This window comes from Malus domestica, chromosome 03, assembly GCF_042453785.1.
Source record: "Malus domestica chromosome 03, GDT2T_hap1".
In the NCBI taxonomy this organism is placed as follows: Eukaryota; Viridiplantae; Streptophyta; class Magnoliopsida; order Rosales; family Rosaceae; genus Malus; species Malus domestica.
Genome location: NC_091663.1, coordinates 13,930,208 through 14,002,296, shown reverse-complemented (window position 1 = coordinate 14,002,296; position 72,089 = coordinate 13,930,208). Strand labels below are relative to the sequence as shown.

Below are 72,089 nucleotides of genomic sequence, written 5' to 3'. Positions count from 1 at the left end.
CTCTCTTCAGCCATTGTAAAAGGTTGATAAAGAGTTTTAACACACAAGGATATACAGAGACAGACCTGTTAGGGTTACTGCTCTAATACCATGTTGTAATTTGAAGGTTTTTGTATATTATGAATTGTGAAAAAGTATAAGAGAAATGGTTACACTATATAGGCAAGGTAGAAGACAACCTTCTGACCTCCCATAACACACGCCTAAAACTACTTTAACTTTATAGCTAAGAAAGATCTTTTGAATTAAGGACACAATCTGTTAGATATCCCTTGAATTAAGGACACAAGACAACAACCTTCTTACACTCCTTAGCTGATGTAAACAGCCAACCTACTTACACTCCTTCCAATAACTTTAACTTTACAGCTAAGAGATAACTCCTTCCAATAGGTTTTGTAACCACCCTCCTAGGACGTTCCTTGGCAATAGAATATTAATTAGATGATGCCCCTTTAGACTTTAATTCTATGTGAGACTCCTCAGATGATCCTTCATCATTGCTAGTCCCAAGGCACAAGGCAACCGCTAACACTGAGATATCCAGTTTTCGGGGAAAATACCAAATTCTCCAGGGATGAACCATCCAAGCCGTGTCAAAAATAATACAATGACAACTTGATGCAAGAAAGAAAAAAGAATCGACTATGCAATTGAAATATTGTCATAATAAGCGATGTACTAGGCAAAAAAAAAATCAAAAATGTTATTGGACAAAAAGCTCAAAGCGGAAAATAGGCAAAAGAAAAGGAAAGAAGCCAAAGACATAAAGGAAATGAAATTACCAGAAACTTTACAAGATGATAAGAAGAAAAGCAACCCCTAGAAACAGGCTGCTGATCTTTTAAATCAAGAACGGCATTTTCATTAAGAAAAATCATCTTCTGCTGACAGTCAGATGCAACTCAATTGTTTGAATACTTGTTCATATCCAATTTTCAGTTTTAGTTTGCTTTTTGGTAAAAGTATGAAGGAAAAAAGCACATAAAAACTTCACTCGCTGAAAAAAAGTACTCATTAATTTATCTTACACGAAGCAGTAATGCGATATGGAAAGTTCGAGGATTAAAAAAAAAAACCCACTGTTGGAACAAAAAGCTTTGAATCTGGTCAGCTAGTTTCCGAACAAGTGCTCTGGTTAGTAAACTAGGGACAATTATGGAGTATAAGTGGAAAATTAAAATAAGGACAATCAAGAAACTATAGATGATATTCTTACAAAGGCAGCTAACATTCTGAAGAAATATCAAGAAAATAAGCAAACTTCTATTCTATTGGCGGCTAAAATTGGTGGAATATATTGGTGGTACCAGAGATGGCACAGCCTGCTGACCTTACAGCTGGATACTGCAACAGTTGCTCTTAGAGATGGTTATGATCCCGTCGCTTCAATTTTGTCTCGTCATGGAGCTGCTTTGCATGTTTCGTAAGATTCTAAGTCATAAGGTTCTGACTGGAATTTTGTTCATTGTCCAAACTGATACTTAGGGTTTCTTAGACATTAGCTTGATTACGAATGTATCTATTCTACCAAGTTAAAATACTAAATATCTTATTAAAGCTGCTTAGAAATGATGGATGGCGATAACCCAGCATCCCATCTTTGTATCCCAGAAGGATTACTCCAACAGGCACGCGGTTTGTTGATAAATAATGGTTCCTTAGGTTGTTGCTTTGTTGGTACTTAATTCTTATTTTGAACTCAGTTTAGAAATTTTATCATGTATAATTCAAGCTTTTAAGTTATAGGTAGGGCTAGCCCATGGAGCTGTGCTTGGCAAGGCAGGTCGTGCAGGTTGTCTAGGTTTAACATGGGCTTAGAACGGGCCAATATGAGCTTTTTTCATTAGTACAAATATTATGTATTATTGATCAGTTTTTTAGGTTTTTTTTAGTATTTTATAATTCTTTCTGAGGTATATCTTTAGTTTTATTTGGGTTGTCTTGTCCAGATAATAAAGAAGAAACATATGACATGTTGATCAATAATCATTTTCCGTTTTATTGAAATTTGGATTACAATTGATAATTTGATATTACTAAACAACAAATATAGAATTGCATCACTATCGTAAATCAGTATCACACTACTCTAGATTGGCACGAGGATCATTGGGTGCCCAATGCATGCTACCTCCACCACCAATGCCGCCACACCACTTGGAGGGGACACTCCACCACCTTCCTCGCCTCCGTACAATCTAGACAAAACTTCAGTGTCCAAATTCTTCACTAGAGTCTTCAAATTCTTGTACTATGCGGTTTAATTGTAGCTATCCAAATGACCTAAATGTTAATTCAGCTAGCCATCATTTTTGACAATTCTAGCTAACTATTTTAGCTTAAATTCAGATATTCTAATTTATGTTGTGACTTATGTTCTTATCAATATGTGATTGTGTAAATCCTAAGTAGAGATAGAATAGGAATCCTTTGGGATCTAGAAGATCTTTCTTAATATACTTTGTATTACTTGGAGAGCAAGTTTCTCTTCTCCTTATTACTATAAAAAAAGGCACAAGGACTGAGAAATTAGCACACAATTCCTCAAGTCTTTTCTCTAATCTCTTTCTCTTCCTTTTGCCGCACATCTCTATTAAATATAAGTCACAACACATTATTAGCACGTTCTTCACGTTGTGCTAAGAAGAATTTAAAGAGAATTTATTCGTCTTCAATTAGGAGAATATTACATTTCAATTATTTTTAATTGATTAAATTTTGATTGTATTGAATTCATATACTTCTATTGATTCAATTTATTTTTCTTCTTATGTTGAACGTAATACAAGCTTGAAGATGAAAACCGAAATTGAAGAAAGAACTCCTACAAACATGTTCACAATATTCATCACGCAATCCAGGTTCTTTTAAAACAACTGTTTTTATCTCGATATTTTTTCAGCCTTAATTGCATGAACCTTCACCATAATGCATGACCCAACTTTACGATTTACAAATTTTAGATTCTACATAAATTGTTTTTGCAATATATCCATAATATAGTTATTATGTGAATTGAATATGTGTGAATAAGGAAGAAAAAGGAAAGAAAAAATAATGTTGAAACCTTAGAATTCGTATTGAGCTTGGAAAACCTAGTCTGGCTTTGACTAGGCCCGCGTGCAGCTAAAGCCGAGCCACTAACCTAAGAGGTGTGCCATTTGGCTGAGCCAAGCTGGCTCCAATTTGAGCCGACGCCCCCCAGGCGCGCAGAACCCAAATACGAGTTCGAAACGACATCATCAGGATGTCATATCCATCAATCTGCAAAATTGAGACCTTCATAGCCAACAGCTATGGCGATGGTGATATGCCCTCCCCCCACGACGACAGTCTGAAGTTTCTCGTCGTCCCCTTGATGTCTCTGGCATCCTCAAGGACGGATCGTGGGTGTCCACACCCAACATGATTGTCTTCAAGCTTCCCCAGCCGTCTTCCATTGTCTCATTTTCTCGAGGATCCACGGTGACGGCCTTGACCTCTGTGATCCATGCTCGCCGCTGTCTCTTATGACGCCGTCAGCTTCTGAGCACCACTGCCAACAACAGTCTTCCATTATTTCCAGACGAAATGCCTCACCCATTGCAGATGGGCTTAGCTCTCACGCGCCGAAGGATTTGGACCTGTATTGCTCTAGGCCCGCACCCCACTTGCAGCCTCATTTTGGGCCTACAAATCAGTAGTCTTGGCTGCTTGAGTCTATAAACTCAAGGCCCCATTTTGGGCTTAGGACCTTGCAACCCATTTTTTATTTTAGACATGCTGTACAGCAACCTAGCAACCCAATCTGGGCTTGGGATCCTTCTTTTATTTTTTAGGCTTTCAAATTTATTTATTTATTTTTTCCAGTTAGACTTCGTGGGATTTTTTTTTTCCTTTTTGGGCCTAATTACTCTAGCCCATATGAAACTCTAAACCCTATATATCGAGATTTGTTTTTCCCTTTTTCTTCTTAGCCCATATTCGGGCCTAGGTTCTGTTAACCAATATTTTTTTTCCTTGTTGGCCTGCAACCAAGCCGATTAAAATAATAATTTTTGGACCCGAAACTCCATATTTGTTTTAGGGCCGTTTCCCTAAACTTTCACACAAAGGGTCCCGAAGCTGCCCACTATCAATCTATTTATTTTCTTGTTGCATATTTTTGTATATATTGCGTTTATTTGCAGGTATTATGAACTTGAAGTTCATACTTCGAACCCGAAGTTTTGGAAAAGTGCCATCGAAACCTGAAGTTTCTTCACGCACAACACTCATGTTAAGACACGAAGGTTTCCATGCTTAAATCCGCTTAAACCAAACCATGTCTTAGAACCTGAATGTTCAACTTTGATGTTTATAGAAATTTTATTTTCTAAAACACCAATCACATTCTTGTTTCTGCCATTCAGCGTATTGTCGAACCGTAACAAGTTTGATTTCACTAATTTGGAAGTTTCGAAAAAGAAACTACTTTATGTGGATACAAGACGCGACACCCCACTTGACTACAACTAGTAGTGAAATCATTGCAGCCAGTTATGGTGTGGAAAAGCTGAATAAGAATCCGCCATAATCTTTATTCGAAGATTTATGGTTGAAGCATCAAATAGACGTACCTGACTGCCGAGGACTCCATGGCTCTTTGACTCATTATTAACTATTTCAAATCATGCAAAGATGAATTTTTGCCCGAAGCAAAACATGATTGAAACCTTTACGTCCATGAATAGGTATAATTTTGAAGATTACATTCGATCGAATTTTGATTGAAAGAAAATCTTTCTCGTCCTTCTATATCTAAATTGCTTCTGAAGTAGCAATATAGAGAGCAGAAGTTCACCAAATTCTTAGATCTGATTACTGCCACACTTGTGAGAGAATGGTGCCCTAGCAATTCAGCTGGGAGCTACTAAACGGTATAGACCCAGTTTTTGCTGAAGCCTACCGAATGGTGGTGCCCTGCTTCGGCAGGGATGCACCGTAGGGCATGCTCTGCTTTGGTAGAGGTGCACCGAACAATAATGCTCTGTTTCGGCAGGGGCTTACAAAACCCAAAGGTCTGTCCCTCTCTCACAATCCCATTTTTCGAATGTATTTTACAACATATGGTAGAATCAAGCCTGCCAAGAGGTGGAATCACGCCCAAAGCATGACCCTTGGCACCTAAAACTTCAAAGAATAAAGGATAGTATTACTGAACTTCAACCCTGCAAAATCTAACTCCGTTTTGACGAAATAGGTCATTGGTTATGCACTTGTATATGCCTCTACCAATGTTGTTGAGGAGTACCATTCTCGTAGTCAATCTGTAAGACTAATTTTGCTCCACCTAACACATTTGGAAGAGCGAAATTTGACATAGAAGGCCTATTGGCCGAACCCCCTTATCTTTTTGGTTTACTTTGTGAATAATTTATTTTATTCTCAGGTTTAAGATTGGTGTTTGGATGTCACTATTGTTCTAGAATAAGAGTTAATTAACGAAAATTACCACATGTAACTACAATTAACTCATGCTTAGGTATGTTTTGTAGGGAAGTTAGTCGTCTAGTTCTATGCTAACTTCATACTTAATCATCCCCTGACAACCTTTTAGGCTTATCCAACCTGATTATGGGGTATGGCATTGCTTTATATTGTCCAATGGTACTAATTTTAGCATAAAGGGAAGCCTTTTTGAGCTTTAAGGATATTCGAGAGTATTATTACCATATTGAAACCAATGTAGAAAAATGGAGTAGAATTCCTTGGCATATTACCATATTGCACTTCCTACGAATATAGCCATATGCATATTCTAGAGAAGATGGAACGCTTAATGAGTGGATTATACCAATTCAAGCCCCTATATGGCTAGCCAGAAGCCTGTGATTCCAAAGGAATTTTTGCTATGGATGTACATTTGGGATATCTAGGATGATCCGTGATGGATCGTTTTGGGCATCCTTTTACCATAAGTAATAACATCATACCTTGAAGCGTATTTTACCTTAGCACCTTCCATCTTTTCTACAAAGGATTCAAATGGGACATTTATGGACTGAATCAACCACCATATGGACCATTTAGATACTTCATGGTAGTGGTTGATGCTTCTACATGTTAGTCACACTTGTAGCTGTTGTCCACAAGTTGCATTCTCCACACTGGTAGCTCAGATTAACAAGCTCGGGGCTCACCACCCTGATTATCTGATCAAACCTATTTGATTGGATAAGATGGAGAATTTACATTGAAAACTTTAACATTCGATGGATATTGCATGTCGGTTGGGTTTTGAAGTTGAACCTCAAGTACCCCATGTTCATACCCAGAACAACCCAGTAGAAGCATTCATTAAATGTCTTCAATGATTGTGCGATCGATTGGTCATACGTACCAAGTTCCCGATCTCTGCTTGTGGCCATGCAATATTGCAAGCAACTATGTTGGTCCGCTTGAGGCCCGTCACGACCCAACCTTATAAAGCGCATGTCAGTTGGTTACCAAATACGAACCTAACATATTGAATATGGATATCTTTTGTTATGCGGTCTATGTGCCATTTGCACCACCCTTACGTACAAAAGAACAAAGAGGTCCTTAGGGAAGGATGGAAATCTATGTCAGTTATGATTCTCCTTCTAATATTCGTCAATAAGAACCTTTGATAAACGATATCTTTACCGTTCATTTTGTGGACTGTCACTTTTATGAGACAGTATTCCAGTCGTTAGGGGGAGATAAGATCATCAACATTCCTAAAGAACGACGCAAATTATCGTGGACGTCTTCACTATGTCTCATCTCGATCCCAATCTAGCTTGTCAGAGTATAAACAAACATTTTCTCTGGTCTAGCAAAAGTGACGAGATCATATATACCAGCTGCAAATGTGCCTGCAAAAATGTGTACCAAATGTATGACTGACCTTTGTCCCAAAAGCAGGAACGCCACTACTATGGAAAACCCTCGTACATTGGTGACTAGCCAATCAATCTGTCCTACGCCAGAAGCGTGGCAGATTACTCAGTTCAAGGATTCACTTCCATAAAATTGGAGGAATATGGCACGAACGAATCCGCCCCTCGATCGTTGTCTCAGTCCTTTTCATCTCATGAGATTAAATCCGGATTACTCCCGAGACCTGAAGTTCTTGGTCCAATATACTAGTTTGGATGAGATATGGAATTGGAAGGAGATTATCATAGATGATGTTTCATTTATATGGTAACTACTGATATAAATGAAAAGCAACGATAACGAACTGTATTTTGTTGATTGATGTCAATGTATAATTGATTGGTCAACTAAAAGAATCAATCTATGATGAATGAGAAGAATGAAATAGTGCGAATGACGCCTTGTAGCGCAAGGTTTCTCTCATACACCATGTGATTGATTACAGCATTACAAACGTGGCTGTGGTATCTCTAGGATTGTGATACGAACCTACATGGAGTTTCCAAAGAACTTACATGTACTGATTCAAATAGTTCTAGACCATAAAAACACCATTTCGGTTCTCGATAGGCCTTCACTTTGCGGATGCAGAACTATCCTGGCAGATGTGGTATACCCGTTTAAGTGAATATTTGATCAGTTAGGGATATATGCCCATGTGTGTACAAAATTAGAAATTGCTAAAGTTGAGAAAATTAACTCGCATGTCGAACTTTTAAAATGAAAGATCTTGGGAGAACTCGACATTACCTTGACCTGAAGTTTCAAGCTAGTTTAGATGGTATTCTGGTCCACCACTTGAACTAGACCCAGAAGGTGTTACGTCCGAGTATACCCTAATCGTCTGTATGCTAGATGCAAATGAGACCTTTACGGAGGGTATGAAGCATAAGGTTCCATATTGGAATGTGAGGCAGCCATATCTAAGTACCACTGGCGTTTGTTGTACTTAGCTCAATGCATTATATCAAACATCTTACGTGCTGATAATCTTTTGGCATAAAGCAGCACTGCACCTACACGCCACCACCAAATTTGGTGTTAAAGACATTTTTTTCATTACTATGGATTTGGGCTTATCTATCCCTATGCATCTCAGAATATATCACACCCCTTTGATCTTCGAAATGATGCCTACCTTATAGGATTTGCTGAATCAGACTAACTATCTGACCGCATAAGGTATGTTCTAGAATGGTTAAGTCTTTACCATTAAGGAACACCGCAATATCTTAGAGGTCAACCAAATAGACCTTTGTTGTGAAACCTTTGAATCGTTCCAAGACTCACTATGTCTCATCACATGAAAGATATGGTCGAGAACTCTTGTTGAGCATATTCAAACTCCTTATGATTTTCATCCATCATTGAGTCCCAACAACGATCCATGAAGAGTCCCAACAACGATCCATGAAGACAACACCGTATGTATCGACCAGATCATGATACATCAAACAAATCAACACCAAACATATTGTGTCTACATCATCATGACCATCAGAAGATTAAAGTCAAGCAGTCCGATCCTAGACAACCTTGCTGACCTATACAACGTCACTGCCAAAGTCTACCTTTCAGAAGCTTGTCCAAGGAATTTGTATGCGTAACTTTCTCATTTGCGATGCTTCTAGTTTCATTTGGAAGTTTTGTCAAACTCACGGCGAGTATCCAGAAGTATACTCACTTGATCTTAATGTATTCTTTTTCCCTATGATTAGGAGCATTTTTCCTATTGGGTTTTTGCTACCTAACTAGGTTTTAACGGTGCACCTATCCTGGGCTGATCATACCTTTGTGAGATTTTTTACTTGCGTCCAGAAGACGTATAGTTTTGACTTAATGCAACTTCTCACATTTCTCCTTTGACTATGAGCTTTTGTCCCACCTTGGGTTTTGCCATAGTGAGGTTTTATTAGTTTTACTACCCATGCATTCTTCCGTTTATTTTGAGACTCGCATTCGCCACTTGTGTCGACTAAACGAGACGACTTCATCAACTGCTTCTACATTTGCCTGAAGATCTGATGCGCCATCTACTTGAGTATTTGCACACTCAAGGTGGAGTGTTGTGACATATGTTCTTATCAATATGTGATTGTGTAAATCCTAAGTAAAGATAGAATAGGAATCCTTTGGGATCTGGAAGATCTTTCCTAATATACTTTGTATTACTTAGAGAACAAGTTTCTCTTCTCCTTATTACTATAAATAAAGGCACAATGACTGAGAAATTAGCACACAATTCCTCCAGTCTATTCTCCAATCTCCTTCTCTTCCTTTTGCCGCACCTCTCTATTAAATATAGGCCACAACAATTTATTTTTTCTTCTTCTGAATTTAACAACTCAAACCCTTTTTCTTTGCTTGGAGTCCACAAACAATGTAATTTATAGCTTTTAATGTTTATCAGAAGTTTAACTTTCTCTCTCTCCTAACTATTCAATTGGAATTTTGAGAGATTTTAATGGACTTATAAATCCAGGGATTTTTATGAAGTTTAATTGATTAGTAGAGATTCCATATAAAATTTTGATTCAATTCCCTCCAAATATCATGGGGTGAGGTGAGATTTGTGGATGCTTATACACTACGAAATCTCACAAATTTCCTCTCAAACATCTTAGGTTGAGATTACATATACAAGGGTGTTAGATTTACATAATGAGTTGTTGATGACTACATACACATTGAGAATTTAGATTATGTCTGTGTCCGATGAAGGAGTGTTTCTTTTTTTTTTTTTTTTTTTTTTGTGTGATTACTAAGAGTAAGAATTAACAAGAGAAGGAAATCGATCAAATTTCAAAATTTTGGACTTTGCTTGTTCTTATAAGAAGGAAACCGATTAGTTGTTCCCGTTTTATCTTCCAACTCTCTACTTTTCAATTGTATTTTGGTGTCATCCCATTTTAATCGTAGTTCCATTCAAATGAAGAAATTTGAAGAACCTATCGTCAAACATCCACAAGCAAAGCGCAGCTTAGCAATGCCAAGAAAACCATCTACGAGAGTTGATCCAATCCAGGTAGGTTGCATGGGGGGTTATTGAAGACAAAGATGCCGAGATCCATATTAAAACTCCAATTTGGCAACTAATGAGCAACACAATTCCGCTCCCTGAAAACATGCTTCATGCTTCATGCTTCAGCTCACATCTAACCAATTAACTCATTGATATTTTGCATCTACTCACAATTATATCAAGTATCAAGAGGATAATAGCTATTAATCAGATTTTGTTGGAACAAAATGACAGCAAGCATCTTTGTCAATAAAATCTCCTTGTCCCAAATTGGCAGAGAACTCCACTTGCACCAATTTTGAACCATCAACATTAAGCTTATACCAACAAATATCAAGAGGTTCCCAGGCAATGGGATCAGCCTTCTATTACGTTTATGGGGGAGAACCAACTCAAGCTTTCACCTAGTTCTCGACATTTGTGTGTTTACTAACAAGCATGGAATTTAAAGGGCTAGCTAATTCGTAACTCAATACTTGAAAATGAGGAATCAAATCAAAATGTTTATTTTTTATTGGTAGCACATTTGCAAATTTGGTTTAAAAATTTAGTTAACTGATATTATCCTAATCCAAATATCTTTTGACAATTAAAAAAATACATACAAAGATAACTTTTGGATGGTGATATATACACACCCATTTTTACCTTTCACACACCTCTATTATTTTCCATCTGTCAATCAATTGAAATAGTTAAATGACATAAATTAATAAGTGATGTCTGAGAAGTAGAAATAAGTGTGTTCACGAGTAGACTTGGCATTCGTGTCGTGTTTTTTGTATTCGTGTCGTTTTCATGTCATACCCAATATCTTAACGGATCGTGTCGTGTAACACCCATTAAAATAAATGGGTAAAATGACCCGACCCAAAAACGACCCGATAATATTAACAGATAATATAACCCGACCCGACCCGTTACCCGTTACCCGTTAAGGAAAATATATTTTAAACCAATAAATAAACAAATGAAAAACATAATACTAAATAAGTATATACATACCATATTGTCACGTCCAAAACATAAAACACATTTTTCTTTTAAGTATATTTTCACTTACCTAAAGTCTTTAATAGTTTTTTAATTAATGTAGAAGTGTAAAAAAAACATAGAAAAAAATATATATAAACGCTCATAATGACAAGCTTTACAACTTTCATGAAGAGCTGAACTTCGAAATTCGCCACTATAATCATATAAATCATAGATCAAACTTTAACCGTTGAATGTTGTTTACATTTACGCTTCATTGTTCTCATCAAATTTTATTTTTTTTAGATTTTCTTTTTTGAAAACTTGATCTATTAGATGATGCAGGAAGATGAACGGTTTGGATCGTTGATATTATATTCAGAGTTTTATGGTTAGTGAAAATATTGCTTGATGTTTATAAAGTTTTTATAAACTGTATAACATCGACTCATATTTCAGTTAACCGTAAATATCGAAACGTGATATCAAAGATCTAAACCATTCATCTTCTTACATCCACCATATGATCATGTTTAAAAAAAAAAATTTAAAAATGAAATTCAGTAAGAAGAATAAAGCGTATATGGCAATCGATGGTTAAATATAAATTTAAAGTTTATGAATTATAGTGTTGGATTTCGAAGCTGACCCCTTCATGAAAGTTGTAAAGTTTGTCATTATGAGTGATTGTATATATTGTTTTTACATTTTTTACACTTCTACAATAATTACTATTAATTTTATTAATTTTTCCCTCAAATAAAAAACATTATTGATGAAGGTTTGGAGGATTTTAAAAATCTAAACGATAATGTAAGTGTAACCATTATCTACTCGTAGAGGAATAATGATGAATCACGAGTGTTTATATATTCTTTCACATTTTTCATACTTGTATGTATGTCTTCTTAGTTCTTACCTATACAAATACTATATTAGTTTATTTTAATTTTGGACAACAACATGTTAAGTAAAATTTATCCTAGTAATGATAATAAGGAAATCTCATAATAAAAATAAATAATGACTAAATTTTTTTTTTTAAACTTATATAGAATAATAATACAAAACTATATATTTAATATAGAATATATTGTATATATTAATATTGCTATTGTATTTTATAATAAATCTTTTAGTAATTAAACTTTAAAATTATCAAAATAAATTTTTTCTTAACGGGTCGAAATGGTTATCCACGTGTTACCCGCGTGTATATCCATTAAGAACCCGTTATTAACGGGTCATCCGATAATGATCCGATAAGTTATCGTGTTGATCTAAAACCTATTATTTTCGTATCGTTTTTGTATCGTGTCACCTTTCCGCATCAAAAACTGCTGGGTATATTGACGAGCACAAAACTAAACCGACCCAAAAATACCACTACACAAAGAGTCAGTCGGTACATTTTAGTTGCAAATGCAAATTACACACATTGGGATTTGCTCTCTCTATCGCTGAGAGATTCTCCATGATCGATGGCAATGGAGGACAATGGCAGTCGTCCGTAAGTACACAACATTGAGGAGGAGCTTCTTCTGATTCAGAGAAGTCAATTTCGACGACAAGCCCGATCACCGAAACCTCATTCGAAACGTTTCGACCCTTCCTATCTTTAAAAAGGCCTTTTTACTCGCTGCAGTCCATCGCTAGCCGGAAACAGTATTCTCGGGTTTATCTCACACAATTAGGGTTTTTTTTCATTTTCTTTTGAGTTGCACGGTCTGTTTGGTTCTCAAGAAAACGCAAGAAAATTTATAAAATTTTGGAGCTTCTGTAGAATTTACCGAAGTAACTCCGCTTGTGTAAGTTTATCTTACATTGCTGGTCCCAAGCCCGGGTAAAGGAGGAGGGGAAGGGCGTCAGGTAGTCGACAGCCGGCACTCCACGGTTACGTCGAATCCTTATGAAAATGAATCCAGAACGAAATCGCGCTAAAGCTAGGGCATCACTCGTAAGTGGCGCGCTGTGTGGCCCGAGCACAGTGATAAGTGAGCAAGGGTCGCTGTATCTCTATTGGCACCCGGATGCAATGTTAAATGAGCAAGGGGCCATATAAACTTTTTTTCGAACGACTCTACTCAAAGTTGTTTGGGAGCATATGCTCCTATCAACTTTGCACAGGACACAAAAGAAGTACTTTGATCCTATTGGACGGGGGAGGGTGAAAAAGCTAGGACAGAAGGGTATAGTTCAAGAGAGTAGAATGCGTTTAGGAACGTGGAATATAGGAACCTTAACGGGAAAATCTATGGAAGTAGTGGAAGTTATGGTGAGGAGAAGGATAAATATTATATGCCTACAAGAAACTAAGTGGGTTGGTCTTAAGGCAAAGGATCTAGAAAACTCAGGGTTTAAACTTTGGTATTCGGGCACAAATAAAACGAGAAACGGTGTTTGCATCATCGTGGACAAGACCTTGACACAAGATGTTGTAGATGTCAAGAGGGTAGGAGATAGAATCATGGCAATCAAGATTGTAATAGGACAAGAACTTATCAATGTGATTAGTGCGTACGCACCTCAAGTAGGGTTGGATACGAGTTCAAAGGAGAAATTTTGGGAAGACCTTGGAGACTTGGTGCAAGGAATTGCCCAGACGGAGAAGTTATTTATAGGAGGAGATTTAAATGGACACGTGGGCAAGGAGACAGGCAACTATGGAGGTTTTCATGGTGGCCATGGTTTTGGGGAGAGAAACGAGGATGAGGAAGCTATCTTGGATTTTGCAATAGCATATGATCTCTTCTTAGCCAACACCTTCTTTAAGAAGAGAGAAGAACATATGATCACCTACAAGAATGGGTCGTCAAAAACACAAATAGATTTTCTTCTAATGAGGAAAGGGGATCGTATAACTTGTAAGGATTGCAAAGTTATACCGGGAGAGAGCTTGGCTAATCAACATCGCTTGTTGGTGATGGATGTACATATCAAAAGAGTGAGAAAAAAGAACAAGACTTGGAAGTGCCCAAGGACTAGATGGTGGAATCTAAAAGGAGAAAAACAAGCCATTTTTAAAGAGAAAGTAATCACCCAGTATGGGTGGGAAAGAGAGGGGGAAGCTAGCCAAAAGTGGGATTCCATGGCTAGTTGTATCCGAAAAGTAGCAAAAGAGGTATTAGGAGAGTCTAAGGGCTTTGCTCCACACCAAAAGGAATCTTGGTGGTGGAATGAGGAGGTACAAACAAACATGAAGGCTAAGAAGGAATGTTGTAAAGCCTTATACAAGGACAGGACCAATGAAAATGGTGAAAGGTATAGAAGAGCGAAGCAAGAGGCGAAAAAAGCTGTGAGAAAAGCTAAGTTAGCGGCTTATGATGATATGTATAAGCGACTAGATACCAAAGAAGGATAGTTGGATATCTATAAACTAGCTAGAGCAAGGGAAAAGAAGACAAGGGACCTAAATCAAGTGAAGTGCATTAAGGATGAGGATGGAAAGGTTCTTGCTACAGAGAACACGGTTAAAGACAGATGGAGAGGTTATTTTCATAATATTTTCAATGAAAGACATGAAAGGAGTACTTCTTTAAGGGAGTTGAGTAACTCAGAAGAGTGTAGAAACTACTCCTTTTATCGTCGAATCAGGAAGGAAGAAGTGGTTGTAGCTTTGAAGAAGATGAAGCATAGAAAAGTAGTGGGCCCAGACGATATACCGATCGAAGTGTGGAAAGTCTTGGGAGAGACAGGAATAGCATGGCTCACTGACCTTTTCAATAGGATTTTGAAAACGAAGAAGATGCCAAATAAGTGGCGAAAGAGCACTTTGGTGCCTATCTACAAGAATAAGGGCGACGTACAAAATTGCATGAACTATAGGGGTATTAAGCTAATGAGTCATACAATGAAGCTCTCGGAGAAAGTCATTAAGCATAGATTGAGGCAAGAGACACAGGTTTCGGACAACCAATTCGGGTTCATGCCAGGGCGCTCAACCATGGAGGTAATCTATCTCTTACGAAGATTGATGGAAAGATATAGAGATGGGAAAAAGGATTTACACATGGTCTTTATAGATTTGGAAAAAGCGTATGATAAGGTCCCAAGAGACATTCTTTGGAGGATTTTAGAGAAGCAAGGAGTACGAGTAGCATATATCCAAGCTATAAAGGATATGTATGAAGGAGCAAAGACTGCCGTAAGAACTCATGAAGGACAAACCGAAAGCTTCCCCATAACTATAAGATTACATCAAGGCTCATCCTTAAGTCCTTACCTTTTTGCGTTGGTAATGGATGAGTTAACAGGACATATTCAAGATGATATTCCTTGGTGTATGCTTTTCGCAGACGATATAGTGTTGATAGATGAAACTCAGGAAGGGGTAAATGCGAAGCTTAACCTTTGGAGAGAAGTGTTGGAATCTAAAGGTCTTCGCCTAAGTCGATCAAAGACAGAATATATGAAGTGCAAGTTCAGTGCAAATGGAGGCCAAAATGAGTTAGGGGTGAGGATCGGAGATCAGGAAATACCAAAGAGCGATCGTTTTCGCTACTTAGGATCTATCTTGCAAAAGAACGGAGAATTAGATGGAGATCTCAACCATAGAATACAAGCTGGATGAATGAAGTGGAAGAGTGCATCCGGCGTGTTGTGTGACCGCCGTATGCCACTGAAGCTCAAGGGAAAATTTTATACGACGGCAATAAGGCCGGCAATGCTGTATGGCACAGAATGTTGGGCGGTGAAGCATCAACACGTACACAAAATGGGTGTAGCAGAGATGAGGATGCTTCGTTGGATATGTGGGCACATGAGAAAGGATAAGATTAGGAATGAGGATATCCGAGGTAAAGTAGGAGTAGCCGAAATTGTAAGAAAGTTGAGAGAAAATCGGTTACGATGGTTTGGACATGTGCAAAGAAGGCTTACTAACGCTCCGGTTAGAAGATGCGACTACGGGACAAAGGTTCAGGGCCGAAGGGGTAGAGGAAGACCTAGGAAAACTTTGGAAGAGACTCTAAGAAAAGACTTAGAGTATTTGGATCTAACGGAGGACATGACACAGGACCGAGCACAATGGCGTTCTAAGATTCATATAGCCGACCCCACTCAGTGAAGAAGGCTTTGATGTATTTAATATAATACGTTAGAAATGAAGTAAAGCTTATTTATTGATATCTCCGATAAGTTACAAATATGTACATATACATGAGTCAAAATAAACAAACAAGAGGGAGCCTTCACAAAGGTTGCTTAGGAGAAGTCTCAGCGGTCGGTAGAGCCCCAGAAAGAGAAGGCACCGGAGGGGGATCATTCGGAGCCTCAGTACTGGACAGAACCCTAGAAGGAGGAGGCATCGGAGGTTGATCATTTGGAGCTTCATTATGCGGTACAGCCTCAGAAGACGAAGGCAATAAATGCCTTTGGAATAAACCCACAAACCGCTGATGATCAAGTAAAACCTGACCATCAGATTCCTTCATCTGGTTAAGCTTCCTCTTCATGTTTGTAGCATAGTTATGTGCGAGCCGGTGCAACTGTTTATTCTCATGCTTGAGCCCTCTAATCTCCGATTTGAGACTCATCACTTCAGCCGCTAATGATTCAACTTGGCGGGTTCGAGCAAATAAGCGTTGGGCCATATTAGACACAGAACCTGCACACTGAACACTCAGAGCCAGAGAATCCTTAACAGCCAACTCATCAAACCGTTTGGAAAGTAGTCTGTTATCTTTGGGAGTGAGAAGGTTCCCGGCCACCACCGTAGTGGTCATATCATTCTTCATCACGGAATCCCCAACGGTAAGAGGACCAGTAGGGGATAAGAAGGATGGGCGCCATATGTTGTCTAGAGAAGGCGTGGCTGCCTCTTCAACAAGGTTCAAGTCAAAACGACAGTCGGAGGGGCCAGACATTTTCAAAGGTGTTGAAGAGAGAAGAGGTCGGACAAATCAAGATCTTAGAAGTGCAAGAAGAGAGCTTCTACTGGTGAAGATTCAAGTGTGCTTTGGAACTTAATGCCAGCCTCTATAAAAATCTGCACTTGACGGAGCTTCCGAAATCGAAGAGGCGTCTGCCCAGAAATCGAAGAGGCGTTTGCTTTCTCAAAAGCTGGGCTGCTCAGAGACCACTAGGGCCGATCTCAGAAATCGAAGAGGCGTTTGCTTTCTCAAAAGCTGGGCTGCTCAAAGGCCACGAAGGCTGATCTCAAAAATCGAAGCGGCGCTTGCTTTCTCAAAAGTTGGGCTGCTCAGAGACCACAATGGCCAATCTCAGAAATGGAAGAGGCACCTGCTTTTTTCAGCCTTGTCAGCACCTGTCACATGCACACTCAGCTTTGCTGAAATTACGGGCATTCTGTTGAAGATTTCTGGTGAAGTAGAAAGCACGTGAATCTTACTGTTCAATCATCCACTTTTCACACGCACCATCAGCTCATGGGTACCACATATAACTTTGCCAAAGATCTCTGACAAAGTTTAGACACGTGAAGCTTGTAGCTCCCACTACATCGCTATGACCAAGAAGGGTAAAAGAATAGCAAAGAAACAGCACTAACAAAGTTTAGACACATAAATTTTGAAGGTCTAGCTATCATATTATTACCCACAAGGGTAAAGGAACAACATCACTGCTGGATAATTGGAAAGTCCCTGTGTGTCAACCTCTGTTCTCCGTGGCAAGGTAGACTAGCAAACATGCCCAACCTTTAATTACATTCGAGAAAATACTACCAACAAGATTGCTTGCTCCAAAATCGAAGAGGTACAGTCCTCCGAATCTCGAGAGCCAGACTCCCAACATGATTACTTTCTCAAAAATCGAAGAAACACCGCTCTCCGAATCTCGAGAGCCAGACTCCCAGCATGATTGCTCTCTCAAAAATCGAAGAGGCACCGTTCTCCGAATCTCGAGAGCCAGATCCCCGACAGGATTGCTTGTTTGAAAACCGAAGAGGCACCACTTTCTCAACTTCGAGAGCCAGATCTCCTTGGCTAAAGCTTGTCTGTAATCTTCACACGCAACATCAGCTTTCCAGATACCATAAACCACTTTTTCAAAGTGCTCTGACACACGTGAAGTTGGCAGCTCCCACTACCGTGCTATGACCAAGCAGGGTAAAGGAATAGCATTACTACTTGTTGTTAGGGAGACTCTTATATGTGTCGACCTCCATCCTCAACGGACAGGCAAACCTGTAAAAATGCTCAACCCTTCCTCATATCTGAGAGGGCACTCCCAACGAAGCCTCTCGAAATACTCAGCTTTCTTCCCCCCCCCGATAATACCTCTGCAAACAAGCTACACCAGAGCAAGAATATCTCATATCATCAGGGTTAAAAGCAAAAGTATCCCATATCATGCTTTTTCCCTGTCTTTTCCTTTGGCCTTGTTCTTACCTGCAAGATAAGGAGAAAGAGAGCAATCAGTCAGTACTTGGAATCAAGCTTCCAGTCAGGAACTGACTGCCTGGAACCCCTTACCTGATTACTTACCTAGCATTGCTCTCGAGTACTCATCTTCAACATCTTATGCTTCCAGAGAAGATACCACATCTGCCTGAGGAACCGATAGGGAAAGTGAGAAGGATACAAGGAAGCATGTGGAGACAAGCGTAACAGAACATGTGCCGATACATCCACTACTTTGTCAACAGCAAAAGTATCCCATATCAGCAGGGTCGAATGTACTCTAGATTTGATGGACTTGTTTTGACCCTCAAATTCTTCAGTCAGCCTTATACTTTGGAGGAAACCAGAAAACCCTTCAGCCCAATTCAAGAATAAGCCTGTGGAAAGTTACTTCTTCAAAAGCAAAAGTATCTCATATCATCTATTCTCCTTTTCTTCTCTTTATCCTTCATGCTGCCTGCAAGATAGGGAGAATGAGAACAATCAGCCAGAACTCGAAATCAAACTTCTGATCTAGGACTGATTGCTTGGAGCTCTGATTGCTTACCTTGTCTGTCACCTCTTTCAGCAGATCCCCTAGCTCAGCGACTTGGGGGACTCCTACTACATGGTTTGTATCGCGCTTGACCAAGCCTGAAACTACAAGTAAGCTTCAAGTGAAATTGATACATTACCTTGTGCATCTCCACCAGTTAAAGATACCACCCCTGGATGAAGGAAGAGTACTTCCAAAGAAGATGCCATATCTACCTATGAGACAGATAAGGCAAGCGAAGACGATACCACACTTCGGTACTTAGAAGTTTCGTGATTACGAGATCATTCTCCCACAATATTTCCTAATGTCATTTGTACTAAATCATTCACTTGTACTCACTAAAGGAGAGTTTGAACCTATGTACTTGTGTAAACCCTTCACAATTAATGAGAACTTCTCTACTCCGTGGATGTAGCCAATCTGGGTGAACCACGTACATCTTATGTTTGCTTTCCTGTCTCTATCCATTTACATACATATCCACACTAATGACCAGAGCAATCTAGCGAAGCTCACAAACTTAATACTTTCTGTTGTACCAAAGTCCTCACTGATTTTGTGCACCAACAATCCTTAAGTCCTTACCTTTTTGCGTTGGTAATGGATGAGTTAACAGGACATATTCAAGATGATATTCCTTGGTGTATGCTTTTCGCAAATGATATAGTGTTGATAGATGAAACTCAGGAGGGGTAAATGCGAAGCTTAATCTTTGGAGAGAAGTGTTGGAATCTAAAGGTCTTCGCCTAAGCCGATCAAAGACAGAATATATGGAGTGCAAGTTCAGTGCAAATGGAGGCCAAAATGAGTTAGGGGCGAGGATCAGAGATCAGATAATACCAAAGAGTGACCGTTTTCGCTACCTAGGATCTATCTTGCAAAAGAACGGAGAATTAGATGGAGATCTCAATCATAGAATACAAGCTGGATGGATGAAGTGGAAGAGTGCATCCGGCGGGTTGTGTGACCGTCGTAGGCCACTGAAGCTCAAGGGAAAATTTTATAGGATGGCAATAAGGCCGGCGATGCTGTATGGCACATAATGTTGGGCGGTGAAGCATTAACACGTACACAAAATGGGTTTGGACATGTGCACAGAAGGCCTACTGACGCTCCGGTTCGAAGATGTGACTACGGGATAGAGGTTCAGGGCCGAAGGGGTAGAGGAAGACCTAGGAAAACTTTGGAAGAGACCCTAGGAAAAGACTTAGAGTACTTAGATCTAACTGAGGACATGACACAAAACCAAGCGCAATGGCGTTCTAGGATTCATATAGCCGACTCCACTTAGTGGGAAAAGGCTTTGTTGTTGTTGTTGTTGTTGTTGTAGAATTTACCGAAGTGAATACTTGACTACGTTCAGTTGGGTTGCTGATAAATTCCAAACAATAAAATTTAGACGCAAACATTTAATCTATTTGACGAGAAGTTTCTGAGCTAGTTTATTGCCTTCGAATGTTCAATGGGATGGTATAAATGTGTCTGTGTGATAATTAGATGATTCGTTGCTTGTAGTATGGATGCACGAGAGAATTCGAGGTCCTCGATATTGCCATCTTATCCATCTTCCAGAGATAAGAGAATTCCCATATATGTGATGATGCCTGTTAATGCCTTCTGCATTGATGGTACGGGGCGTCCAAGGATTAGGAAGTAAGTTTTATTATGACTTTTTGTTGATGAGGCTATGATGCATTTTCATTCTTAATTTAATTGTTATACTCTTTTAAACGATGGAGTATGATTAGCTACAAGGTTGCAGTTAACTATTTTGATCTCTTCCCAATTGAAGTTATGTAAATGTACGTTTCAAAATGTTTCTAAATTTATTTTTTTAATTTAGTTTCCTTTCAAGTGAGACAGAAACTCCTTATATGTTGCTCAATTTACTGTTGTTTCAGAATCAAGGCCTTAACTGTAGCTCTAAAAGCACTCAAGTTGGCATGTGTCTACGGAATTGCAGTTGAGGTTTGGTGGGGAATTGTGGAGCGTTTCTCTCCTCTTGCATATGATTGGTCTCTATATGAAGAGCTTTTCAAACTGGTTTCTGACTCAGGTTAGGTTTGAAGTTGCATGTTGCCTTGTCTTTTCACTCAAACGTTAACTCTTCTTCTACTTTGGATCATAGAGGTATGTCTTCTTTGATATTTTGAACTCCCATTTGAAGTTATAAGTCTGGTACAATGAACATGGCTGTATTGCAACACTTAATTTACCTGTTCATACTTTAAGAATCATAACCCATTTGGATGACTAGACATAATATCAATGTTTCTTCAGTATCGTGCTCTACAACGTGCTATGGTACTGTGTTCCCCATTAGAATACTTGATTTTAGGTTTGATGTGCTTAAAAAGTTTATCAATGCAAAGGGATGTGAAAGAAAAACTATAGTTTGGCCTTCATTACACACCTATTAGTTTGAATCTTGAATCTAGATAAAGAAGTTGACCTCTTCTTTTTTTCCTCCCAGATTGGTGATCAGAATAAGCATATATATATATATTATTGGGACCAAAATGGATTTTCCAATGATGATTATCTTACACTGAGAGTTGACCATGTTCCTCTCTTTTGCGGACGGACTGCCCTCCATTGTTATGAAGATTTCATGTCAAGTTTTGCTAAGAAATTTGAATTCTTAATCAGAACTGTAATAGAATAAATTAGTGTTGGTCTTGGTCCTTCTGGTGAACTTAAGTATGTTACAGTTACACTAGAACTACAAGTATGAACCCAGTCCAGTGATTTCTTATGCAACATTGTTACATTGGTGACACAGATATCCTGCACATCCTTTTGGTGATGGTAGATGGAAGTTTCCTGGAATCGGTGAATTCTAGTGCTATGACAAGTACATGTATGTTAAAAATCTCTCATTCCTCTTACGGAAATTTGGTTGCTATTGAATTTTTACTATTTACAACCTTGTTCCTTTAAGGATGGGTGACCTTAAGTTGGCTGCACGCAAGGAAGGAAAACCTCAGTGGGAAGAGAAGGAACCACAAAAGGCTGGCTGTTACAATAGTCTCGCATCTCAAGTTCCTTTCTATGGAGAGGGAGAGGAAAGTTTTGTTTCTGATTATGGGTGTTTTTGCCTCGTATGAAACTGATGAAAGCAGCTTGCTTAATTATTTCCCATGAAAAATTTCTGCATATCTAAAGCCTTGTGTAACTTGCATGACATAATTGCTTTTCTTGTTCTGTTCATGCACATTTTATCCTCGAACTACCACTTAGAGTAAAATGCAAACGCTGAATTGAAGTTGTGTTTCTTTAGCCATGCAACATTTCTGTGTAGGTGCATGTAAACAATATGGGCCTGCAATATATATTTTCAATCTTTACTGGAACTTTTTTTATAACTAACTCTATTTGCTTCTAGGGGTTGTACTTGCAGACTGTTTGCTACTTAAGTCTTCACTACTCTTACGCAACATGATTAAAAAGTAGATATGTTTTAATTATTTAGTATGAAGTCATGACAAGGGAATGGATTTTTAAGAAACTGCACTAAGTTAATGCAGTTTGATTAAGAATGAAAATGCATTGATGCTTGTCTTTCTAGAGAGAGAAAAGAAAAAAATCATCATAGGATGTACTGGTTAGTAAAATAAGGACAATTATGGATTATAATTTTTTGTCAAGGGCATGTGTAGAAGTTTGTAACTTCCTGATATTTTGACTGAAATAACCTTACGTTCCCATGACAGGTGTTCTTGAGCTGGAAGTGTAAATTTTTTGAAATGGATTTGGTTGGCTGTAGAAACTGAATGCTTTACTACCAAATATGGGAAGAATAATTGGAATTGCAATTTTGGTACTACTGGTCTCATTGCATTGACAAATCCAGGTACGACATTTCAATTTTAGGAATATCGTCATATTCTCATATACTATGAGAAGATAATGTAGTCATTGCAGATTGAAAACAACAATAAGGAAATGGATTTGAAAATATAGAGAACAAAAAGAACTAAGAGTTCATTCCTCCACAGTCCTTAAAATACTTGGTCATGATTTTGGTGAGTGTGATTGCGGCATCTTTCATGTTAATCCTCTCTCCCGGCAATGCTGCAGAGCAAGCTAAAGCTAATCTCATAACGGATAATAAGCAATCCCTTCTGCTCACGAAATCACCATCTTCCTCCACCCCAAGTATATCGGCATCCACAACTTCACCTATTGCAGCATCTGGAAATAATGAATCTGCAACCCATTGCTTTAAATCCATTTCCCCAACAAACATCTCGTCTGTTGGCTTCCTTTTTGTGAATGTCTCCATGAGTACAATACCAAAACTATACACATCCCCTCTAGTCGAAACGCTTCCTTCCATCCCATACTCTGCAAAATTTGTATGTGAATTTAGTTATACATGATAAAAAGAAAATTATAACTCCTAATAAGGCCAACATATACAAAATTAAGAAAATACATCACCTGGAGCCATATATCCAACTGTGGCCAGGGTCATGGTTTCTGTCATTGAATCTCCACCGCCGATGAGTCTTGCAATGCCAAAATCAGCAACATGTGCAACCATATCTTCATCTAGTAGTATATTGCTTGGTTTCACATCACAATGAACGATAGGTATTGAGCAACCATGATGAAGATATTCTAGTGCCAATGCAACATCTTTCATTATGTCTAACCTCTGCAGGATATTCATGGAGTGGTTTGGAGAATACAACCACTTTTCGAGGCTTCCATTAGGCATCAATTGAAGTATCAGGGCTTTGAAATCAAGTTCATCGCAGCAACTTATGATTTTAATAAGATTCCGGTGACGGATATTGTTTAGCATTTCACATTCCTTATCAAAACTCTTGAATGCCCCTTCTAGCTGTAAATTGAAAACCTTGACAGCGATATCTATCCCGTCTGAAAGTGTTCCTCTGTATACTGAGCCAAAACCCCCTATGCCTAGTAAGTTACTCTCATGAAATCTATTTGTTGCCCTTACAAGTTCTAGGCGCGAAACTCTTCTCCAAAGAACTTGATGTAGCGAGGCAGTTTCTCTAACAACTTCGACATTCCTTTTCTTGCATAGTATCATAATCAATACAGCGGCCGCTAGGAATATTACTGGTATGACCCCTGAGATGATATATTTAGCTTTCCTCCAATTTGGCTTAACTTTTGTTCTATTTTTGCACAAGGGAACATGGAGTCGGGAAGCACCGCAGAGTGCACCGTTTGATACAAATGAATCAGCAGAGAAGTTTTTGAAAGGCCCGCCGGTTGGAACTTCTCCTTGGAGTTTGTTAAAAGACAAATTCAGATGCTTGAGATATAAGAGTGCTTCCAATGACTTTGGGATCTCTCCAGATAGATTGTTTTTGGACAAATCCAAGAATTCTAGGCTTAGCAAGGTTTTAAATGAACTGGGAATAGGGCCTTGTAAATAATTGTTTGCCAACGAAAAATTAATCATATTTTGAAGACCACCAATGCTACCGGGAATGTTTCCAGAGAAATAGTTGTTTGATAAATCCATATCCACCACATCTCTCAAGTTTCCGATGTCTTCTGAGAGTGGTCCAACTAGAGAATTGGATGACAAGTTTAGGTGCAATATATGGTTGAGTTCCCACATGGAAGACGGTATTTTAGAAGTTAACAAATTGGACCCTAGCGATAGACTTCTTAAAGCTACTGACAAATTACCCAAGCAGGAAGGAATAGAACCAGAGAGCCGATTACCACCCAAACGTAACTCGGCTAGGTTGTTTAGTTGACAGAGTTCATACGGGATATGTCCTTGCAGTTCGTTGTCATTCAAATACAAAGCTTGGAGATTTTGTAGCCCTTGTATTGAAGTTGGAATTACTCCAGTCAACTGACTGTGTTCCAAGCTTAATGCTATCAAGCTGCTCAAGTTGCCAATATCAACTGGAATGTTACCCCTAATGTTGGAAAAGCTTAAATAAATATCTTGGAGTGACGTAGATAGATTCCCACGAGAAGCTGGAATTGTGGTGTTTAATGGATTATCTAGCAAGTATAATCCTTTCAATTTTCTAAGATTAAACAAGCAGGATAGAGTGCTTTCAGCTTGTGGAGTAGAAGCATCAATCGTCAAATTGTTCGAGGACAAGGATAGATACTCGAGGTTTTTCAAGGAGCAGAGTGTGCTAGGAAGAAACCCGGTAAGTGAGTTTTGGCTCATTTCTAAATCCCTGAGCTTGGAAGCATTGGAGAGGTTAGGGAGTAGTCCAGCCACCAGGTTATTTCTGGCTACACCAAGGTATTCTAGGTTTGGAACGTTAAGACCTATGTTTGCTGGGAGGCCACCTGATAGCTGATTAAAAAAAAGCGATATTTCTCTTATCGTGGTTTTATTGAAGAGTTTGAATGGGATGACGCCATTGAGATTATTAATCCCCAGTGCCAAATTCTCTAACTGTGGAAGATCACCAATCTCATCCGGTATTGTACCTGTCACAATTTTAGCACGCTTGCATTAACTTTGTAACTTCGGTTTAACTAAAAACTAAAAACGAAACGCCCCCAAAATTATTACCTTCTAAATTATTGTTGAAAAAAAAAATCTTGCTCAAGTAAGTCAAATTGCCAAGACTTTTGGGTATGCTTCCACGGAAATTGTTAGATTGTAATGTAATTTCACGAAGCTCTTTGCATTGCCACAGTTTGGAAGGAATAGGACCGTCTAACTGGTTTTGGCCCAAATTAATCAGTTGAACACTCCAAAGATGGTCACATATATTGTCCGGAAGACTGCCACTCATGTTGTTCCCGAATAGAGAGAAAGCAATCAAAGAAGATATGTTGAGGACAGGCAAAAAAGCAGAGCCTTTTAGGGCATTGTCTTGCACAGACAACTCCTCCAGCTGACCTAAACTGCCTATCTCGTTTGGAAGTTCTATAAAATCAATCTGTGTATATTGTTAAAATCATGTAAACATATATAGGAGCAGCTTCTTAGTGGGAATCTCGTTGTACCGTAGCAAAAGTGGGATACATTCTAAGGACCATGTACTCACTATATAGGATCTCTTTTTTGCTCTAGAATACGAGGGTCTTACACAGTAAATATACGATCCTACGATAGCCCTCTCATCTCATTTTTTGATGAAGTTGAACAAGATCCCAGCTAAGAAGGGGCTTATATATATATATATATATATATATAAAACAAAACCTAAGTCATACAGTATACCTTCGAACTTGTTGTCGTCAAGGTATATGCCCTTCACCATTGTTAAGTTGCCGATTTCTCTAGGTATGCTACCTGTTAAATATGTGCAAGCATGCCGACAAAAAAGAAGGGAAAAAAACAAACGAGATGATTGTTATACATTTTATAATATAGATGTTAAAATGTAACAAAGATGTTAAATGTAATGAAGCAAGCAACACTAATTTATATGCCAAGGTGGTTCGTAGTGGTGCTACGTACGTACCTGATAGTTGGTTCCTGTTCAGATTAATTCCTTCGAGTGCAGATAAGTTGAAGATAGCAGCGGGTATGAAACCAGAGAAGCCATTACCGTACAACCTGAAGGATTCAAGTTTAGCGAAGGACCCAAACCACGAAGGAATGGTTCCCATAAAGTTGTTGTTTCCAAAGTTAATCTTCTTCAACCGGCGCAAACGAGACAATTCTTGGGGCAGGGGACCATGAAAACTATTATTCTTAAGGCCCAACTCAATGAGAAATGAGAGGTTGCCTAGATGCGGAGGAATAACCCCGGCAAGACCCATGAACGAGAGATTTAAGGCCGTGACTCTGTGGTGGTGAGCACCACAAGTAACGCCAACCCAGTTGCAAATATCGGAACTGGAGGGAGAGGACCAGTTGGCGGTCAAGATGTTTTGAGGGTCACTAGTGATGTGAGCTTTGAGCGCAAGAAGCGCAGACTGATCTGTGCTGAAATTGGTATGAGCTATTGCTAATGCACCTGGAGTAAAGTAATTAGCCATAATCATCATATAGATATAAAACAAGCAATGTATCCTCGACAACATTCTTGACAGTAGGAAACGACTTCTCTCCATACACAGTATATATATATACACTCTCCTTAATTGTAGTAGTTTTCGTCTTTTGGTTTTAATTCGATAGAAAACTTGAACTCACTACATTCACATAAATAGGGAAACAAGTTCTTACCAAGACTTGTGCACGACTTAGACTTGCCCGGCCTCTACGTCGAAGTGACGAGACTTGGACTAGTTGAACGAAGACTTGTAATTTGGAAGTGAGAGCGATGTAAGTGAGATTCAAAGGCATGACTAGAAGGTGGCGTACATCGTAAGTAACACCAACCCAGTTGCAACTTGGAAGTGAGCAATCAACGCTAAGGATGTCATCTTCATTCACCTTTACTTTAGGTGAAACATCATGAGGACTAGACATCTTCATTGACATTTAACAATATTGGTAATTTGTGCTGCACAGCTGGAGATGCCCAAATGTGGAATTTTAGTCTTCAGTTCACACTAGATCAAACAAACAACATTGAATTGTGATCTCTACAATGCATTAAAAAAAGTATCTTAAAATTTCTTATTTTCTTGATAATTAAGGACACGTTTGATAACTATTTCGTTTTAGTTTTTATTTTTCAAAGCCATTTTTTTTTAAAACTGAAAATTTGTTTTGTACTACTTTTAATGTTTTTTTTTTAAAGGAAGTTGAAAAATAAAGGCTAAACATTGAAAACTCAAGAAAGCAGTTACCAAAGAGGTTTACAATTTTTCAATTTTAATAAAAAGTGAAAAAAAAAGATAAATGAAAATGAAATGGATATCAATTAGTTTGTAATTAAGTTGTCACTGAAATTGAGTATCTCAAATCAATGCGAGGCTTCTGTCATAATATTTTTCCATTTCAGCCAAACCAAGAACGAACAACTAACCAGAAAGCTACAAGGTTGAAGCTTGACTCCCAATTTATTCATTTACTTCTTCTTTTGTTTCTTTTTTTTATAAAGTTTTTAAGCATATAAAACTAAAAATTGTTTTCTATTATTAAAATATTTAAGGCCGTGACTTTGTGGTGGCGAGCACCACAGCTAACGCCAACCTACCAGTTGGCGGTCAAGATGTTTTGAGGGTCACTAGTGATGTGAGCTTTGAGCGCAAGAAGCGCAGACTGATCTGTGCTGAAATTGGTATGAGCTATTGCTAATGCACGTGGAGTAAAGTAATTAGCCATAATCATCATATAGATATAAAACAAGCAATGTGTCCTCGACAACATTCTTGACAGTAGGAAACGACTTCTCTCCATACACAGTATATATATATATACACTCTCCTTAATTGTAGTAGTTTTCGTCTTTTTTAATTCGATAGAAAACTTGAACTCACTACATTCACATAAATAGGGAAACAAGTTCTTACCAAGACTTATGCACGACTTAGACACGACTTAGACTTGCCCGGCCTCTACGTCGAAGTGACGAGACTTGGACTAGTTGAACGAAGACTTGTAATTTGGAAGTTAGACCGACGTAAGTGAGATTCAAAGGCATGACTAGAAGGTGGCGTACATCGTAAGTAACACCAACCCAGTTGCAACTTGGAAGTGAGCAATCAACGCTAAGGATGTCATCTTCATTCACCTTTACTTTAGGTGAAACATCATGAGGACTAGACATCTTCATTGACATTTAACAATATTGGTAATTTGTGCTGCACAGCTGGAGATGCCCAAATGTGGAATTGTAGTCTTCAGTTCACACTAGATCAAAACAAACAACATTGAATTGTGATCTCTACAATGCATTTTCTTGATAATTAAGGACACGTTTGATAACTATTTTGTCTTAGTTTTTATTTTTCAAAGCCATTTTGTTTTAAAACTGAAAATTTGTTTTGTACTACTTTTAATGTTTTTTTTTTTAAAGGAAGTTGAAAAATAAAGGCTAAACATTGAAAACTCAAGAAAGCAGTTACCAAAGAGGTTTACAATTTTTCAATTTTAATAAAAAGTGAAAAAAAAAAGATAAATGAAAATGAAATGGATATCAATTAGTTTGTAATTAAGTTGTCACTGAAATTGAGTATCTCAAATCAATGTGAGGCTTCCGTCATAATATTTTTCCATTTCAGCCAAACCAAGAACGAACAACTAACCAGAAAACTACAAGGGTGAAGCTTGACTCCCAATTTATTCATTTACTTCTTCTTTTGTTTCTTTTTTTTATAAAGTTTTTAAGTATATAAAACTAAAAATTGTTTTCTATTATTAAAATATTTAAGGCCGTGACTTTGTGGTGGCGAGCACCACAGCTAACGCTAACCCAGTTGCAAATGTTGGAATTGGAGGCAGACTACCAGTTGGCGATCAAGATGTTTTGAGGGTCACTAGTGATGTGAGCTTTGAGAGTAAGAAGCGCAGACTGATGTGTGCTGAAATTGGTATGAGCTATTGGTAATGCACGCCCTTAAGTAATTAGCCATAATCATCATATTGATACAACACAAGTAGTGTAATATCAACAGCATTCTCGGCAGTAGGAAATGACTTCTCTCCATACATAGTACATATATGCTCTCCTTAATCGTACTAATTTTCGTCTTTTGGCTTTAATTCAATAGAAAACTTGAACTCATTGCGTTCACATAAAAAGGCAAAACAAGTTGGTCTTACCAAGACTTGCCTGGCTTCTACATCGAAGTGACAAGACTTAGACCAGTTGAACAAAGACTTGTAATTTGAAATTTTTACATATAAAATACACCATTCATTTTTTGCTTATTGCTCTGCTACAGGGCAAAATGAGATCAAAATTATAAGCAATAAGGGTAAAATGAGATCAAAATCAAATTTAAGTAGGTGCAGCAAAAAATAAGCCTTCATTTTTTGCTGATAGCTTAGCTAGGTGAAGGAGAATGGTGATTGCAGTGAGACCGATGTAAGTGAGATTCAAGGGCATGACTAGAAGGTGGCGTGCACCGTAAGTAACACCAACCCAGTTGCAACTTGGAAGTAAGCAATTAATCAACGCTAAGGATGTCATCTTTATGCACCTTTACTTTTGGTGAAACATCATGAAGACCAAACATCTTCATTGACATTTAACAATATTGGTAATTTGTGCCGCACAGCTGGAAATTCCTGTTGGAGATATGCCTTGAAAGTCAATCTTTGGAAGAAACCTTTCAGGACAATGTCTATATGTATGGAAAACTCTAATACATCAAAAGGCAAAGTCACTCATTAGGACTATCTCAATAAACGATATACGTCCTAAAGGGTGAATCCATGGACAATGGATCGATGGAAGAAGTAATCTAATGATGTTAGATTGCAAAGACCTTCTTCACATAACCATGATGTCCAAAAAGGTTCCTGGTCATAGGATTGTTGGAGGGACACTGACAATACATAGACAAGTACATACTATGTCCCCTTCCAATGGGAAGGATGGAAAGTCTCATGCCATTCGTGTAGTGACACTAAGACAATTATGTAGGTGCTCATTATGGGAATGAGTTCACTGAACACAATCAAACGAGAGTACTTGCATGGAGGTCTCCTCACATGTCAAGCAAGTAACTCTACTGGTTGGAATAATGTAAGTAATCCTTTGACCTGAGACATCATAGTTGTCTTGGGGATACGTTGCTGATCATTTGATAATGAGACGTGACCACATCTCATCTTGGATGTGTTCTATGCATTGTTGGGGTCAGTGATTTATTCTCAGAGGCATGTGAATGATCAACAAGGGATCTCTAATCCTCGTTATGAGAGGATGAATACTCTAAGATATGATTCAGGAATCTTCGGCCGAAGTATCGAGCGTAATGATGGAAAGCGTTCCTATACTACTCAATAGAATCATATAACTTGATATAATCACATTAGGGGTTTGACATTAAATATCCATACCCTAGTAATGTGATTGTGAGTATTGTATTAGAGAAGGATCGAATTACTTTGTAATTCCAACTGAATAGGTTCTCCGAACAAATTCTACATTAGCTTGGGTAGCCATGGTATATGGTTAGATGTCACTCATGGCTTGTGAATTCTTATATATGATTAAATAAGTAGTCATCAAAGAAGAAGGAGAATTGAAAGTAAGTTTTAATTCACTAAGTGATTGGATTAATACAAATCAATTGGATTGGTGCCAATCACCTCAGTGCCTTGCTAATTAGAACCTAAAATGATTGTACACCGAAACACTCCTGTGGTGAGACAACTAAAGGATGATGGAATAAATTAATTGCATTAATTAAGTGCTATGATTAATTAGAAAGTCTAAAGAAATCATAGAAGCGATGAAAGATCGTTTTGGACTTAAAGAAAAGTTCAGGTTCATATGGGCCCATTAAGCCCAAACCCATTGGGCTTTTATTTAAGCATATGATGACTTGAATTGATAAAAGCCCAAAGCCCAAACAACACAAAGGGGCTGGCCAAAGAGAGAGAGAGAGAGAGAGAGTCAAGTTTTTCACTCACTTCTTTGACATTTATAAAGAAAGTTTAATGAAAAGTTTCATTAGGGTTTTGTGTGTTATTTTCCCAAAAGAGAAAAATAAGTCTCTCTCTCTCAACACACTTATAGCCGGCCACCAAGAGGAGGGAAAGCTAATCATCTCTCCTCCTTTTGGTTATTCCATTATCCATCTCACTACATTAGTGGGTGTGGATCTTTAGAGGTCTTCTACTTTGGAGACTAAAGGAGAAAGGAGCTCTAAATCTTTCAAGGTGGAGGAAGCTAGGAGGGAGGCTAGACTCAAGGAGTTCCAAGAACAAAGAGCTTGGAGGTGGTCCATCCTTGGTCTCAAGTCTAGATCAAGAGGTATAAAACTAAACCTTCACTTTGTTCTTCAATATTTTCTTAGATGCATCATATATGAACTTATGCTTCTTGAAGGGGATTTGCATGACTATAGCTTTGATATTATGTGATAACATGCTTCCGTTGCTAATGTATATAAATTTTGAATTGTATATGCATGCTAGTCACTAGAAATCCCACATAAATCTCATTATTTCCCTTCAAGTGGTATCAAGAGCCAAAGGTTTATATTTGATGTGTCCTTTTGGATTTTATGCATATGGGTTTTAATTTTATGTTTGACATATTATTTCTTCATTCAAAATATGTTTATCTTTTATTTTTTCAAAGGTTGAAAAATGTGTTTCAAGAGTTGAAAAAGATATGTATGCAAAAAGTGTTTTGGATGCATGAATGAAGAGTGAGTTTTTGAACAAAATTTGGGGCTTATGTACCATAGGGGAGGGCACGGTTTTTGGGGGATTTTTTGGCTTGTGTTTGTGTTTTATTTTAAGTCACACACACACACTTTGAAGCTAAGAAAGTAGAGGCCTTGTCACTTTTGTTTTTTGGTTTGAAAAATCACCAAGAAAGTACAAATCTTGAAATTGTTTTCATGGTTTTGTTCTTGGTGTTCATGGTTTTGATTTTGGTGTAAAAGGTTTTGTTTTAGTGTTCATATTTTGTTTTTTGAATTTGGGTGATTAACTTGCAATCAATAGCCTTCCATTGATTGACTCCATCCTAGACTTGACTAGGAGACCTTTCACCCATCATTCCTTTCAAGCCAACTTGCACAAGTGGTGACAAGGAAAGCTAGGGCTTTTGCTTTATTTTGAAATTTAGGGAACATGTATGAAACACTCCCTCTCCCCCCATCACATAACCAGCCACCCTATTGATGGGTCCTCTATGGGCTATTTTGCAATTTTAAAAGTTGATTATACTTTCTAGTATTTGCGGTTTGACCCCTAACTTTTCATAATTGCATTTCGGCCCCACCTCTTTATGAGATTAAAATATTATGATTTTAATTTTTTTTGTAGCTTAAACTCATCATATAATTATGCCCATATGTACTAAATCTAATTGATTATGTTGCATTCCAATTTAATTATTTATTAAGTAGTTAGTAAAATGGTTGACTATGGACTTGTGCCTTAAACGATAATTGAGCTATGAGAAAGGCCGCTAAATTCAAATGGTTTGAACCTTGGGAATGTGTTTTAATTGTTATTTCAATTGGACCTCAACATGTTAGACATTAATCTTTCTCTCCCTCTTAGTATATGTAATTTGTAGGAATTTGTACAAATCGGTTTGTAATTCTTATTACTTCTTTATCTCTTTCAATTAGTTGATTCCCTCTAGTACTGGACTAGAGTTTCTTTAACTATTGGTAAGGAAACATATTAAAAGGGGTTTCCATGAGATTAAAGATTTGTTGGGTCCAACGCCCTAATTAGCAATGAATGATTGTCTTTCGTTTCTAATGGCTCAATGAAAAATATTTTAATTGGATTGAAAGTGCGTAATTAAAACGATACATTCCTCCCTAGATCTTATTCAACAATGTTGGCTCATTGTTGAATCAACCTAATAAGTCCATAGTCATCCAAAGAGCCTAAGATAACTATAAAGTCCAAATTTAAAGGAATGCAAAAATCTTAGTAGTAGTAGTTACTTCCAATATTTGAAAAATTCGATTTTTGATATTGATTTGTTTTTCTCAAAACAAATAGTGGGAGTATCATAAGCTACTAAACTAAAATGAACACAATTAGTAGTGATATATATCTCCAATATTTTAAAAAATTGTTTTGATATTGATTTGTTTTATGAAAACGAATAGTGGAGATATCATATGCTACTAATTTCATTTACTTTGGACTAGTAGTTGTAATAGGACACAATTTATTATAATTTGATTAAATAAATAAAATGATGAGACCTTAAAATCCCTCAACCAACATCCAATATTAAGTTGAAAGCGCTTTGAACACTTCTTCGTGGCCTTCCACCATGGTAGGCTCCAATCGTTTATGACTCATACACCACCTTCACCCTATCATGGGGGAGTTCAAAGTCTGTGCTTCTACTCAGGAGGAGTCTATTTCAAACATTTGATGTGGTGAAGGTAGGCAACGAGTATGGCCAACATCATATCATCGTGAGGTCTTACTTGGACCCCTATCTAAACCAGCATGGTGGGTCAAAACTTAACTAAGAGAAATGGTGCCAACATCATATCATTGTGAGGCATTGTTCTCTAGAGGCCAACAAGATGAGTAATCACAAAAGGTTGTTGTGAATGGGTAGTTCTACCCTCTCATTATTATTTTTGCTAGCCGACATCGTATCATCGTGAGGTGAGCTTGGTAATAGTGAGTCTCCCATAACCCGCTAGGAGCTTTCATTGAAATCTCCCGGATTCCATCTTGACGGATATGGAATTTTCCAAAAATAATGGGTGGTGTCATTCAGTTTAAAGACCCGAATCGTTTGACTTAATCAACAATCGAACTAATTTATTTTATTGTTATGTATTTAGATATGGTTGGAAGCACACTTGTAAAGATACTCGACAAGCATTGCCTTGAGGGGCACAATTTCCCATCTTGGTATCGTAATGTCAAGATTCTCCTAACCTTGGAGAAAATTGTTTACGTACTAGACAAGGCTCCACCTCACATACCTGTTGGCCCTAAGGCCACTGAGGATGAACATGCTAAGTATGACAAGCACGTTGAGGATGATACATAAGCCAAGTGCTATCTGTTGGCTTCCATGAATGAGGAGCTACAGAGACAGCATGAGGGTATGGACAATGCATCCTCCATCATACTCCATCTTACGGAGTTATATGGTGAAGGGACGCACAATTTTAGCTTCAGCACTGTCAATGAACTTGTGAAGACCAAAATGGTCAAGGGATGAAGGAAAAATTTTGTCCTAGCTAAGAACAAGTAAGAACATTTGAATACATATGCAAACTATTAACACATTAAAGTAGGCATGCATTCAAAAACAATTCATAAAACTCATGACTTTCAAAGCCTAGTGAATGGTGAACCAAAAGACTCTTTAACAACATTAAAGAGAATGAAGAATTTAAAGATTCTTTACCCTTGAAGCTCATCCTTGTTTACACAAGGGATTCACCCAAGTGGAGGGCCTTCAAGTCACCTCCAAACTCCTTGGATCTTGCTTGTGATTTCCTTCTCCTTTTGTGCTCCTTTGGTCCTTGAGGATGTGAGGAAAGGATCTCCAAAACACCAAAGGTTTGGTGTCTCTAAGTCTCCACACCAAGGATGAGGTGTGAAGATGAAATGGATGACTTAGAGAAGAAAAAATTGCTAGATAAATCTCCTCTAAGTGGCCGGCCTCCTTGTTGAAAAAGAGAGAATAGGTTTCACCTCTTTTCTACAAGAAAAACCCTTATGAGAAAAATAGCTATAAAGTTGCTTTTATAACACTTTTCTTAGGTGAGTGGCAAACTTGCAATTAAGCAAACCTTCACCCTCTCCTCACCATGGCCGGCCTATTTGTTGTGATTGGGCTTATTGCCCATTTTGTTTTAGTTGTCATACAACTTAAACATAATGGGCCTTGTGGACCAAAACACTTTTGGGCCTCGAAACCCAAAACCAACTTAAAAGCCCAATACGAACCTTTCGTAAAATTAATTAACTAATTAATTAATCTTGACCATTCTTCAATTAAACCATTTAATTGCATATCCATTTTATTTAATTTCTTCACTTTCATCCTTACTCGGTGTACGATCCATTAGGTTCCATTTAGCGAGGTAGTGGGCGATTGTTACTCTTAACGATCGATTGTGAATTGAAACCACATTTCAATTCTACCTTAAAATTAGTGTTTGCTAATCATCAAGGCTTCCACAAACCATGAGTGACACCTAGCAGCATGTCATGGTTACCCAAGCTAAGTAGAATTGGTTGGAGAACCTATCCAGTTACAACTACAATGCAATACGGTCATTCTCTAATACAATACTCTTAATCACATTGTTTAAGTGATAGTTTGTTTCATGTGATTCTTTTGAATAAGATTTGGAACAAACTTCCTAAGTCATATTCATATGCTTTGGCCAAAGACTCTCGAATCACATCTTAGAGTATTCTCCTTCCACCATGGAAGGTTAGAGATCCCTTGTTGTGCATTCATATGCCTACATGACTAGATAGCTTGACCCCAACAATGCCGTGGACACTCCAATGGAATGCCTTTGACATGATCAAAGGTCAAGGACCTAACCATTAGACATCTATGATGCCTCAGGTCAAATGACTACTTTGCATATTGCAACTATCGAGTTCTTACATGACATGTATGTTCGAACTCTCTTTTGATCGTAGTTCAGTGTACTCGATTACTCTTTCGAGCACCTATGTGTTTGTCTTAGTGTCCAACACCAAATGACTTGAGACTAGTCATACTCACACTTGAGTCGACATAACACATACTAACCTTAGCGGATTGTCAATGCCCAATTGGCAATCCTATGGCTAGGAGCGTTTTAGGAATGAACATAAGAGAAAGGTCTCGATAATCTAACTTACTTAAATCACTTGTCTCTTAGATCAAATACATCCCTTGGATTCCCTTATTGCTTAAGCACATGATACAATAAATAGTGATTAACAATAAGCTTTGCCTTTCATTAAACATATAAAAGTTTAATACAATAAGTATTCCAAAAGCTATTACAACAAATGAGTGGCTTTGTGGGCATACTTCCAACAAGGGAGCCCCAGTGCATCAACATGTACTGAAGATGATTGGACTCATTGAACAATTGGAGAACCTAGGGACTCCACTTGACGGGGAATTGGCCCAGGACTTCATCTTGGCTTCTTTTTCTGATTCATTCTCGCAGTTCGTCATGAACTACAACATGAACAAGATGGATAGCACTCTCTCTAAGTTACTAAACATGTTAGTAACCGCTGAGAAGACTATGAAGAAAGAGAACGTTGTAGGGACTACTGCAGTAGCCTACAACAAGCCATCCGCTTCCAAGGCTAAGCCAAAAGGCAAAGGCAAAGGAAAGGAGAAGAAGTCACCCACTCCTAAGGCACAAGGAAGAGTGAACAAAAAGAAGGCAAAGGAGCCCAAGGGGACTTGCCACCATTGTGGAAAGGACGGGCATTGGAAGAGGAATTGCAAGTTATACCTTGCATCTCTGAATGACAAGCCACAAGGTATGGTTTTGTTCTTATCTTCAATTCTAATTGTTAGATCTTCTAATCTTTATATTTGATATAAAATGCTAATCACTTATGCAATTGTATGTAGGTGATGGAGCCAAGTAGAAGATGGACGAGCAAAGAAAAAGGAATGGAATGAAGGGTTCGGCCATTATTTTTTGCTAACTACTTAGGAAGTTTGTTAGGCACATTAAAGATAGTCTTTAAACTTTCTTATTTTGCTAAGAACTTATTATGTGACTTCGTATGATGGAAGACCCACTTTTGGTGCCTATATGAAGGTATATAATTAGTCTCTAATGTAGGAGCTAATTCTTTTGTATTAAAACATTATGAATGTTTAAACTTATCATATCAATGTAATTTGATGAATGCCTTCTACTAAATTTGTTCCTCAAAGTAGTATTATGAATTGAAAAATTGTCTTGTTGTATTCTAGTTGAGATACAAGAAATATATCACTTATATAATGCGATATCCAAGCTTTGGATTTATCAATTAAGGATAGATCTTTCATGTTGGCCATAGATGGATACAATGAATCTTTAGATTTGGTTCCAATTGCCTACATATGAGTTCTATATGAATTGAGAAAGTCTAGAGATTCCTTTCTTGAAGAAAAGGAAGATCACATTATAATGACATAAGTAATACTTGAGAAAAACGTTTCTTATATGGTTATCACTTACCTAACCACAATAACCAAGATCACTCTTGGTTCAATGAGTATTTTCGAACAACTAATTGGACATTCTTAAATTGTTTTAAGAAATGTCAAATATGTTAGTGATCAAACCAATGAAAGTATCTAAATCTATAAAAGGTTTAAAGACTTTAGTTACTTAATAACAAGACATGAACTTAGTGGAGTTGGAACAATAAGCTTAAAAGGTTCTAAGCTACTCCACAATGTCCTCTACCCGTATACTTCATAATTATACACTATGAATGTATAATGCGATTTCTCATTAAGGTCATGAGAAACAGTGGGAGGTGAGAAAAAGGATATAAACTTGAATATGATTGGTTTATAAGTTGTCTAAAATTAATAGTGCATCACTATTATTAATGAGTTTGTAATTTTAATTGTTAAAAGGTCTCAAACTCATCGAAGCGTTAAAATCGATGTTGTGTAACATTCTAAGAATAATCTATGAATGTTGGTTTCACCAACCTAGCATAAAATGGTTATATGTTGGGAGTTGTCCATCATTCTCTTTTATGAGAACATGCTAAGTACAAAGCAAATGGCCAAGTTGATGAAACAAAAGGGAATAGTTTCAAAATGAGTCACAACATATAGTTTAACAACAAGACAATCCGATTTCAACACCTCATGTAACTATAATGCTCTATATAGTGTTAATAAGGAATTAAATCAACCACCTAGTCGGAATGGTTGAATTCCTATATCCTTAGTAGGAGCCATGCTACCATTAATGATTTGGATAATTCTTATATGACTGCCTTAAAAGGTTTTAGTATGAATAAAACTAGAAATATGATGTTTGACACCATATAGTTTAAATGAATGGACTTGATAAAAACAAGTCACACATATCAAATGGGATTACTTGAGAAGGAATTTTTTTGTATATGTTCATTTAAATAACTTGTGTTAGCTAGAGTTGTTGATTGTCCAAAACTGTTGAGACATCATCAATAAGCTAATGGATCTTAAAGATTGTCAATAGATCCAAGACAAGTTAATGGGAGCTATATGCATTCAAATCAAGAAAATATAAGTGTTATGTTTTCTTAAGGTTTCGAATGAATGCTTAGTTACAACAAGGTCAGTGGGAGTGATGTAATAGTTTTGAGCAACATATTATGAATGAAGTCTATTTGATAGACGTAATAAATATTGATGTTACTCAAAATGACAAATTGTGACAAGGTCAATTTTGAAGTACAGACGTAAAATGGACTTATTGATATAGCAAGGTTATCTCAAGAAAAGTTGTATAAGGAAATTGAATCTCAAACGTTGAAGATTTGAGAAAGTATTTCTACATATTTTAGAAAAATTGCTTTCATGACCCTTATAAAGAATATGTCACAAAATCACAATAAGGGACACATGTATGGACTTGTGAGATGATATCCAAAAGTGAAAAAACCATAAGGGTTGTCACTGTAAGATATTACTATGTCCCAGGATCAGAACCAAAGCAACTGATTGAATATTATTACCTTTGAGAAAGGAACATCATAGTGAGACTCTGGAAGCGTGCATTCACTTAGGTTATAAACCAAAGTGACAATAACCCATTTTAACAAATGGAACTTCATGGTGGATGAAGTACTAATCATATGAAAGTATTGATAGTATGGTACTACAATGGTCTCGAGGTTGGAGCAAAGTTTGTATAAAGTATACAAACGAAATATATATCGATATATATTAAACTTTTAGAAACTGCTTCAAAAGGTGTTTCGAATAGACAGGGTTCATTATGAACCAATGATTGAATCCAAACCATAAGGTCGTTAGTAGGATACTACGACATAATGGGGCGATAGCTCAAGCCATGGAATCAAGGTCTCATCAAAGTATTTGAACACAAAGAAGAGACAACATTAAATGTTTTGGAAACATTTAATAAGTAAATCCTTATAAGTTAAAAGGATTAATGCATAACTTAGTTAACCTACGAGCTCAACTTCACTCGACTAGCATATATAAGATGCAAAACTGATTGACTTTAGTGCAAGTGGGAGATTGTTGGAAATATGCCCTGAAAGTCAATCTTTGGAAAAAACCTTTCAGGACAATGTCTATATGTATGGAAAACTCTAATACATCAAAAGGAAAAGTCACTCATTAGGACTATCTCAATAAACGATATACGTCCAAAAAGGTGAATCCATGGACAATGGATCGATGGAAGAAGTAATCTAATGATGTTAGATTGCAGAGACCTTCTTCACATAACCATGATGTCCAAAAATGTTCCTGGTCATAGGATTGTTAGAGGTACACTGACAATACATAGACCATTACATACTATGTCCCCTTCCAATGGGAAGGATGGAAAGTCTCATGCCATTCGTGTAGTGACACTAAGACAAGTATGTAGATGCTCATTATGGGAATGAGTTCACTGAACACAATCAAACGAGAGTACTTGCATGGAGGTCTCCTCACATGTCAAGCAAGTAACTCTACTGGTTGGAATAATGTAAGTAATCCTTTGACCTGAGATATCATAGTTGTCTTGGGGATACATTGCTGATCATTTGATAATGAGACGTGACCACATCTCATCTTGGATGTGTTCTATGCATTGTTGGGGTCAGTGATTTATTCTCAGAGGCATGTGAATGATCAACAAGGGATCTCTAATCCTCGTTATGAGAGGATGAATACTCTAAGATATAATTCAGGAATCTTCGGCCGAAGTATCGAGCGTAATGATGGAAAGCGTTCCTATACGACTCAATAAAATCATATAAATTGATATAATCACATTAGGGGTTTGACATTAAATATCCATACCCTAGTAATGTGATTGTGAGTATTGTATTAGAGAAAGATTGAATTACTTTGTAATTCCAACTGAATAGGTTCTCCGAACAAATTCTACATTAGCTTGGGTAGCCATGATATATGGTTAGATGTCACTCATGGCTTGTGAGTTCTTATAGATGATTAAATAAGTAGTCATCAAAGAAGAAGGAGAATTGAAAGTAAGTTTTAATTCACTAAGTGATTGGATTAATACAAATCAATTGGATTGGTGCCAATCACCTCAGTGCCTTGCTAATTAGAACCTAAAATGATTGTACACCAAAACACTCTTGTGGTGAGACAACTAAAGGATGATGGAATTAATTAATTGGATTAATTAAGTGTTATGATTAATTAGAAAGTCTAAAGAAATCATAGAAGCGATGAAAGATCGTTTTGGACTTAAAGAAAAGTTCGGGTTCATATGGGCCCATTAAGCCCAAACCCATTTATTTAAGCATATGATGACTTGAATTGATAAAAGCCCAAAGCCCAAAAAACACAGAGGGGCCGGCCAAAGAGAGAGAGAGAGAGAGTCAAGTTGTTCACTCACTTCTTTGACATTTATAAAGAAAGTTTAATGAAAAGTTTCATTAGGGTTTTGTGTGTTCTTTTTCCCAGAAGAGAAAAACAAGTCTCTCTCTCTCAACACACTTATAGCCGGCCACCAAGAGGAGGGAAAGCTAATCATCTCTCCTCCTTTTGGTTATTCCATTATCCATCTCACTACACTAGTGGGTGTGGATCTTTAGAGGTCTTCTGCTTTGGAGACTAAAGGAGAAAGGAGCTCTAAATCTTTCAAGGTGGAGGAAGCTAGGAGGGAGGCTAGACTCAAGGAGTTCCAAGAACAAAGAGCTTGGAGGTGGTCCATCCTTGGTCTCAAGTCTAGATCAAGAGGTATAAAACTAAACCTTCACTTTATTCTTCAATATTTTCTTAGATGCATCATATATGAACCTATGCTTCTTAAAGGGGATTTGCATGACTATAGCTTTGATATTATGTGATAACATGCTTCCGTTGCTAATGTATATAAATTTTGAATTGTATATGCATGCTAGTCACTAGAAATCCCACATAAATCTCATTATTTCCCTTCAATTCCCAGATGTGGGATTGTAGTCTTCAGTTCACACTAGATCAAAACAAACAACATTGAATTGTGATCTCTACAATGCATTAAAAAAAGTATCTTAAAATTTCTTGTTTTCTTGATAACTAAAGTCCCGTTTGATAATTATTTTATTTTAGTTTTTATTTTTTGATGCTTTTTTTTTTTGAAACTGAAAATTTGTTTTGTACTACTTTTAATGTTTTTTTTTTAAAAGCAAATTGAAAAATAAAGGCTAAACATTGAAAACTTAAGAAAGCAGTACAAAGAAGTTTACAATTTTTCAATTTTATTAAAAAGTGAAAAAAAAAATGAAAATGAAATGAAGATCAAATAGCCTATAATTAAATGGTCATTGAAATTGAGTGTCTCAAATCAATGTCAGGATTCCGTTATAATATTTTTCCATTTGAGTCAAATCAAGCACGAACATTGAACCAGAAAGCTACAAGCTTGAAGCTTGAATCCCAATTTATTCATTTACTTTTTTTTTTCTTTGTTTTTCAAGTTTTTAATTATATAAAACTAAAAATTGTTTTCTTTTATTTAAATATTTAAGGGCGTGACTTTGTGGTGGTGAGCACCACAGCTAATGCCAACCCAATTGCAAATGTTGGAATTGGAGGCAGACAACCAGTTGGCGGTCAAGATGTTTTGAGGGTCACTAGTGATGTGAGCTTTGAGAGCAAGAAGCGCAAACTGATCTGTGCTGAAATAGGTTTGAGCTATTGCTAATGCACACACTTAAGTAATTAGCCATAATCATCATATTGATACAACACAAGTAGTGTATCATCGACAACATTCTCGACAATAGGAAACGACTTCTCTCCATACATATTACATATATGCTCTCCTTAATTGTAGTAGTTTTCGTCTTTTGGTTTTAATTTGATAGAAAACTTGAACTCATTACATTCACATAAACAGAGAAACAAGTTAGTCTTACCAAGACTTGTGCACGACTTAGACTTGCCCAGCTTCTACGTCGAAGTGACGAGAACGAAGTCTTGCAATTGGGAATTTTTACATATAAAACACATCATTCATTTTTTGCTTATTGTCAACTATAGAGGCAAAATGAGATCAAAATCATATGCAATATGCGTAAAATGAGATCAAAATCAAATTTAAGTAGGCCTTCATTTTTTGCTGATAGCTTAGCTAGGTGAGGGGGAATGGTGATTGCAGTGAGACTGATGTAAGTGACATTTAAGGGCATGACTAGAAGGTGGCGTCTTGATTCACAACATGAATTTTGTATACTATTGATGTAAGTGAGACTGATGTAACTTCCAACAAGGATGTCATCTTCATTCACCTTTACTTTTGGTGAAACATCGTCATTGAAATTTAACAATATTGGTAATTTGTGCTGCACAGTTGGAGATGCCCAAATGTGGAATTGTAGTCTTCAGTTCACACTAAATCAAAACAAACAACATAGAATTGTGATCTTCACTTAAAGTTTATAAAATTTCTTATTTTCTTGGTAATTAAGGAGCCGTTTGATAACCATTTCGTTTTTAGTTTTTTCTTTCGGGTTTTTTTTTTTTTTTTTTTGAAAACTGAAAACTTGTTTTCTAACTACTTTCAGTTTCTAAAAAAAATGAAAACTGAAAATAAAGGCTAAATTTTGAAAACTCAAGAAAGTAGTTACCAACGAAGTTTACAATTTTCAATTTTAATAAATGAAACTGAAAATAAAATGGTTAGCAAACGGCCTGTAAATTAGTATAAACATGGAAGTCACTAGAACTAGGGTCAAGTGACATTCCTCTCTACTCGTAGGCAAGAGGCTTTAAGTTTGACCCCCTTGATGACAAATTTGATACCTAATTATTATCAGTGGCAAAGCTACAGAGGAGCAAGAAGAGGCGGCCGCCTCTCTAGTCTGTCGGAATATTTGCAGGCGAGGGCTATGTTTTCTTCTACTGTTGCACGCAATGGCTCTATTTTCTGAAATGTTCAAGCCCAAAACGAAAGGAAGACACGGCGTTGTTTGATTTAATGACAAAAAAACTATATAATACAATATGGGGACCACCCCATTAACCCCAGCGTGGTCTTTTCAATGAAAAAAAATATATAATACAATATAGGGACCACTCGGTCCCATTAAAGCATCTCTAAAGGACATGTCAAATTTTAAACATAAAATTTGAATTTGACAGCTTATGTGATATTTTGACATTTTTCAAAATTTTGCTTTCCACCCGATATATCAAATTAAATATTATTTTATTACACTATTTTCTTTTCTTTTTATTTTATTAATTTCCTTATCTTCTACTCCTACTTGCATTCAAGTCTTTCTCCGTGAAAACTATGCACACCTGCAATATGTTCATCACTTTCTCAACTCTCCACATCAAAGCCAGATCCCTCAATTGGGTTTTCCTCCAATGTTTCATGTAAAGAATATAGAAGATAGAAGGAGCAATTGTTTTGAATGAATTTCTTCGATTGACTAACTATTCCTCATACAGAGATTATATACAACACTTTACAATTAATACATATCTACAATTTATGGCATGCAAGCCGTGATCCCCAATTTGTGGGATTGGCCTAAGCTAGGAAAGGCATATAACTTTTCCCTGATCTGTGGGATTTCACCTAGGCTAGAAAAGGCATAATACAATTATAATAATATTTCTTTAATACTCCCCCTTAAGTTGGAGAGTAAATATTGTGAACTCCTAACTTGTCATGCAGTGTCACAAACTGATCATTTCCTAAAGCCTTTGTAAATACATCTGCTAGCTGAAACCGAGTAGGAACATGTGAAGGACTAATCATTCCAACTTGCAGCTTTTCTCAAACTATATGGCAGTCAATTTCAATGTGCTTTGTACGTTCATGGAAAACAGGATTTGCTGTAATGTACAAAGCTGCTTGATTATCACAATACAATGGTGTGGGAGCTATCTATGGGACTCTTAGATCTTGTAAAATATATCGTAAACAAGTTAGCTCTAAACATGTTTTGGCCATAGCTCGATATTCTGCTTCTGCTGATGATCTAGAGACATTGGTTTGTTTCTTGGAATTCCATGAGATGAGAGAGTTTCCAAGAAAAATGCAATATCCTGTGACTGATCTCATTGTGGCACGACAACCTCCCCAATCTGAATCACAAAAGGCCTTCAAGGCAAGATTGTTAGAGGCAGGAAACAGTAAATCTTGACCAGGTGTGCCTTTAATGTATCTGAGAATCCGTAAGGCAGCATCCCAATGTGTTTTTGGAGGCTGATGCATGAATTGACTGAGTGTTCAAATAGAATAGACTATATCTGGCCTTGTGACGGTGAGATAAATTAACCTGCCAACCAATCTTCTGTACTTTGTTGGGTCATTGAGTAGTGCTCCATCTGTTGAGGTGAGCTTAAGATTCTATCGGTGTGATGCTGACTTTGATTGTTGCACTGACTTCATCGATAACTTTGGTGTTTTTCCTACTTTTCATCTACTTTTACTGCCAGCAAACTGCAAAAAATGAGCAAAAAACAGAGTAGAAGCAAGAGGAAGTTGTGGAGATAGAGGAGGAGGTGGTGATTTTTTAAGATGGGGAGGACCTCACAGTCTATGACATTCTCGATGCTCTGGGGGAAGTGATCGGAAAATCGAACTATGGCATGCTGTATAAGGCTTTGTTGTAGAGCAGTAACTTAGTGAAGTTGCTGAGAAAAGGGAAGAAAAAGGACGGCAGCGCTTCTCAGGTTTGAGTGAGAGAGGAGAGTTTGCAAATCTGATAAAAAAAATTAATAAAAAAATATTTAACGCTATTGTCAAATTTGACAGTAAGGGTGGAGAGCTGCTATTCCATGTCATACCACATCAGATTTGGCTTCTCGATTGAAAAACATTGTAGCTGTCTTTTTTTTATTGTTATTGTTGATTTGGACATTTTGACATCTCCTTTGGAGATGCTCTTAATCCTTTATTCTCCTAGTCCCAAATTCCCAATCCCCTCACCCAAATCAATTATTCTGCCCAGATTACCCCCTTCCTTTCCAGCCTTCAAGCCAACCCTTAGCCAGCGGCATCCAGTTCCAAACCAAGTCAGCAACTTCTGGTTCAAAGCCGGATTTTAAAGCCAATTTTTAAGTTAAATTTCTAGTTTTTTTTAATTTAAATTCCTAATTGATAATTTAATATGAAATTGTTTAATCGATATGGAATTATAGCTCATGGTATTAATTATTAATTATTGATATGAATTATAATCATGAATGAAATAGTTTATTATTGATGAATTGAATTAATGATTATTGAATAGCTTATATGATTATTAAATAATTTATGTGATTATTGATATTGATTAATTAAATTGTTAGTTTAATTAGTTATTAGTCATATAGTAGACTATACTATAATATTAAGAGTCTAAGATTATTATTATTATTTTTCATTATATAGTTACGTAATGGAACAAAACTATAACAAACAGTGTTATGAATATTCTAAAACACCACCGAGTAGCAAAATGGAAATCCATTGTTGATTGATAGCCAGTGGCGAAGCTACATAAGGGCGAGGGGTGGCCGCCGCCCCTCCGCTCGCCGGAAAACAAGCCCAGGATCGGTCTTTTGGTTCGGTCGGAAACTAGAGAGTATAGAGGTTTTATGGCCTTTGCTGCTGTGCAGCGTCCCCTGTGAGCAGCAGGGTTTGTTTTATAAAAAAAAATATTTATTAAGTAAAACGACACCGTTTTACAGCTGTATTAATAAAAATAATAGGGGGACCACTAGTTTCCTTTAGCCATTTTCCCGTTCAATTTCCCATCTCTCCCACTTTACCAAACACAACAAATCTCCCCAATCCCAGCTTCTATTTCAATCACCACCCAACCGCCACACCATCCTTCCCAATTTTAGGTAAATTTTGTATTTTCTAAATTTATATTATGTCAAACTCTGTTTAATTATTTCATACGAAAATCATAGGATAATACATTAATATGGTTATTGATTATTGATATGAATCCTATGTTTATTGATGGGAATGAAATTATTGTTTAGGGTAAAAGTTGAATTCTTCATTATTGATTCATTATTGACTGATTAATTGAATTGTTGAATATATACGATATTCATATTGATTAGTTGAATTGAATTTTTGTTTATTGATTAATTTGTATGATTATTAGTATTGATTAATTGAAGGGGTGTGCTATCCACACACCCCTTTTTACTTCTCACACACCCCTTGTTAATTTCTGTCCGTTGATCTTCTTCAATCCATCCGATCCGACAGCCGAAAATAAAAAAGGTGTGGGAGAAGTAAAAAGGGGTGTGTGGATATTCCACCCCTTAATTGAATTGTTGGTTTGATTAGTTATTAGTCATATTAGTATAGTGTAAGAGTCTAAGAGGTTTTTTTTCTTCTTTCCATTGTATAGTTACGTAATGGAACCATACTATAAGAAACAATGCTTAAATTCTTGTTCAAATATTCCGAGTAGTCCTCATTCTCCTTCAAATATTCCAAGTAGTCCTTGAATATTCCGAGTAGTTCATAGCAAAATGAGGCCACTGAGTTGAATGATTGCTTATCCACCTAATTATCGCGAAACAATTCGTAGACATTATCTCTAAAATGATCTTTTTCAACCTAAAGACCACATCATGCTAAGAAAAGCTAGCAACAATCGATGTTTTATCACTGGTTGGGAGATCAATGATTGACTGATAGCATGATTGTCTACATTAAAATAGATGTATTTGCTTTTATTGACAACAAACCTAATATGCGACGTTTTCATGACATGAAACTTCGCCCACAACAATTTTAATTTGTTTGTTTTGATAAATTATGGAAGACATTATATAAAAAGATTTGGTTGTTGTCATTTTTTTGAACCTTGCACTCTTTTAAGTTAGCCCCTCCCCCCGGTAAATCCTGGCTTCGCCACTGGTGATAGCTTGGTTTTTTACATTGAAGGAGATGTTTTTGCTTTTATTAATAATGAACTTATTATGCCATGTTTTTATGACTTGAAACCTCGCCCGCAGAATTGTAACTACATTTCTTTGTATTGATACATTATAATTGACATTAATATTGTCTAACATGTAAAAGGATTTGGTTGTGTAATTTTTTTATTAACGCTTTTAAATTTCGCTTCTCCTCTCATTTATTCTGGTTTGGCCACTATTATTATGGCAATGAACACACACGTTCGAACCAGATTCTCATGTTCTGAAACATACTTGTCAACCTCGGGACCAACCTCGACATTGTTTTCCCGCATGAGCCTCTTGTTCCCACCCAAAACCATTTTGTCACCAACATTTCCACTAAGGCTACCTCCTGTGTGCACCCCAAAGTCCTTGGTCTCCATCACATGTTTAGTTGATCCAAACTTTTCTACTAGTTGGAGAAGAGTCCCTGTTTTATCAAAAACAACTGTTTTCACCTGCAGGGATCAAACACGTCCGTAAACGTCCATAACCATTTGTTCAACTTTTAATTTTGGAACGAAAGAAGAAACCAAAAAGAACGAAACATTTATTAGCCTTGTTATAAAAGGGAGTTGTCATCTACAAGAAATGGGGATTTAAAACTTGGCTCGTATGGCTTGGTGACATGGACAAGGTGCATAGAGGCATCAATCGTCCAGAACCAAAGGGTCATGTGGGAGTTGTCATCAGTGGGACAGATTCCAACTGTGAAATAATAGTTGCATGTTCAATCCCAATATATGCAGAAAAAACATCCCCCATACCCAATGACATAGATTGCATTTAGTTTTATGTCAAGAGACTAAACGTTGACAGAATGGAGGCAGAGCGTTTTACTGGTCGGAAATGAAGTGCATAACTTGTTATAATACGGAATATTGACATAATCTATGTTAGTAACATGGGTGATAATATGAAATGACGAGACCAATATTACGAGGAGAGCAACTTCATAACGGAGGAAAGACAAGAAAAACAACTACACTTGCACCCTCAAAACATATAGATAGTATCTAATCAGTAATTGTTTTTCACTAATACCAAAACAAACAGGTTTTCGACATCCTTGGAAGGAAAAGTAAGTAGGAAGTTAGGAACAAGTATAATGAAGCAACTAAACACAGCAGCAAAAACAACATAAAAATAAAATGCATGAAAACCAGATTCTAATTTAAAAAAGAAATTTGTTTCCAAGGATAAGGTGATCTTACCTTATAAGCCTCTTCGAGTACATTGCCACCCTTGATAAGGACACTTGCGAAGCACCCTTCCCTGTTGCAACCATTAGAGCAGCTCCACCGTATTCAATAGCCCGGTGGACCGGCTGTTGCTCCAACCCAATTGCCCCAGCTAGATGTGAAATCCCATTCCCGGAATTTCACCATTTATTGCGTATTTCGTATTTTAAATTCATATTTCGAAATTACTTTATCTCTATTAGTTAATTTTAATTCCGCTAATTATAAGTTTAGTAATTGATTAGTTATCGAGTTGGAAGTTTCATAGTCAATCTTTATCTTTCGTTGATATTTCGAAGTTACAACTAGTTTTTTTAAATATATCTCAAACCCACGAACACATAAGCGAAAGCCGTTTGCGAATCCAAATTATAACGGTATAATTACCGACGTTTGAAGTTGTGAACTATAGATTGTGGGAATTGTTTAATTTCCACATGTGGGCTAAAAGTTAAGTTAGTATAAAAAAATAAAAAATAAAAAATAAAAAAAGGGGGAACAATCAGATTGTTTTGGGGGGAGCTAGAAAGGACAAACTAAGGAGGAAAGGGGGGGACATTTTTCTTTCTCCCCCATTTGGTGAACCCGTGTCCACCACCAGGCCATTTTCAAACCGGCCAATTTCAGGTAAATTCCTCCAATTCTCAGTTGATTTTCCTATCTCCTTCACCTGCAACTTACTCAAATATCTTCTCCCTTCCATCTCCACCAAAAATCAAGGGTTTTTAAGGTCTAATTTGGGTAGAACTCCGTTGGAGAACCCGGGGGTTCTCGATGGCGATTTGTCGTTCCGAAGAGTATCACTATTCACCATCACCCTAAATCAACTTCCCTTGGACCTAGGAACAAGAGCCAACTAGTGGGTGGGGCGTTGGAACACCAAGGAAGCCGAATTGAAGAACACCCACCTTAGGGTTTCGATAGGTGCGAGCCAATTTGAGGGTCTTCCCGGCCAAATTGGACTCGGCCACAAGTATAAAGTTTACTTGTTGAGATCTTCATTTTTGTAAAATTTGAGACTTTTTGGAAAAAGTTGGATTTTCCAATGTGTGACATTCGATTTATGAAAATGTTGTTGGTTGAGTATATTGAATTGAAACCCAATTTAGTATGCTATGGTAGATATTGTTTAAGGACCTTAGAGACTTACAAGTGAAAATCTAGTGATTGGATCTTACAAAATAAGTGACGTAAGATCATGGACCCTACCTTAGAATGACAGTTCGATTCCTCATTAAATGTTGTTGTGGGAGACATATGAGAGTTTTTAAGTATGTGGATTATCGAAGGAAATCTAAATGTGGACTTCTACCTTGTTTAGGCGGTGATAGAACGTGATGCCTTGACTCTCGTGGTAGGGTACATTAGCGCGGACTCCAGGTGAGTGACTTTAACATATGTGATATTGATGATTACCTTGTTTTCGTAATTATTATCCTCTGTGGATATGACTTGGTTATATATATATGTTTTCTATTGAATTGTTATTTTTAATGCTTAGCCATTGATTCAAGTTATGGAATGAGATTTGACGTATGTATATGGTTTGATTTGTTTGATTGGCATGATGTGATCAAATGTGAACGCTAGTGGTGGGCCGTTAACCCATTGTGATGGGGATTTGTTGCTTCGATATTGCTTCATTTCCCGTTTCGTTGATCCGTTCTAAATTTAGTATTTGTGCCTTATTTCCCTTGGTTGAGCTTCTGTAAATTAAGTAACTTGTGCTTGTCTCATTTCTTTGAGCCGTTATGCATTATGGTTGTTGGCCTTCCGCGATTCCGTTGAGTGATGGTCCGGAATCGTATCTACTCATATTCCGTTGAGAGATGGTCCGGATCCCTCATACTCTGCGATTCCGTTGAGTGAAGGTCCGGAATCGTAATCACTCGGATTCCGTTGAGAGATGGTCCAGAATCCCTCATACTCTGCGATTTCGTTGAGTGATGGTCCAGGATCGTCTCCACCTTGGGTTTCATTGAGTTTGGATTGAGACAGCTTCAAAGGTGTAGGCTTCGGCCGAACTATGTCACTTTAACCCTACTTTTCATTGTGTTGTATGAGAATATGATTGTTTCAGACGAATTGATGAATGTCTGGGTGACTCCTTCAGAGTTTTCAAAGGTTTGGTATTGATTTCTCATGCATGATTTATGTTCAAGGTTTATAAATTGTGATTAATGGCTGGTTTTATTATTGTATCACATACTTTGTATTATTGTCACTCATACAAGCTTCGCAGCTTATCCGGGTTGATGTTTTCCCGATGCACCATTCCGATAGTGTAGGCACTGATCATACAGGTGACAGGTTCAAGTAGACTCCGAGAAGTCCATAGTGAGGGTAGCATTGCGGTTATCAGAGACGTGGAGCGTTAGCTTACCCTTGATTCACTCTTGTACTTTATCTTTTGGGACTTTCTTTTGAGCACTTCAAACTTATTCTTAAAGCAAAGATTATGCTTCTTTTTGGGATGTACATATTTGTAAATATCTTGTGAAGAACTTAGCCACCTTCTTTTTAGTTTGGGATGCAGTTAAAGTATTTCATTCCGTATGGTATGTCATATTCAACGAATGTTATTTTTCCTTTGCCACGTGTTGATTTGCGACGTATGTTGGGATCGGGGCGTGAGACTAACAGCTCCAACCCATGCGGGCGTTTGGGCTGGGGGGAGGCCAGAGTGAGAGGCCCAGCAGGAATTGGCGGCCCGAGAGCCTGAGGCCAAATGATGCAAAGATGACGTCAAAATGACATCAACCATATTAAAAAATTAATAAAAAATGTAAAAAATAAAAAAAAAATTAATTTTTCTATAAATATCTTATCATTATCTTCCAGCTTACACCACAATTTTATATGTTTTTCAAATACTTTGGGTTGTAATTTTTTATTTAATGAAACGTGGTACAACGAGATCGATTAAAAATCATATCCAAAATTTGAAATAAAATTACTTTTTTTATTATTTTATATAATAAAAAATACTAATATTTTATTGCATATTGGCATGGCTATTCAGTTAGGGGTAAAGATGCAAGAGACATTTACTGTTCATTAAAGGTAGTTAGTGTTCACTGGAGGCTATTCAATAGGAAGTTGTCCTGGGGGCTTAATACTCTGGTGTTGCTCTTACTACTGTAGGAGTTGCTAGTCCCAAGGCACAAGGACAAGCAACCGCTGACACTGAGATGCCGAACTGTAATGCCAGCTCAAATTTATCCTTACCCTTTGGCATCCAGTTTTCGAGGAAAGGACCAAATTCTCCATCCAAAGCCATGTCAAAGATGCTACAATGAAATTTTGTCATAATACGCGGTGTACTTCGCCTCCAGCTACCATTTACCTAATTTGTCAGGCAACAAAGTTCAATTTTAAAACAAAATAAGATTTTTGAGAAAGAAAAAACTCGAAAGTTATTGGATAAAAAGCTCAAAAGTGGAAAATTAAACTATGGACAATTAAGAAACTGCACTAAGTTCTTTATCATGCAATACATGGTTGCTCCATCATGCAGACGATATTCTTGCAAAGGCAGCTAACATTCTGAAGAGATATCAAGAAAATAAGCAAACTTCTATTCTATTGTCGACTGTAGAATATATTCGTGGTACCAGACGATAGCACAGCCTGCTGAATTTGTTGGAAATTTGAGTAGTTTGAGTAGAAATTTCTTTGTCCCACATTGGCCATTCCCAAAAGATTTTATCACTTTATAAGGCTTTGTCCTTTAAAGAAAGTGATTGGAGTAATAGGCCTGGAGACTAAAATTGGGCTCACCTTTGGGGTTGGGCTTTGGGGTGTATTAATTAATTGGTAATTAATATATAATTAATTATAATTAATATATATTTAATTTTCAAAAGATGGGCACTTGGGCTCTAATAATTAAATTATTTAATTAATTATTTTCCGAATTTACTTAATTATGTTTAATTAAATTTGAATTTAATTAATTATTTATATTTTATGAAAAGACTCATCCTTTCAGATGAAGTCTGAGAGTTCTTTCTAAACACAGAGCAAAGCACCCTTCTGAAAAGATCTCTCCCAACAGTCACACCCCATTCTCATACATGTTGCAAACAGACATCCATCTGCTATATATACATTCATCTGCATAGCATTTAGTATACAAAAAATAATCAACTTCATCTTCTACATTCCTAAACCTTCTTACTAAGAGAACCACACTAAATTCGCCAGAAGTTAAATTTTCCAGTGCTGGAATTTTAACTTGATCGTTGAATCCTGGTGAAACAGATGTCCGTAGAACTACAAGCATAGAGTAGGGACGAAATTTTTGTTTCAAGGACATTGCGGTACGCAAGCCTCGATCTTCAAGTTGTCTGTTTTTATAATTCGTATTCTAGATTATATTCTGTTAATTCTTATCGCATTTATTATTTATTAGCATATATAAATTATCACAAATTATTGACATATATCCAACAATCTTGAAACAGATAATTAATGGATCAACAATCTGTAAATGTGAATGGCGCTGTGCCAAAATACTCTGAAAAGCCTGAGAAGTTCAAAGGGTTGGACTTCAAGAGATGGCAACAGAAGATGTTGTTCTTCCTGACAACAATGAATCTCGCTCATGTTGTCAACGAAGAGGCTCCAAAGTCTAATGAGAATCCAATGACGAGAGAGACTGTCATGGCAATTGACGCTTGGAATCATTCTGAGTTTTGTTGCCGAAACTATATCCTGAATAGTTTGGATGACAATCTCTACGACATTTATTCTCTGTGAAAGACAGCGAATGAGTTGTGGGAATCCCTGGAGAAAAAGTATAAGATTGATGATGCCGGTTTAAAGAAATTTGTTATCGGTAAGTTTCTCAAATATACAATGGTGGATTCAAAATCTGTTGTATCTCAGGTCGAAGAAATCCAGAAGTTGATCTATGAATTGCATTCTGAGGGATGCGAGATCAATGAGCATTTCCAAGTTGGGGCGATAATCGAGAAATTGCCAACTTCCTGGAATGACTTCAAAATTTATCTCAAGCACAAGCGTCGTAAGATGAATATGAATGATTTGATTTTGAGGCTACGTGTGGAAGAAGACCACAGAAAGGCAGACCGTTCTGGAGGGTTTGCAGCCAATGTGAATTATGTTGAGGGAGGAAACTCCAAGGCTAAGCCGAAAAAGAATAAGGCTCCCGCTCCGAAAACCAAGCAGTTTGTGCAATCTGCCCTTGCTCCTAAAGGCAAGAATCTGAAGAAGATTAAGGGTGCTTGCTATGTGTGTGGCAAATCTGGTCACAAGGCACAAGATTGTTGTCATCGCAAGGATGGAAATCACGGCCACGGAAACAACAACCACCATGCTAACATGGCAACCATCGATGAAGAATTGGTTGCTGTTGTGTCCGAGGTTAACATGGTCTCGAATGTGAGTGAATGGTTGATGGATACTGGTGCTACAAAGCACATCTGCGCTGACAGAAATCTGTTCATAGAATATCACCTTGCTGCCCCTGGAGAAAAGCTGTCTGTGGGCAATTCTGCCTTATCTGGTGTGGAGGGATATGGCAAGGTGGTACTCAAATTCACATCTGAGAAAAGTTTGACCTTGCTGAATGTGTTGCATGTTCCTGAAATGAGGAGGAACTTGGTTTCTGGACCCATTCTAATTGCTAAGGGCTTTAAACTTGTAATGGAATCCAACAAATTTGTACTTACCAAGGGTGGGATGTTTGTTGGAAAGGGTTATGTGGCTGATGGCCTTGTGAAACTCAATGTAATTGCCATTGATGATGCTAATAAAATAAATGCTTCTACTTATATTGTTGAGTCTTCTAATATTTGGCATGCTAGATTATGACATGTTAATTTTCGTTCTATGCATAGAATGGTTAAATTAGAATTATTACCTAAATTCGAAATTGATTTTAATCATAAGTGTGAAACATGTACTGAATCAAAATTTGCTAGGCAAACGAGAAAGTCAATTTTGGAAAGATCAAATGAATTACTTGGATTAATTCATAGTGATTTTTGTGACTTTAAATCCACACCAACTCGTGGAGGAAAGAATTATTATGTCACTTTCATTGATGATTGCAGTAAGTATTGCTATGTTTATTTGATTCATAGCAAGGACGAAGCTTTGAATATGTTTAAGACATATAAAGCCGAAGTTGAAAATCAACTTGAGAGAAAAATCAAAGCACTGAGATCCGATAGAGGAGGAGAGTATGAGTCTACTGCCTTCTCAAATTTTTGTGCACAACATGGAATTATACATCAACCAACGGCTCCATACACACCACAACAAAATGGTGTTGCTGAAAGAAAAAATAGAACATTCAAAGATATGATTAATTCCATGTTAAATAGTTCTGGGCTTCCACACAGTTTGTGGGGTGAAACTTTACTTAATGCAAATACCATATTGAATAAGGTTCCTCTAAAAAAGATTGACGAGTCACCTTATGAACTATGGAAAGGACATAAACCCACTTATAAAACCCTGAAAGTGTGGGGCTGCTTAGCAAAGGTTCAAGTTCCGTTACCAAAAAGAACGAAACTAGGACCTAAAACTATTGATTGTGTATTTATTGGATTTGCAAATAATAGTGCTGCTTATAGGTTCCTTGTTGTCAAATCTTCAATTTCTGACATACATGTTAACACTATATTAGAATCGGCGGATGCAGAATTCTTTGAGGATATATTTCCTTACAAAGAAAAGGAATCTGGCTTTAATACAAAACGAGTTCATTATCATAGTTATGATGAAGCTTCTTCTTCTGGTGTTCAACAAAATGATGTGGAACCACGAAGAGGGAAAAGAACCAAAGTTTCTAAAAACTTTGGACCAGATTTCATTGCTTACTTGTCCGAGAATGAACCTCGAACTTTTAAAGAAGCAATGTCTTCTTCTGAGGCTCCTTTATGGAGGGAAGCAATTAAAAGTGAAATGAAATCCATTATGGAAAATAACATATGGGAATTGGTTGATTTACCTCTTGGTAGTAAACCAACTGGCCATAAATGGATTTTCAAGAAGAAACTTAAGGCGGATGGAACTATTGATAAATTCAAGGCACGGTTAGTAGCCAAAGGTTATCGCCAAAAAGAAGGGTGGATTATTTCGACACCTATTCTCCAGTTTCTCGCATGACGTCAATTATGACGTTAATAGCGATTGCGGCTGTATACAACTTTGATATACATCAAATTGATGTAAAAACAACATTTTTAAATGGAGAACTAGATGAAGAAATATACATGGAACAACCTGAAGGGTTTGTGCTTAAAGGACAAGAAAGCAAAGTGTGCAAATTAGTTAAGTCATTTTATGGACTTAAACAAGCACCAAAACAATGGCACGAGAAATTTGATCATACTTTGTTGACACATGGGTTCAAGATAAATGAATTTGATAAATGTGTCTACATTAAGAGTAATGATAAAACTTGTGTTACTGTCTGCTCGTATGTGGATGATATGCTCATAATGGGAAGCAATAAAGATGTAATCAACAAAACAAAGAAAATGTTGAATTCCAGTTTTGACATGAAAGAATTAGGTCAAGCCGATGTCATTTTAGGAATTCAAATTAAGAGAAATAGTGAAGGATATGTCCTTACACAATCCCATTATGCAGAAAAAATATTACGAAGGTTTGGTCAATTTGACTGCAAACCTGCTGCAACTTATTTTGATGCTGGATGCAAGTTGGAGAAAAATAAAGGTGATGCCATATCTCAACTTGAATATTCTCAAGTAATTGGAAGTCTGATGTACTTGATGAATTCAACTAGGCCCGACTTAGCTTATGCAGTAAGTAGGCTTAGTAGATATACAAGTAATCCGACACAAGAGCATTGAGATGCTTTAGTACGAGTGTTAAGGTATTTAAAAAATACACTTGACTACGGATTACACTACACAAAATATCCACCTGTTGTAGAAGGCTTCAGTGATGCCAATTGGATTTCTGACACTACAGAATCCAAGTCGACAAGTGGATATGTTTTTACCTTGGGAGGTGCAGCAATATCTTGGAAATCTTCTAAACAAAAGTGTATAGCTCGGTCCACCATGGAGTTCGAGTTTATAGCTTTAGACTTGGCTGGTGAAGAAGCCGAGTGGCTAAAAAATTTTCTGGTGGATATTCCGATGTGGCCAAAGCCGGTCACGGCTATATGTATACATTGTGATAGTATGGCCACGCAATCACGGGCCAAAAGTCATGTTTACAATGGGAAGTCACGTCACATGAGGCGTCGACATAATACTCTTAAGAAGTTGCTCTCAAATGGAATAATATCCATTGATTATGTGAAGTCAAATGAAAATATAGCTAATCCTTTGACAAAAGGCCTACCAAGAGAGCAAATATTATTTACATCGAGGGGAATGGGTCTTAAGCCAATTCAAGGAATCAAACTGGGCGGAAACCTAACCTAGCTGATTGGAGATCCCATGGTCTAGGTTCAATAGGTAAACTGGTTGAGTTTGATTCAAAAGTTGAACACACACCTTACCCATTCTTATGATAAAATGTGTGTTGTTTGTTGACGTTTGAAGGGTTATGTTTTATACATTTAATGACATTAATATCTTGTTATCAAGAAGAATATGACAGACTATTCTTAATTAATGTCACCTATATAGGAGTAAATGGGGCCACATTTATGAGAATTGAAATGGCTAAATTCTCTAAAGCTCCTACGAAATCCGGGATCTGTTTAGGGCCAAAATGAAAACAACCGTATGAATTGACGTGTGGCAGCCATGATATGTGTGTAGCATATTGTCTCGGTTTACTACTGCGGTGAACAGTTCAAGATCTTCCACATCCACTGCGTCACCAAGTAAACCCGATATGTTTTCACTAGGGTAAGTTCAAGTCCAAAAGACACTTCATCCGATGCATATCATGACTATTCTCTCTCAGTTTTAGGCAGCCTAGTCATGCAGCATATTCACACACTTGCATTTACATTTGCATTCAAATGTGGGGTAATTGTTAGAGTTTGAATGAAATTTCAACTCAAATGTGGGGTATTGTTGGAAATTTGAGTAGTTTGAGTAGAAATTTCTTTGTCTCACATTGGCCATTCCCAAAAGATTTTATCATTTTATAAGGCTTTGTCCTTTAGAGAAAGTGATTGGACTAATAGGTCTGGAGACTAAAATTGGGCTCACCCTTGGAGTTGGGCTTTGAGGTGTACTAATTAATTGGTAATTAATATATAATTAATTATAATTAATATATATTTAATTTTCCAAAGATGGGCTCTTGGGCTCTAATAATTAAATTATTTAATTAATTATTTTCTGGATTTACTTAATTATGTTTAATTAAATTCGAATTTAATTAATTATTTATTTTTTATGAAAAGACTCATCCTTTCAGATGAAGTCTAAGTGTTCTTTCTAAACACAGAGCAAAGCACCCCTCTGAAGAGATGTCTCCCAACAGTCACACCCCATTCTCATACCTGTTGCAAACAAACATCCATCTGCTATATATACATCCATCTGCATGGCATTTAGTATACAGAAAATAATCAACTTCATCTTCTACATTCCTAAACCTTCTTACTGAGAGAACCACACTAAATTCGTCAGAAGTGAAATTTTCCGGTGCTGGAATTTTAACTTGATCGTTGAATCCTGGTGAAGCAGACGTCCGTAGAACTACAAGCACATAGTAGGGACGAATTTCTGTTTCAAGGATATTGCGGTACGCAAGCCTCGATCTTCAAGTTGTCTGTTTTTATAATTCGTATTCTAGATTATATTCTGTTAATTCTTATCGCATTTATTATTTATTAGCATATATAAATTATCACAGATTGTTGACATATATCCAAGAGATTTACATCTGGATACAGCACTTCATCAGAACTATATCAGCGGCTTCAATTGCCATGCCAACATCTGCTGCAACTAAAGGCGGGGAGTTATTGATTCCATCTCCCACCATTGCCACTGGCATTCCTTTCATCTGCATCCAAATCCAATTTAATAAGTCTGAAAACGCTATGTTTGATAGATTGCATCATTGCACTCACATATCAAGTCGGAAACAAACTTGATATAGAAAAATGAGTGTGAAGATTTCTATAAGACATTAGTTCACACTAGACAAGTCATTTGAAATATAATTTAGTAATCCTTAATCTGCGCTCAAAACCAGAATAAAATTACTTGTAGAGCTGGGTAATTGTAATTCATTCGCACCACCCCTGTAACTATTCTATAATCGTACCTGTAATTCTTATTCTATCATCTTTTCCTGGTGGATCCGTCTCAGCAGACACCTTATCAATGCCAACCTCCTTCGCAATGGCTGCTCCTGCAGCCCAGTTATCAGCAGTAACCATGATGCTTGTAATGTTCATCAAGTGAAGATAAGAGATGACTCTTGCAGCCTCTGGCTTCACTGGATCAGTTACAGCAAATGACCCAGCAATCTTTCCATCGATGGCAACCAACACACACGTTCGAGCCAGATTCTCATGTTCTGAAACATACTTGTCAACCTCAGGACCAACCTGGACATTGTTTTCCCGCATATGTGCCAGTTGTTCCCAGCCAAAACCATTTTGTCGCCAACTCTTCCACTAACGCCAGCTCCTGCGTGCACCTCAAAGTCCTTAGCCTCCATCACATGCTTAGTTGATCCAAATGTCTTTAGCTGCCTCTTAGCATGCTCCAGCACCGATTTTGCCATTGGGTGTTCACTATTTGCCTACATATTTCTCAAATAGAAGCATGGTAGCATGATTGACAAAATAATTTTCGATAGCATAATAACAATGAGTGGTCTCATCTGTAGCATAACTCTACAAACACTCCAACTTTTTTAATACGCAAATTAAACTTTTCATGTACAAATTTGAAACATAAGCACCAACCTTTGTGGCAATAGCACAGCACAGAACTCCTCCATTGAGTAATTGGAGAAGAGGCACATCATCAACTACTACGAGTTTCCCAACTGTCAGAGTCCCTGTTTCATCAAAAACAACCGTTTTCACCTCCAAGGATCAAACGTGTCCATAAACGTCCAGACACCAACAAAGTGTTAAATGCTATGAAACATATCAACCTTCATGACTTAGATACCGTTTGTTCAGCTTTTAATTTTGGAAAGAACATAAACCCCAAAAAGAACGAAACAATTATTAGCTTTGTTATAAAAAAAGGAGTTGGGGTAAAGAGAACTCTCCTTCAGTTAGAGCTGTCATCTACAAGAAATGGGTGTTTTGAAACTTGGCGAGTTCGGCTTTTTGACATGGACAAGGTGTATACAGCCATCAATCGTCCAGACCAAAGGGTCATATGAGACAGATTCCAACTATGAAATAATAGTTGCATGTTCAATCCCAATATATGCATAAAGAACATCCTCCATACCCATGACATAGATTGTATTTAGTTCTATGTCAAGAGCCTAAACGTTGATTGAACTGAGGCAGAGCGTTTTACTGGTCAGGAATGAAGTGCGTAACTTGTTATAATACTGAATGTTAACACAAAATGTATGCTGGTAGCATAGGGGATAATATGAAATGACCAGAACCGAGGCAGAGCGTTTCCCTGTTGCAACCATTACCACCGTAGGGGTTGCTAGTCCCAAGGAACAAGTGTAAGCAACCACTAACTCTGAGAGACCGAACCGTAATGCCAGCTCAAATTTATCCATGCCTTTTGGTATCCAGTTTTTGGGGAAAAGAACAAATTCTCCAGGGATGAACCATCCAACCCATGTCAAAAATGCTACAATGACAACCTGATGTAAGAAAGAAAAAAGAATCGACTATGCAATTGAAATATTGTCATAATACGCGGTGTGCTAGGCAAAAGAAAAAAAACTCAAAAAAGTTATTGGATAAAAACCTCAAAGCGGAAAACTAGGCAAAAGAAAAGGAAAGAAGCCAAACACATAAAGGAAATGAAATGACTAGAAACTTTACAAGATGATAAGAAGAAAAGCAACCCCTAGAAATAGGCTGCTGATCTTTTAAATGAAGAACGGCTTTTTCATTAAGAAAAATCATCTCCTGCTGACTGTTAGATGCAGCTCAATGCTTTGAATACTTGTCCATGTCCAATTTTCAGTTTTAGATTGCTTTTTGGTAAAAGTATGAAGGAAAAAAGCACATAAAACTTTACTCGCTCAAAAAAAGTACTCATTAATTTATCTTACACAAAGCAGTAATGCAATATGGAAAATTTGAGGATTAAAAAAAAACCCACTGTTGGAACAAAAAACTTTGAATCTGGTCAGCTAGTTTCTGAACAAGTGCTCTGGTAAGCTGTGGAGCTTCAACGAGTTGAACTATTTGGGACAGTGCAGTCTCCGAACCAACATACAATGTGTTGGTTAGTAAACTAGGGACAACTATGGAGTATAAGTGGAAAATTAAAATAAGGACAATTAAGAAACTGCAGTAAGTTCTTTATCATGCAATACATGGCTTGACTCGTTGTACGAATGGTACAGTGGTAGGTTGCTCCATCATGAAGATGATATTCTTGCAAAGGCAGCTAACATTCTGAAGAAATATCAAGAAAATAAGCAAACATCTATTCTATTGGCTGCTAAAATTGGTGGAATATGTTGGTGGTACCAGAGATGGCACAGCCTGGTGAACTTACAGCTGGATACTGCAACATTGCTCTTACAGATGGATATGATCCCGTTGCTTCAATTGTGTCTCGTCATGGAGCTGCTTTGTATGTTTCGTAAGATTATAAGTTATAAGGTTCTAACTGGAATTTTTTTCATTGTCCAGACTGATAATTAAGGTTTCTTAGACATTGGCTTGATTACAAATGTATCTATTCTACCAAGTTCAAACACTAAATATCTTATTAAAGCGGCTTAGAAACGATGGATGGTGATTACCCAACATCCCATCTTTGTAGCCCGGAAGGATTACTCCAACAGGCACGCGTTCTGTGATAAATAATTGTTCTTTAGGTTGTTGCTTTTTTGGTACTTAATTCTTATTTTGAACTTAGTTTAGAAATTTTATCATGTATAATTCAAGCTTTTAAGTTATAGTTAGGGCTAGCCCATGGAGCTGTGCTTAGCACGGCAGGTCGTGCAGGGTCTCTAGGTTTAACATGGGCTTGGAATGGGCCAATATGAGATTTTTTCAGTAGTACAGATATTATGTATTATTGATCAGTTTTTTAGGTTTCTTTTAGTATTTTATAATTCATTATGAGGTATATCTTTAGTTTTATTTGGGTTGTCTTGCCCAAATAATAAAGAAGAAACATATGACATGTTGATCGATAATCATTTTCCGTTTTATTGAAATTTGGATTACAATTGCTAATTTGATATTACTAAACAACAAATATGGAATTGCATCACTATCATAAATTAGTGTCGTATTACTTTAGATTGGCACGAGGATCATTGGGTGCCCAATGCATGCTGCCGCCACGCCACTTGGAGGGGACACTCCACCTTCCTCACCTTTGTATAGTCTTAACAGAACTTCAATGTCCAAATTCTTCACAAGAGTCTTCAAATTCTTGTACTATGCAGACTAATTATAGCTAGCCAAATGACCTAAATGTTAATTCAGCCAGCCATCATTTTTGACAATTCTAGCTAACTATTTTAGCTTAAATTCAGATATTCTAATTTATTTTTTCTTCTTCTAAATTTAACAACTCAAACCCTTTTTCTTTGCTAGGAACCCACAAACAATGTAATTTATAGCTTTTAATGTTTATCAAAAGTTTAACTTTCTCTCTCTCTCCTAACTATTCAATTGGGAATTTGAGAGATTTTAATAGATTTATAAATCCAGGGATTTTTATGAAGTTAAAATTGATTAGTAGAGATTCCATATAAAATTTTGATTCAATTCCCTCAAAATATCTCGGGCAGATGTGAGATTTGTGGATGCTTATAATACACTACGAAATCTCTCCAATTTCCTCTCAAACGTCTTAGGTTGAGATTACATATACAAGGGTGTTAGATTTACATAATGAGTTGTTGATGAATACATACACATTGAGAATTTAGCTTATGTCTATGTCCAATGAAGGAGTGTTTCTTTCCTTTTTTTTTTTTTTGTGATTACTAAGAGTAAGTAACGAGGGAAGGAAATTGATCAAATTTCAAATATTTGGACTTTGCTTGTTCTTATAAGAAGGAAATCGATCAGTTGTTCCTATTTTATCTTCCAACTCTCTACGTTAACACAGTGTATGCTGGTAGCATAGGGGATAATATGAAATGATCAGAATCGACGCAGAGCGTTTCCCTGTTGCAACCATTACCACTGTAGGGGTTGCTAGTCCCAAGGCACAAGGGTAAGCAACCACTAACATTGAGATACCGAACTGTAATGCCAGCTCGAATTTATCCATGCCTTTTGGTATTCAGTTTTCGGGGAAAAGACCAAATTCTCCAGGGATGAACCATCCAAGCCATGTCAAAAATGCTACGATGACAACCTGATGTAAGAAAGAAAAAAGAATCAACTATGCAATTGAAATATTGTCGCGGTGTGCTAGGCAAAAGAAAAAAAACTCAAAAAAGTTATTGGATAAAAACCTCAAAGCGGAAACTAGGCAAAAGAAAAGGAAAGAAGCCAAAGACGTATAAAGGAAATGAAATGACAAGAAACCTTACAAGATGATAAGAAAAAAAGCGACTCCTAGAAGTAGGCACCTGATCTTTTAAATCAAGAAAGGAATTTTCATTAAGAAAAATCATCTCCTGCTGACAGTCAGATGCAGCTCAATGCTTTGAATACTTGTCCATATCCAATTTTCAGTTTTAGTTGTTTTTTGGTAAAAGTAAAAAAGGTCGTACCCAGTGCACAAGGCTCCCGCTTTACGCAAGGTCTGGGAGAGGTGAATGTCGGCTAGCCTAGCCTTACCCCTATTTATGAAGAGGCTGCTCCCAATGTTTTTTGGTAAAAGTATGACGGAAAAAAAGCACATAAAACTTCACTCGCTGAAAAAAAGTACTCATTAATTTATCTTATACGAAGCAGTAATGCGATATGGAAAGTTTGAGGATTGAACAAAAAAACTCACCGTTGGAACAAAAAACTTTGAACCTGGTCAGCTAGTTTCTGAACAAGTGCTCTGGTAAGCTGTGGAGCTTCAACAAGTTGAACTATTTGGGACAGTGCATTCTCCGAACCAACATACAATGTGCTGGTTAGTAAACTAGGGACAATTATGGAGTATAAGTGGAAAATTAAAATAAGGACAATTAAGAAACTGCAGTAAGTTCTTTATCATACAATAAATGGCTTGACTCGTTATATGAATGGTACAGTGGTAGGTTTCTCCATCATGCATATGATATTCTTGCAAAGGCAGCTAACATTCTGAAGAAATATCAAGAAAATAAGCAAACTTCTATTCTATTGGCAGCTAAAATTGGTGGAATATATTGATGGTACCAGACGATAGCACAACTGCTGACTTACAGCTGGATACCGCAACAATTGCTCCTAGAGAGCAGGGCGGGGTGGGTCCAAGTAAACAAAGGGACGGGCTGGATTCAATTTTCTTAAGTCATGGGCCTTTGGCCCGAACCGTATGCAATAAACCTCACGCACACACACTCAAATCTCTCTCTCTCTCTCACACACACACACACACACACTCAAATCTTACACACATCACATCTTTCTCGAAGACTCTCCTGAGTCCTCCCGAGTCCTCCCTCTTGATTCTCAGTCCCCTCTCCCACTTGAGTTGAGTCCTCTTGTGAACACCACCATCGCCATCATCTCCTGACTCTTCTCCCAAACGTGACCACCCATCACCGCTGTTGAAAACACCACCATCATCATGCGATTCGAAATATCATGTCATCTTCTCTCAAATTAAGGTAATTTCTAAATTAGGGTTTTTGAATTATTTGAATTTCTGAGTTCAAGGATTTAGGACTTTGGAATTAGGATTTTTGAAATTTTTGGGTTACTGAATTTAGGGATATAATTTCTAAATTTTTTGGATTTAATTGGTTTTGGTTTTGATATTAGTTTCGCTTTGGAAAATCATGTTGTGAAGGATCTTCCAGGACTTGTTGAAGTCTTCTTTTTATCCACTTTGGGGGCTCGATTTGGCTTGATTTCAGGCTACTAGTTCAAGTTTGGGGGTCCTTCTGATGGCAGCAGCGGCAGAGGATGCAGGCTGTTAGGGTTTTTTCTATTGGGCTTGGTATAGTTGTTCTTCAGAGATCCATACTTTTGTTGTTGTGTTTGTATTGTATGTGGGCCTCTCTATTGTAAATGTAAATGTGTGTTGTTGGTAATATAAAAAGCTGCCCAATGTCGACCCAAAAAAAAAATGAGAAAAAAAATGTAATTGGACCCGTGGACCTGTCCTGAACTGCCCATTACATTTTAAAACGGGTAGCGTTGGTTCCTTCAAATTTGGGCCCAGCCCGACCTGTGCCCAGCCCTAGTTATGATCCCGTTGCCCTGTAGTGATTACATATTGGTGTACTTTCTATCATTTTCTATTGAATGATAAATATTCATATATTATCACTATTTATTTACTCCTTAATTTGTTTTGATTTATTTTTTTTTTTTTTTTTTGTCGAGAAGATGGATTTTTTTTTTGTTTTATCGAAAATATGGAAATTTATTAAAGCCGATTGACAAGGTTTGCATCAGCTGTAAAAATAGTATAAAAAATCCAGGCCAATCTCATTCCAAAGGAACTCACCACCATTCTTGGTAGCAAATGAAGCCACCACGTGAGCAGCAAAGTAACCTTTCCGCGAAACGAACCTGAACTTAACAAAATCAAAATGCATAGCTAAAGAATCAATATCAAACATCACCCCTTCTAATATTGCATACGGTTCCATTTGTCTATTAATCATATGAATCAACAATATTTTGTTTGCTTTGCATAAGTTCTATAGGACGAAATAAATATATCTAAAGAAAATCAATACAAAGTAAGAAATTGAGAGTGTGGAAAACATTTTCCTACTTTTCTTGGTGCACTGCAGATGCCTGCAAGATCAATTGTTGAATGGAACATTGATGGACAAACAGATTATCAAGTCATCAACACTATGAGACATATGATGATGTTCTGATCCGCTAGTAAATTACAAGGAAATTCTGATAGTGCCATTGCACAGGTGATAATAGCAGGATTTATAGGTCAACTGCGTGGATGGTGGGATTTCCACCTAAGTGAAGAAGCAAAGAGACAAATCTTTACTGCCACAAAGGTAGGAGAAATCAAAGGAAAAATAGTAGCTCAAGAAGATACGGTGAATACCTTAATCTAAACCATTACTCTACATTTCGTTGGCTCTACTGAGCTACAACAAGATAGGTTTAGAGAACTCTTAATGAACTTAAAATGCCCGAGTTTGTCCCTTTTTAGGTGGTATAAAGATGTTTGCTATGCCAAAGTCTTTCTTGAGTCCGATTGTAATGCTGATTTCTGGAAAGAAAAGTTTCTTTCTGGCTTACCTCCAATATTCGCTGAAAATATGCGAAATAGGATAAGAGAAAAATTTGGAGGAGTTACACCTTATGATAGGTATACCTATGGAGAACTGACATGAAATATGTGTTGAAAGACTAGCACTTTGTAATGATATCAAGTTGAAAAGGCAACTTGATAAGCAAAGAACCTTAGGATCAAACGAAATGGGAGATTTCTACGAACAATTTGGTTTTGCACCTAAAGGACAACCTTCTTCCAAGAAACCCTTTAGGAAAACCAAAATTTTTTTCAACAAATACTCGAACGAAAATCCCCATAAATCATCAAAACCTTATAAGTCATTTTGCAAGTGAAAGTTCCAATCTCGCAAACAAAAAGGGGGGGGGGGAAGGATCAGATAAAAAACCTCTTGTTTGCTATAAGTGGGAAAAGTTGGACATATGAGACCTTAATGCCAAATGAAAGAAAAAAAATCAATAATCTCAATGTAGATGAAGGTCTAAAGTAGCAATTATGCCAATTAATAATACATTCGTTTGACTCTGATGAAAGCGAAAATGAAGTTGCAGTTCTTGAAGACGAAGAGCTATTTACATCATCAACGGATGAAAGCAGCACGGAGTCAGAAGATGAATGTGCTTGCAAATTAAATCTTTATGTGATCACCCAAGAAGAAAGTCTGGCAAAAGAAAAGAAAAAGCCTGAGCCAAGTGAGAGACGGCCAATTGAATCCTATAGCTTCAAAACAATTGTTGATATAATAGCTAAAAAATCAGCTAAGAAAGATCCTGCATTAGCTGATATGCTGTATAAAATTAACATTACAAAAGAAGAAATTAAGGTACTAAAACATAGAGTTCAAATCCTTAAACTCTATCATTTATCGCACGAAGAAGAGTTTCAGAGTAGAGGCAATATAACTGAAACTGAAAGCGAGTTTCAACATCTGATGGATAACTTCACAAAAAAGAAGAAAGACAAGCCACCAGAGGATGAACCAGTTTTGTATCTTACCGATCCGAATGTTAGTGTTTCAACACTGAAGTATGTTAGTAGCATCAACAAGGTAATTTCTCAAAAGTGGTATTCTACAATTACCTTTGTTATTAACAAAATTTTCAGGTTTTTAATCAAAACACTCATTGATTCGGGAGCAGATCTAAATTGTATAAATGAAGGACTTGTACCCACAAAGTACTTCTCAAAAACTTCTGAGGGTCTACGCAGTGCAACTGATCAACCTATGAAAATTCAGTATACGGTGTCAGATGCTGCAGTCATTGATGTGAAAAATAAGTTAACACACAAAATTAAACCCTCTTTTTATCAAATGTAGTAAAGTATGTAAGTAGGGATCGTTCTAGGCCGGGGATTAGGAGGGATTGCTAAACACTTGAAAACTGACTTAAAAACATAAAAACAAAATTTAAAACACTAAACTAGACTCAAAGAATGCAAAACTATACTTTAAAATACTTAAACAAACATAAAACTCAAAACAGCAACCTAATGACTCAAAACTGCCTAAAAACCACTTTCTGGGCAGTTTTGAGAACCTAACAAGAACTTGGACGAAGTTGGATGAAAACTTGAATCAAAACACTGAGAAACACAAATCAAAACACTTTCTAACTAATCTAAGACTTCAAAATAAAGGGGGATTTGTTTTGGACGAAAATTGAAAACAAAACAGAAACTTTAAAACAAAACAGATTGTAAAACGTTTTTGGATGAAAAGGATGATAAAAGGCTAGTTAGGAGGTTCTTCTCCACACATGACACACTTGCAAACAAAATGATTTTCAGTTGTTCTTTCAATAAATTATGAAACTCAACACCCCAAGTTAATTAGATACGCTTAAATTAACCTTCAAGTTCTCCTTAAGTTAATGAATTGGATGGAAAAGCGCATACAACAATTCAAAGCATTCCTCAAAGGTTCCTTACGTGATGAGCACAATAAAGATACAATCAAGAATCATGAAGCACAATGAGAACTATAAGTGTTGACGAGGCATTCGTTACTATGATGAGCATGAAACTAATGCCAAGAATTCATTCAACGCGATCGTTTTCAAGCGACCTTCACTACTTGTGATTATAAGATTGTAACTATTAGGTGAAAGTCCCTCATAATCTAGCATCATATTCATGCATGAAAACTAAGCGTGCACTCTCAATCAACATACACAAATAAGTTATCAATCAAGTAGATGAACGAATTGAATCCGCAACTTATGAAATAACAATTGAATGTAATCAAATCATATTGCAAGCATGTACATGGTTTCGAATCACCCCCTAACTAAGAGGGGTTTAGTTCCTCATACTCACAAAGCAAAGATACATAAAATTAGACATTAAAATCAAAGGAAAGAAAACACCTAAAATGCTCCAACTTGGTAGCAAGTGCATCCAAGATTCCTCCTTTCCCTTGCTTGCGGCATGAAGCTTGTGGACAGATTTTTGGGTGGATTTATGGTGTAGAATGGATGGGGAATTTTGTGGAAGGGTTTAGGGTGAGAGTGGAAGAGTGTTTGATGGTTGGGGAGTGGTAGAGAACTAGGCAAAGAGGGTGGAAGAAGGTGGAGTGGCTGTTATGTTTTCTAGGCACTAGAATGGTGTTTTTGGGGTGTTTTGCTTCCTAGGGTGTGTATGGACGAATTTCTGTGATAAAATGATGAATATGGGGGATTCCCTTTGGCCAAGGGGTGTAAACATGTATTTATAGGCCCCAAAAACCTTAGAAAATCAGGTTAGGTTAAGGATGAAATGCATGGTAATTTGTGTGTGTGGTGTGCAATGGTCCAAGGGTGAAAATGAAGTGATGATGCAAAGTGTGAAGGGTAAAATGGAGTGGTCTTGAAGCTAGGGAGCATGAATGATTGTGTACATTGCATAGAGATGGAAAGGGAGGTGAAAATGTGTCAATAAATGGGTCAAAGGTGCAGCAACATGTGGTACACAAGGCATGGGATTCCAAATGTGAATGATGGAGCATCAATTGGTGCATGTAATGGATGTAAATGTTGTCTAAAATCTAATGAGTGAAGGGAACAAGAGGTATCAAGCAATTAAGTGTAATAATTAAATGAATTGAAGCATGAAATTAGAAATTATGTAGGGGACAAGAGTGATCAAGCATGGCATGGAATCCAAAGGGAATTCTATGTGGTTTGCATGGCAAGGAATGCAAGTTGGGGTGACAGATTTTTGGGCTGTTTTCTTCATCTTTTGGACCATAATTCTTCATATTCTTGGCCTCTTTAGTTCTCAAATTCGTCCATCCACTTGGCCCATGCATTTGCTATCCATTCCAAGCCCGAAACATGCTCCAAAGGCCTCCAAAATGCATCTTCTGGCATACTTTGTACTTAGAGTCTGAAAACACACGAAAATGACTTTAAACATTAAAATAACTAAGGAAACACGACATAAATGCACAAGAACAAGCCAACTAAGTCGCATAAATATGCTCCTATCAGTCATTCAAGATGAGGTTTGTTTTGAAACCTGTTTTGTTATGGTTAAAGGACTAAGCCATGATGTGATTTTAGTTACTCCCTTTATCAACATGCTTTACCCGTTCAAAGTTTCAGAAGAAGGAATTAAAACCGAAGTTGAAGGAACAAGGGTAAAGTTCACATTTTCTAGGGAACTTCAAATGTAGTATGTAAGTACGATACAAAAGAATATTCAAAACAAAGAAAAGTTTCTTTGTTCTCTAAAAGAAGAAATGCATTTCCAGATAACTGAGGAACAACTCACTATGAAGATGGTGAAAGAAAAGATTGAGTCCATCCAAAAGGAATTTTAAAAACAGGTTTGTGCTGAATTTCCAAATGCCTTTAGGGATCGAAGGAGGCATATTGTCGAACTACAATATGAGCCTAATTTTGATGAAAAGAAAATTCCTACCATGGCTCGATCCATTCAAATGAATAGTAGATTGATGGAGATTTATAAGAAAGAGATCAATGAACTTCTTGAAAAGAAGTTAATCTGAAAAAAGCTACTCTCCTTGGATTTGTTCAACATTCTATGTTGAAAATGCCGCTGAACTTGAGCGGGGAGCACCCATGTTAGTTATCAATTACAAACCTTTGAATAAAGCTCTTAGATGGATTAGATATCCTATTCACAATAAGAAGAATTTGTTAGATAGACTAAATCAAGCAATAATATTTTCAAAGTTTGATATGAAATCTGGATATTGGCATATTCAAATTGTTGAAAAAGACAGGTATAAAACTACATTCAATGTTCCATTCGAACACTACAAATGGAACGTAATGCCATTTGGATTAAAGTATGCTCCTTTAGAATTTCAAAATATAATGAATGACATCTTTAATCCTTATTCCACTTTTACTATTGTTTATATTGATGATGTTTTGGTTTATTCTAATTCATTATACCAACACTTTAAACATCTAAACATCTTTTTGAAAGTGGTGAAGAATGTAGGTCTAGTTGTCTCAGCTTAAAAGATGAAACTCTTTCAAACCAAAGTTCGATTTTTAGGGCATAATATTCATAAAGGAATAATTTTGCCTATTGATAGGGTTATCAATTTTGCTGACAAATTTTCAGAAATTCTGGATAAAAAACAATTGCAACGTTTTTTGGGTAGTCTGAATTATGTAGGTGATTTTTACCAGGATTTAGCAAAAGATAGCAAGCCGCTCTATCAAAGGCTGAAGAAGAATCCTATTTCTTGGACAGAGGAACAAACTAGACCGGTACGACTTTTAAAGAAAAAGGTCAAGGAACTCCAGTGCTTAGCTTTGGCAAATCCGGAAGCATTCAAAATAGTGGAAATCGACGCTTTTGATGAAGGCTATGGAAGAGTTTTGAACCAAAAAACTGAAGATGATAGGGAAGGCTTAGTCTACTTCACTTCTGGTATCTGGAAACCAGCCCAGAAAAATTATTCAACAGTTAAGAAGGAACTTTTATCCATAGTCCATGCAGTTACTAAATTTGAAAATGATCTTCTTAAATAGCAGTTCCTAATAAGGGTAGATTGCAAAGCTGATAAAGATATATTGTTGAAAGATGTGAAAAATTTAGCATCAAAACAAATTTTTGCTAGATGGCAAGGGATATTGTCAGCATTTGATTTTGATATTAAACATGTTAAGGGTGAATTTAATTCGTTGCTTGATTTTTTAACTCCTGAATTTTTGCAAGGCACATCAAAGAAAGAAGGAGCAGAGTCTAGCTCTCACTAGAAGAGGTTCTACCTTGATCCAGAGAGGCTCTCCTCTGTCCTCCGAAAATCCAATCCCAATCTCATCCGTTCTCCCTTATAACAAAGGCAGGGAGAAGGCTGTAGCTAACAATCATTTGGATGCACCATAGTGATTCCTCTGATGAACATAAAGGATTTCAATTTATTGTTATCTCCACGACAGGTTGGTGAAAAATACTATCCTGATCATATCAGTCCATTCCTCAAGCCAAGATATTGGTACAAAAGACTTCTGATAGAAATCGAACTAGTCAATGTTGTTCATAGATACAGGATTGAAACAAACAACATGATTGCGTTTTTAAAAATTACGATACTGAATGTTATCTCTTTAGAAGAATGGGGAAATAGCCCCTATCATCTACGTCTACACTCCAACCCTAATATGAGTCCAAGAGGGTACAGTTTCTGGGATTACCAGAAAGCTTGGGATGTAGTATTATGTTTCCAAAACATACGTTATTCTCACACCTGGTTCATCTAGTTTCGTTTTAGATCTCTAATAGAGGTTCCAAACTGGTTTAGAACATGGTTCATTGTTTGGGTTCCAAATTTGGACTATTTGCCCCAAGTAATTGTTGATTCTTTTCTAAATAATTTTAGCAAAGAAAATGTTGACTATCCTAATAAAAGGAAGTTGTTTCTCTGGTTCATGATGATTTATGAACTCCTTTGGATCTTGAAATGGGACTATGGTTTCGTGGACGACGATGATGGTGCCTAGGATTTTGT

The 72,089-nt window shown here is 37.0% G+C and overlaps 1 protein-coding gene, 1 long non-coding RNA gene and 1 pseudogene across 3 annotated transcripts; 2 read left to right on the top strand and 1 right to left on the bottom strand.

Moving 5' to 3' along the window:
• The first annotated feature begins 20,339 nt into the window (after positions 1–20,339).
• LOC108173689 (inactive beta-amylase 4, chloroplastic-like) lies at positions 20,340–61,382 on the top strand (annotated as a pseudogene).
• Positions 22,627–27,144, bottom strand: LOC103407821 (probable LRR receptor-like serine/threonine-protein kinase At3g47570). Of its 2 annotated transcripts, XM_070819015.1 has the most exons (6): positions 26,964–27,144; positions 26,254–26,751; positions 26,010–26,081; positions 25,353–25,712; positions 23,267–25,267; positions 22,627–23,170 (listed from the first exon to the last, which is right to left on the bottom strand). In XM_070819015.1, exons 2-6 carry the CDS (start codon positions 26,552–26,554, stop codon positions 22,800–22,802), a joined length of 3,105 nt encoding a protein of 1,034 aa, XP_070675116.1. In that variant the 5' UTR covers positions 26,555–26,751; positions 26,964–27,144; the 3' UTR covers positions 22,627–22,799. The 2 variants fall into 2 exon arrangements, with proteins under 2 accessions (XP_070675116.1, XP_017180311.3); XM_017324822.3 differs by lacking the exon at positions 26,964–27,144 and having other exon boundaries at positions 26,254–26,930.
• On the top strand, positions 41,066–42,397 carry LOC139194201 (uncharacterized). The gene is made up of 2 exons (XR_011578967.1): positions 41,066–41,235; positions 42,009–42,397. It is a non-coding gene; the product is annotated as an uncharacterized lncRNA (long non-coding RNA).
• Positions 61,383–72,089: the final 10,707 nt, after the last annotated feature.

Excerpts from the sequence above, each read along its gene's own strand:
- LOC103407821 (XM_017324822.3), bottom strand. The coding sequence starts at position 26,848 with ATGGAGAGAAGTCGTTTCCTACTGTCAAGAATGTTGTCGAGGATACAT. Across the intron at positions 25,713-26,009 it reads TGACGACAACAAGTTCGAAG|AACTTCCAAACGAGATAGGC; the intron begins GTATACTGTATG and ends TTGATTTTATAG. Across the intron at positions 25,268-25,352 it reads TTTCAACAATAATTTAGAAG|GTACAATACCGGATGAGATT; the intron begins GTAATAATTTTG and ends AAATTGTGACAG.